Source organism: Hemibagrus wyckioides, linkage group LG15 (assembly GCF_019097595.1).
Source record: "Hemibagrus wyckioides isolate EC202008001 linkage group LG15, SWU_Hwy_1.0, whole genome shotgun sequence".
NCBI classification, from domain to species: Eukaryota; Metazoa; Chordata; class Actinopteri; order Siluriformes; family Bagridae; genus Hemibagrus; species Hemibagrus wyckioides.
This window is the reverse complement of record NC_080724.1, coordinates 3,239,589-3,300,536: the sequence shown is the minus strand read 5'-3', so window position 1 is coordinate 3,300,536 and position 60,948 is coordinate 3,239,589. Positions and strand designations below refer to the sequence as shown.

General features: G+C 40.0%; 1 protein-coding gene across 1 annotated transcript; it reads right to left on the bottom strand.

The window, feature by feature from the left end:
• Window positions 1–10,463: 10,463 nt before the first annotated feature.
• On the bottom strand, window positions 10,464–12,548 carry npbwr2b (neuropeptides B/W receptor 2b). The gene is made up of 2 exons (XM_058409227.1): window positions 12,448–12,548; window positions 10,464–12,223 (listed from the first exon to the last, which is right to left on the bottom strand). Exon 2 carries the CDS (start codon window positions 12,130–12,132, stop codon window positions 11,113–11,115), a length of 1,020 nt encoding a protein of 339 aa, XP_058265210.1. The 5' UTR covers window positions 12,133–12,223; window positions 12,448–12,548; the 3' UTR covers window positions 10,464–11,112.
• Between the last annotated feature and the right edge of the window lie 48,400 nt (window positions 12,549–60,948).

The following is a 60,948-nucleotide window of genomic DNA, read 5'->3' as shown; positions in this document are numbered from 1 at the left end:
TATAGCTACAGCCTAAGTAGGGAGTGGTTACATGCAGTGGTGAAAGAGCTGCTCCCTTTGAGGGAACTCGATGCTGCATCATGGCTTGATGCTATGGGAATGTCAATACCAATGCTGACAAACTGAGGAAGTATGCCTGCCAACAAGGCTGTGTGGCACTGATAAAGACTATTGCTGGGCACAGCCAGGATCAGACCAATTCTGAAGGTCCTGGGATCCATGCTCATAGAACAGAGCAACAGCATCTGTACCGCAATGAGAAAGGTGCTGTTTGGTGACAACATTACCTCTGTTGCAACCACCAAAACACACCAAAAGGGAGGATTTACACCACTGGGCTGAGCAGTGATCATAGATCCACAAACAGCCAGTGTGGGTGCAGGTTTTCATTCTAATTAAGCAGAAGCCAAGGAATACATTTCCATAAACTTAGGGTGCTATTGTGTTTTTTTCTGACCACTTACACATTCTTAGATTTATTAATAACTACAATTAATTTCTTCTTTCTTTTATTAAAGATAAGCTTTTTTAAACACAACACTGGGGATGATTCAGAACATCCATGACAGAGCAAATTGCAAATGGCTGCCCTCCTGAATCTATGACCATCACAGTTGTGCATCAGTCCAAAAATGGTGCAGACTATAACATTACTGATGCTTCAGAGCCAACAAATTTAATCAATGATATGAACAATAATTAACCACTTTCAAATCTGCCTCCTTAGACAGGCCAACTTAGTCCCAGAGTCATGGCTCCCTGGATCCCTAAACCTCGGGGGTAAGGTTTCCTTATTGGCCACCTGGCAGAGATGACAGACCTAAGGTCCTGTCTCACCAGACGGGCCTGGACCTGAGTGTGCTGGCCAACTGGACAATCTTTACGAGGGGGCCCCGGTTAGCAACACTAGCCTTCCTTTCTTGCCGAGAGGTGCTAGGCTGAAGCCATCTGCTTGATGAAGGCCCAAGCTCCCTCCAACTGGCATTTCACCTCCTGATGCCTACTGACAATGGTATTAACAGTGTCACCAAACAGGCCTTGGGGCGATATCTGGGCATGCAGGAGGAAAACTTATTCTTTAAATTGAACCACAGATGCCACTCTGTGACAATTAACACAGCCATGGAATGGCCAATGGCAAGGGCCATCTGCATTGTGGCACAGAGAGCGAGGTCTATTGCTCAAGTGAGAGTTCCGCCACTGCCTCAGGGTTAAGACCCTCTCCGCAGCCAGATCTTTAAGCAGGTTGGCCTGATGTCAGGTAGTGGACAATAACAACATATACAGACAATAACAACATGCAGACAATAACAACTTCTCAATTGGGTCAGGAGAAATCATGAAGCAAGCTCCCGAAGTGAAAGCGGTGACATCGGAGTCAGTGGAAAGGACAAGAGAAAGGGATTCACCAGTCTTGTGTTGCATTTCCACCATCTCAACCTGTGATCCCCATGACCAAAGTCAATGTGCTACCTCAACAGATGCAGGGCCCAAGCCACGAGGCACAGGTGCTTGGCTGGAGAAAATTCAATTCAATTCAATTTTATTTGTATAGCGCTTTTAACAAAGAGCATTGTCTCAAAGCAGCTTTACATGAGAAATGACATAAGAAAACAACAAACATATAAACAGACAAACAGACAGACAGTCCTAGATGTTATCCCAAGTGAGCAAGCCTGAGGTGACTGAGGCGACTGTGGCAAAGAAAAACTCCCTTAGATGGTATGAGGAAGAAACCTTGAGAGGAACCAGACTCAAAAGGGAACCCATCCTCATTTGGGTGACAAATGTGTGATGCAGATACAGCATGTGTATAGAGTTATGTAAATCAATAAGGAGGTTGTAGTCCATGGCGCTGCTTGAATATCCCAATCCTCACAAGCAGAACCCGGCTGGAGCTGGTCCATCTCCGGATGCCACCGGAGACGGCTGAGTCTCTGTATGCCTAGCAAGAGTGAAGGTTATGGAGGGGAAATTCCTCATTATGCACACAAGCAGCTCACACATTTTCTTCATACATTGAATTGCTTGGAAGTCATAATAAATGCCTAGTCTTGATGATGTCAATGTTCTACCTAGACACTGATTGCACATATGTTCTCACTTAATGATCCAGTTAACATCTATCTTTTAGTCACTCTCCAGTCATTAAGGGACATGAATGGTAAATGTCTACTCTAAGGAGTGGTGGATTTGATGACATGCAGGATCCAAGAAACAGTAATGGCTTATCTACAGCTGGGCAGAAAATAGCAATTTGGTGCTGTTGACTGCATGTCTCCAAAGAGGGTTCTCAGTGGTTTTAGAGACTTCTGCAGACAGAAACATCAAGGAAGAAAATAATCAGCTTTGGCCTCACAGATTTGGCATAGTCAACCGCTAGCCAAGCATGTCAGAAATGTGAAAAGTATATTGGGCAAACTACATATTCTGAGATATATGGCATTTTGGAATTTTGTGTATACATTTATAAAACTATACTCCAATACAGTGTGGTTAAAAGACGTTCACTTTGTGTTGAAACAATGCAAACAAATTAGCTTCCAATGAAATTCTGATATTTTTATCAGAATTTTTTTTTATTATTATTTATTTATTTATTTATTTATTTATTTATTTATTTAATAGAATTTTTATTTTGTTTATTTTTTTTATTTTTATTTTTTGATATTTTTATCAACAAATTGCTTAACAAATTGATTGTTAAGGTTTAGGTAGGATACAAAAAAGGAAGTAAAATAAAAACATATAAAACACAAAAGTTGCAGGGATCCTGTTTCCTACAGATATTAAATCATCCAACTTAATATCCATGTAATAGACTCCATCTGCGATTCCTAACTGCTGAAAACACAACTATATGGCACATCTCTGCCTGCGCAGGTTTATGCAGTGTGGTGAGCTTCTGGCCACAACAACAGAGGGGTACTACAGATTTGGAATAAGTACATATATGGATATCTAATATTATAGGACATGTGTGTCCAATCTTGCCAGGGCCAGTGTGGGTACAGGTTTTCTTTCCAACCAAGCAGGAGCCACACTATACACATCATTTGTTGCTCCTGCTTGATTGGTATGAAAACCTGCACCCCCCTTTGCAGAAGAGATTGGAGACCACTGATATAGGATAGTTGACTATATTTATACCAAGTGACACTGAAGGAATAAGCTAAAATGTGTTAATCTTTTATGTCAGTGAAGTTATATGATAATATAAATATAATTTTAGGTGCAGCAGAACAACGAAAAACAATGCCTTACGGTCACATAAAAACTGATTTAGGAATTTAATGTTGCCGTTATTTTTCTATTTATATGCTTTTTGTGTTCAAATTGTTACTCGTTTTCATCCTGAATCTTCATTAAACAATGTCTAACAATGGAGAAAAGCACAGACAGATGTGGCAGTGATCTGCTGTGAGTCACAAATATGAGAGGGGAATGTTGTGGATGATGAAGAGCACTACTGGGATTACTGCACTGCAAGAGAATCAGACCTGTACGCACTGCAGCAAACACGAGCAGCAACAAGCAAAAGCGAGAGAGAGAGTGAGAGAGAGAGAGAGAGAGAGACAGAGAGAGAGAGAGGTTAGTTTACTTGTGCGAGTGAAAATCAGTAATGCAGACAACATTTTTCACAGCGCTAACCACTGTACATTAAATGACTGTTACAAATCTCCAGGGTATGGGGGGAAATGAGGAGACAGAAGACAGATTTGGGACAACTGAAAAGGGTACTTTGGCTTTTATTATTATTTGGTCACTTTTTACTGGTTTTATTTCACTCTGAACACACACACACGCTTGGTTCTGTGTAGATCAGAGTGCTCTCTGTCTCTTTCTCACTCACTATTTCTCTCACAGCACTTGTCCCTCCCTACTTTATTGTTGCTGATGCTCACTGAAACACAAAACCAATCCTGAACAATGACAAATTTTTGGGTTTGTTCTAGTCTTTAAAAATGGGTATCACAATGCTAGAAAGCAGAATTGCCTGGCCGGAAGATAGCTAGCCCTCCATTAAATCAAAGATAATGAAAAGCTCCTGTATTCCCTGGTGGCCAGTGACCTGGCCTCAACTGCCGCTCAAGAAACATATGAAGCCATCATTCCAAGCCTGCTCTTGACTCCACTCCTCAGACCCAGCCAATATTGGAAAAGGCAAACAAGGGCTGATGCCTGTTCATACCAACATCTATTTTTAGCACCACTTTTTCTACACATGACCATGAGAAGCCTGCAGTCTATCCCATGGACACGTCTCTGGTCCATGGTCCATGGTCCATGACATTATATTCCTCACCTTTGCTTTGATAACACATCTGGATGTCACTATTTTGCTCCTTAGAATGCATTCTACATTGAAGCATTTTGCATCCTATAAACATTATTAGGGGTTGTATGCAGTTTTATAAGCACAATGGAATACCCAGATAATACAAGTACATACAAACTGTCTGCTAACATCTTTTGTACGTTCCTTCAAACTAGTAGTAGGTGAGTAAATAAACACAAATCCGTGTGACTTGATTATACTCATATTTTGGTATTGCAGCACCGGCTAGAGATGATAAGGACTCCTGTTATATATAAGACTCATTTTAAATGATCAACCAGGTGTGGGAGTATTACTTACTACCTACTGGATGCATTATAAACAATAAAGCTTAGGGAGTCACACCTAAAGGTTCAGAGCACATTCTTGTACAAAGAAAATTTCAGTGTTACCTGTCTTTTTTAAGCTCCCTTTGATTTGATTTAGCTTATGAATTAACTATATTGCCCATAGTGTGAATTTATTATTGTGTTACCTTAACATATTATTTATGATAGCACAAGTAAACGTATTCTATTTTCAGATATTATATCCCATCCAACACTCCAGCTATGGTATAATGAAGGAGCTACATGTACAGCAAGGGGTACATGTACAGCAATAGGGATAAGCAGTACTCAACTTAACTGACTCTGTTTTGTTCTGAACACAGTTTTAAAATGTCATAAAGGATTTTGCACAGCTGGATTTTGCACAGGATTCCTGCACAGTCAGATTTAACATTACATATAAAGAGTGACACATAGAGAGATAAACTGCATAAGGTTATGAAAAAGTGTTTTGTCTTTTATAATTTTGAAATGAGTTTAGGGGTTGTTTAGACACATTTTCAATTTCAAGCAACATTTTCAGTCAAGCAGAAGTCTACAGTCGAGCCGAAATAGTAAAGTGATGTCCTCAGCTGAGCCCAGTGCCAGACCGACATCCTGAGGGGGCCAGGGAGGGAGGGAAATGTCCCCTGCAGGGCAGATGGCAGAGCCCTTTTCTACATTGCTCTGGATGAGGGCAAGAAATGTAAATGGAAGGCAGAGCGGCATCCTCGGGCAGAACAGAGGCAGAGCCACGCTTCCATCAGGGTCAAATAAAAAGGGAAATGCCCTCTGCAAAACAGATGGCAGAGCAGCATCCTCCACAGAACTGTAAGGTGGAGCGGTATCCTCAGCTGGAACAGAAGCACAGCAGTGTCCCTGAGGAAAACGCAAGGAAGTCCACATCCTCCACCAAACATGGAAACAGCAATGTTACCAAAGAAGATAATCAGATGGTCTCACAGGATGTCCTCAACTGTGTACCTAGACTGTAACAGGTGCTGAAGCACCTGGCTTAGACCTGCCCCACTGGGTGAGTCTTCCTGTTACAGTGATACCACCAGAGGTGGGACTTGTACCTGAGACTCTGGTAGGAACCAGGTTCAACCAGGGTGCAGAGTCCAGACCCAACTGCAGGATTAAATCTGACAAGGAAGTTTATTAAGAAATACAACAAAACTAACAAAACACATCTTCTGATGTAAAAAAAAAACAACAAAAAAACAATACGAGCTTTAGGATAAAGCAGGTGATTTTTTTTTACTTATTTATATTTTTTACATAAGCTATATCTAGGTTATTTTCCATAGTCTGACACCTCAGTTGTCAAATTGCCAGACTGCTTATGACTAGGGACTACTTGCATATCTAGTGCATACTTCTAGTGCAAAATCTTTCTGTAGTGGAAAAATTGGTTGAAATTTGGGTCGAAAAAAAAATGGTGGTAGTGAAGGTCCTTGCTTCAGTGTTTCTCAAAACCTATCAAAAGATGGCTGTTCCATGTTTTTAGTGCAACCTACAAAGATCAGGCATAACATTATGACCACCTGCCTAATATTCTGTTGGTCCCCCTTTTGCTGCCAAAACAACCCTGATTTGTCCTGCACTGTGTATTCTGACCCCTTTCTAACAGAACCAGCATTAACTTCTTCAGCAATTTGAGCAACAGTAGCTCGTCTGTTGGATCGGATCACACGGGCCAGCCTTCGCTCCCCACATACAGCAATGAGCCTTGGCCGTCCATGACCCTGTCGCCGGTTCACCACTGTTGCTTCCTTGGACCACTTTTGATAGATACTGACCACTGCAGACCGGGAACACCCCACAAGAGCTGCAGTTTTGGAGATGCTCTGATCCAGTGGTCTAGCCATCACAATTTGGCCCTTCGTCAAACTCAATCCTTACACTTGTCCATTTTTCCTGCTTCTAACACATCAACTTTGAGGACAAAATGTTCACTTGCTGCCTAATATATCCCACCCACTAACAGGTGCCATGATTAGGAAATTATTCACTTCACCTCTCACTGGTCAGAATGTTATGCCCGATCACCACCCACTGTCCCCAGTGATATATATATATATATATATATGTATTTCCATCATTTTGCCATGCTATCATTGGTGAAAGGAAATCTCTGTTATTTTACCAAAGCTTGATACATATGAAAACTTCCTCATCCTTATTGATAGAATCTGTAGTTTGTAAGGATTGAGCGCCATCTAGTGAGTAACGTCGATACAAATGTACATCTTTCAGTGCTTTTTTGTTTTCTTTTCTTTCTTATTGGATCTTATTGGATTTTAATCTCTTAATGTTTTTTGTCTTTTGTCTTACAGCATTATTAATTAATTAATATGTAAAATGCTGAATCGTAGTCATATAATTTAAGTTTATTGTTTTTAACATGGTTGGGACCAGATTTTAGAGCTTTGAGATTATTACTGAATGAGCTATAAGCAGGAGTGAACATTTACACTCAACACAGCATATATATTTAAGGGGGAAAAAATCACTGTCCTCAATTATTGCTATAAAGTTTAGCTAGTGTGGGAGCTACCTTGGTTTATGCAATCATATCTGTTACTAGCTTCAAACTCATGAAGCCATTCTCATTTGGGTGACATGGAGAGTGTGATCATAAATAATGCCCTTTCTACAACTGTAAACTTGTGTAACCAGGAGCTTCAGAGCAACATATAAATCAGCTATATTTCTAAGTTCATAAGATAAGATTTAGCGCTCATTCCTACCTGCCGAGGTCATCAAAGGTTCAATGAAGGAGACCCAAGCACAAAACCAACTGCCTCAACAGCAGTTCAACGCTGGCACCATAGTCTCCAAGTGGTTTGATCCATAAAAGTCCCCAGCAGCACTGAGCACCACTAAGTCATGAGACTCCAACCAGAAGTAAGGCATCAGGATGGATCAGACAGATCTGGAGAGAAGAAGCAGTCACACTGGGAACTCAGAGCTTGGAGGAGCAGGTGTAGCTCAACAAAGAGAGAGAGAGAGAGAGAGTTACTCTGTAATCAGAAAGAAAAATCATTTCTGTGTTGTCAGAATTTAGCAGGAGGAAGTTAGTAATCATCAACTGTTATTGATGCTTTCAAATGTCATTGATACACAATCTCCAATTTTATTAAGCTGGTGCCTCTCTTCTGGCTATGCTGAAACATATACCTCTGGGTCATAAGCATAACAGAGGAAGCTTTACCTATAACTGCACCAAGAGGTAGCATTCACCGATCAGACATAACTTTATGACCACCTGCCTAATATTGTGTTGGTCCCCCTTCTGCTGCCAAAACAGCCCTGACCCATTGAGGCATGGACTCCACTAGATCCCTGAAGGTGTGCTGTGGGATCTGGCATCAAGATGTTAGCAGCAGATCCTTTAAGTCCTGTAAGTTGTGAGGTGGGGCTTCCATGGATCGGACTTGTTTGTCCAGCACATCCAACAGATGCTGGATTGGATTGAGATCTGGGGAATTTGGAGGCCAAGTCAACACCTCAAACTCATTGTTGTGGTCATCAAACCATTCCTGAACCATTTTTGCTTTGTGGCACGGTGCATTATCCTGCTGAAAGAGGCCACAGCCATCAGGGAATATTTTTTCCATCCTTTTCCATGAAAGGGTGTACATGGTCTGCAACAATGCTTAGGTAGGTGGTACATGTCAAAGAACCCGAGGTTTCTCAGCAGAACGTTGCCCAAAGCATGCCTCCGTCGGCCATAGTGCATCTTGTGTTCCCCAGGAAAGCGACGCACATGCACCCAGCTATCCATGTGATGTAAAACAAAACGTGATTCATCAGACAAACCACCTTCTTCCAGCGCTCCGTGGTCCAGTTCTGATGCTCACATGCCCATTGTTGCCACTTGCCCATTGCTGCCCCTGTGCACAGGGGTCAGCATGGGCACTCTGACTGGTCTGCAGCTATGCAGACAACAAACTGTGATGCACTGTGTATTATGACACCTTTTTTTTTATCAGAACCAGCATTACCTTCTTCAGCAATTTGAGCAACAGTAGCTCATCTGTTACTGATTGGTGAAAAGCAGTGGGCCTAAAACAGAACATTGTGGAACACCAAACATAACCTTAGTAATCTACAAACTAATAACGATCAGTCAAGACCTGACTTGAATAAGACCTGGGCCAGAAAAGGTCTGTTCCTTTAACTCTGAAAATATTTTCTAGCCCATAAAATATGATCAGTACTTATAGTATTTTCATTGGTGTCAAAAGCTGCACTTAGGTCAAGCAAAACCAGTAAGGAAACACAACCCTGATCAGAGGCCAGTAGTAGGTCATTAACCACTTTAACTAGTGCTGTCTCTGTGGTATGATGATGCCTAAATCCTGACTGATACATTTCATGAATGTTATTCCTGTGTAGGTATGAGTATAAATGCTGTGCTATAACCTTATCTAGGATCCCTTGGTAGGAGCCGTTGTAACAAGATAATCAATGTTATTCACTTTGTTTTAATGTTATGGCTGATCTGTATTTTTGGTAGCATATTTAAGTAAGAGGATTCTTGATTAGTTGTCCTGTCATAGGAAGTTTTTGGCATTCAGAATTAGTGTTATACCAATAATGAACCCAGAAGTTATGCTGACCTATACGTTGATTAGGAGCTCTTGGTTGCACAATTTAATTTGGCTATTTACAGTTGTAGATAGAACATTATTAATAATCACACTCTCTGGTGTCACCCAGTTGAAGATGGGGACTAAAAACAGAATGCAGCCTCAGGGTATTCATCTCTATGATTATGAGGTCCGTATATACAGTCAGTGACACTCATGGCACTACAAACTATTATATTCATGCCACCAGGTGATGCTAAAATGCATGTCCTTTTACTCTATACTCCTCTTTTTATTACACCATACTCCACAGCAGCTTTGGAGATGCTAGCTTAGATCCTGTTTCAGCCTCTTCACTGAAATATTGCAATACATATAAACAAAAAGAACCTTCTTTGTTCCTAGCACAGCCTGAAGATCTGAAAATAGGGTGAAAATAGGCATTACAGGGTTTTTTTGAACCCAGATGGTGGTAGAGCATGGTTGAGCATTGGCTGTGGATGGAGACAGGTTAAACCGGCAGATAACTCATGATGATTCTGACCTGTGTCTTATTAGACAAATGTGTCTCTGTGTGCCTTCATGTGTTCACCCCATAATTTAGGAGAGAGAGAGAGAGAGAGAGAGAGAGAGAGAGAGAGATTCTTTCGATTAAATATGTATACTTGTTTGCTGTCTGTTTTGCACCATGTTTGCTCAGAGAGTATTATTTACTCCAAAGCCCCCCTTTTTTGTCTATTTTTCCCTGTTTTATATTTCTGCAACTTTTTCTGTCTTCCCATTTAAAGTATACAAATGAAAATTCAAGGATGTCAAAAAATTCCAACAATCTATCCGCATAGTTTTTCAGAAAATTATTGTAAACAGTCACTCAACTGTGGGATCAAACCTCACCCACCTGAAAGATTTGGTATTATATAATACAAATACAACATGTTAAATACACTTCATGGAATTTGCACGGATTAAAAACAATGGAATTGTTGCTTGTGTGAATGCAGTGTAAGAATGATGTTGATATTTAATAGTAAAGTAATATTGTAATATTATAAATTGCACATTCTGCTACATGTAAAGTGAAATCTAGGCAATCTTTGTGTGTAAGGAAACGGTACAATATAACCCTTCATAATAGATAATAATAAGATTCAGACAGAAATACAAGCTATATGCTGTGTGTGGAAATTAAATAGTCTCTGAAAAGGTTATTTACATGGTGAGTCTTTAATAAAGACAATACTTTAAAATAATGCTAATAAATACTGTAACATTTTTTTTTTCTCATTACTGACCTACACAGCGGTCCACAAAGCAAATAAATCCAAACAATGTCTTCTTTTTTTTTAATATAAAACAAGTGTTGTACTACAAAACAAAACTGTTAACAAAAGCTGTAAAACAAAACACCATGTACTATATGCTTCACTGTGTAAAAATGTGAGAGCTTACATCTTTGAAACCATTAAAAAGCTTTATTTCAGTGTGAATTCTAGTGTACTGTGCGCACAATATTTGGCCATCTATCCTTTAAGATTTATTGAAATTATACTAGCTTACAAATGAAGTTTACGTGACAACGTTTCCATATAGACACATTTATACAGATGTACAACATGTACATTTTCCTCTAACCGTTCCTCATGCTGAGACAATGATATTTTATCATCTTTAGTTATACAGCAATATAACAGAGAATAACGAAGAAAGCGTTTGCTGATAAAGATGATGTTCACGTAATTGGCGCAAGAGGGAGACAAATGCTGACGTTCGATGCCACATGCACTTCCACAGTCTATCAGCTAAAGCCAGTGACTTGATTTTACTCTTCAGCAGCTGTTCTCTTTGAAGACACACAACTGGACTACGTTCAACCAGCCCTACATTCTAGCATCTTCTTGAACGCTTTCCTGAAGCTGTCATCCAGGAAAGCGTAGAGGAATGGGTTTAGGCAGGAGTTCGCATAACTCAAACTGGTGATAAAATAGGAAATACCGATGACAACTGGTGTGGTGCCCAGATCCGTGGTCAGAGCTACGATGGTGCTGAGATGGAATGGAGTCCAACAGAACAAACACACGGCCAGTACGATGAACACCATGATGGTCACTTTCTTTTTGGCTTTATCCAGGGCCTTGGCGTTAGTGTTGAGTCTCATGTTGCGCAGTTTGTACAGCATCATAGTGTAGAGTATGCAGATCGTGGAGACGGGAATGGCAAAGCCCAGTAAGAGTGTATAAATCCGACTTGCTTTAAACCATAAACCTTCTGGGCTGGGAAAACTTAGAACACAACTTTTTCGCTCGGTGTCGTCCGGACTGATGTAAACTCCTCCAAACACTGTAAAGGGCATTACGATTAGAATGACCAGCAACCAAACGCACAGGCTGACTATTTTGGCTGCCCGGTATGTGCGATACGGCATGCGCTTTGAGCGCACCGTGGCCAGAACGACCAGGTATCGGTCAATGCTCATAACCGTTAGAAAATATATACTGGAGAAAATATTGTAGTGGTCAATGCTCAAAATGATTTTGCAGAGCACTTCACCAAAAGGCCAGTAGTGCAAGAGATGCTCAGCAATGTTAATGGGCAAAACTAATGTGAAGAGATCATCAGCAATGGCCAAGTTTAGGATAAACATGTTAGTGACTGTCTTCATCTTAGGAGCCTTCAGTATGACATAGATAACTGCTGTATTGCCGGTTAATCCCACTGCACATATCACGGAGTAAATAACCGGGAGAACTACGTACAGATCAGCGTAAAAGAAGTAGTCCGCCGGTGGCGTACAGTTTAAATCAGACCGGTTGGGAGAACTGTAGTAATAAAAGTACATGCTGAAGTTGCATTGCGAGTTGGTCTTAACGGGGTTGGAAATATTCTCCATACTGTGAGCGATTACTCGGTTATGCCTTATTTCATAAACGGTCACGCAGGTGTCTGTGTTGGGTTATCTGTTGCTTCTGGCATCGTGAGACCTGAAATGGGAAAATTATCTTCACAATATATATATATATATATATATATATATATATATATATATATATATATATATATATATATATATATACTCTTTATTTATATATATATGTTTAAATAAACTGACTGGGAGCTAAATGACTAATCAAACTAGAAATCCATACGTACATGAATGAGTTAATTAATGTTTAATAAAAATTTAAAAAGAAGCTGCATTTCTTACCGATTATATGAGACTTTCTTTTGTGCCCACTCTCTCTCCGTGTTCTTCATCCAGGGAGCGCGGATTGTTCGCTTCCAAGCAACTGGAAGAATGAAGTGCGATCGCGTTACGTCACTGCCACTGGGTTGGTTTTTTTTTTTTTCAGACTTAAAGATGTGTGTGTGTGTGTGTGTGTGTGTGTTTAAAGAAAAACCAAAAAGAGAAGAAAAAAAATATATCAGCTTAGTGAGACTCACTTATCAACTTGGTCAGGAAGGATTCAGTCAAATGGAAATTTCAGATCATTTCAGATGAATAGAGGAAGTGGTTTTGAGTGGTTTGTTTCTGAAAACTCTCATTGTTTTCAAAAATAAGATACCAATCAATTCCATCCACTTCAAGGTTGTGTGACATTATGCGTGTTCAGTGAATTCTTATGTCTAGCATACAATTACTATTTATTTAAGTAGTTTTGTACTGCACTGAGAATTGGTAACATTTATATATATATATATGTGTGTGTGTGTGTGTGTGTATAAGCAATTTGTTTGCTAGAACAACACTTTGTATTAGGCAAGTAGACAAAAACTAGGGTTTCTTTTAAATTGAGTACTGACCTGGCATAACATTATGATCACCTGCCAAATATTGTGTTGACCTTGAGCCATCATGCACTGTGTATTCTGACACCTTTCTATCAGAACCAGCATTAACTTCTTCAACAATCGGAGGAACAGTAGCTTGTCTGTTGGATCGGATCACACGGGCCAGTCTTCGCTCCCCACGTGCATCAGTGAGCTTTGGCCGCCCATGACCCTGTCGCTGGTTCACCACTGTTCCTTCCTTGGACCACTACTGTAAGTAGTCATGTTTTGCAAATAAACATATTTTGCAAGTAAAAAAATCCCAGACTGTTTGAGGGCACCCTCATTCACAATTTTAAATGTCTTATTCTATTGTGTGTAATTGTTTCCTGTGTTTGTGCACATCTGTTTTGTAACAACCCTATGTCACATCTGTGTTTTCCCTCCTTAATTGCTAATTATTCTTATTCTTATTCTTCATAAGTAGGTTGTATGTATATTGAGCTTTCCTTGCCTAAAATAACTTTGTATTGTCTTGGTTTAGTCCTTTTGTTATAGTCCTTTTGTTATATACTGCAGAGTCTATCATGTAGTTTATCTATTTATAGATTTGCATAACTTAATTTATAGATACTTATGCATAGTTAAATATCGTTTCAAATATCTGTGATCAACCAATTTATTATATAATGTTATTCTTATACATTATTAAGCTAGACTTAAAGTAAAATAATTCCTTTTATAGTATGGGAAGCAGTAGTAGATGTTTTGCAGTGTTCATGGATGGATCTTTTTACAAGTTCTATGATGCCAATACTCCCTAATTGGAACAGGCATGCATCACTGTAGGACTGTCTCTTCCACTCCACCCATAATCAATGAAGATTGCATCCATAATTCAAGGAGGATACCAAGAATAATTATCGAGTTCTAAGATGAAGTTCCTCCTAATTCAATTTTATACGTTGCTTTTTAAATTGCCAGACATAATATTTCTGCAGATATTGCTAACATCATGAGTTAGTACTTATATGGCTCATCTCTGTATTTCTTTGCGAATTCCAATCTGGTCTTCAAATTCTGAGTAGCTTGCATCAAATGCTGGATTGTGATGCCCTACCTCAGCTTTGTAAACGTTGTTGATGCTACTGAAGAACTGTCCTGTATGATGTTTTTTTTTTTTAGTACACCAGTGGTCTGCTTTTGCAGAATTTACTCTTTTAAAATGGCTTAGTTTCTCCCAGAGACAGCTCTCTGGTTTTCATGTTGGTTTATCCTTTTTAACAAGAAATGCAGTATTTATAGGTGAAACCCAGAGCTCAGATCAAGAGTAGACATTTTAATTATTTGACCTGTCCTTCTAACAGGCAGACCTGTGCAACAAGAAACACCAGTCACATGTTCAAATACTTTTGGATGGGTGGATACAACATATGGATTTAAAGTTTTAGAGTGCTGTATTCTAAGTTGTTTAACATAAGTAGGTATACATATCAGAAAATGGAAAGTAAAATTCTGATTTTGTTGTCTCATGTGTCTTCAACCCCAAACTTCTTGGTTCCCTGAGAAGGGAATGAGATGCTGCATCATGGCTGATGCAATGGGAACATTACTTTGCTGAAGTTATGTCTAAAGCTCTGAGTGAAATCACATTGCTTTTTTTGTCTCGGGTAGGTCATGTGGCGAAGTGGAGTGCGCCACTAAGACCATATAAGGGCATCTTTATCTCCAGCTTCTACTTGTCTGAATGTAGTGCGAGTAGAGGCCTGGAGTGTGGCAAGCAATGCAGCATCAGGGATTTTCAGGGAACTGGGTTGGATAATTAACCTGGTGAAGTTCTCTTTTGAGCGAACTTGATGCTGTGTCATGGCTGATGCTATGGGAATGTCAATACCAACGACATCACATGCCGGGAGATGACTGTCCCGGAGGTCATGAAACGGCATAAACAAGCTGGGAGCAGAACACCATTAGCTCTGTAAGACCCAGGACACAGGAGTGGGGTCCAGGTCCAGGTTATAGAACCTAATAAGGGTGTAAAGAGTACACCAACCACCACAAGCACAAATATCCTGGAGGGGAACTTACCTAGCCAGAGTACTGGACAAGACGATATACCTAGTGGAGTGGGCTGTAATCCCTAGATGCGAAGCCACACAGTATGCCTTATAGGCCTCAAAGATAGCTACCACTACCCAGCACAAGGTGCTGCTTAGAGACCGGATTGCTTTTGTTGCTGCCACCAAAGCAGACCAAAAGGGAGAGAACTTATACCATGTGTTCTAGCAATGGGCATAGATGCTGAAACTGAACTGGGCACATCAGGTGCAGTCTCTCCTGCTCTGCCAACTCATGAAGCAGAGGACAGGAGGCCTGCAGGAAGGCCAGATGACCAGCTTAAAGCAGAGTCATTTCCAGGGTCAGAATCCCCTCAATGGCTGACACCATTGGCTCAAATCAGGCTAAGAGAAGCCTCTCCAGGACCACTGAGAGGTCCCAGGAGGAGGGACATGATCTCAGCCACCAGACACTGTGCAGAAGGCGAGAGACCAGAGAACAGGCACATGACTTGCAGCAATGGCTGCCACTAACACCTTAATGTAGAGGGTGATAGGCCCTCAAAGAGGCATGTCTGCAGGAACTCTAGCACTGTACTAACAGGGCAGTTACTAGATCCTGATGATGCCAATTATACCAGAGGCCAAATTTCAACATAGTCTCCACAACCTTGGTTGGGTGACCAGGAGTCTAGGAGCTAGTCCCCTTCAGGGGTCAGACAAAGAGGTTCCAAATCTCGAGGTGAGGTGGAGAATCACCCCCTGCACCTTAGAGAGGAGGCTCCTCCTGACAGGAATCTCTAAAGAGCACCGTCAGAAGGGAAATTAGGTCCAGACTCAGGTGGACCAATGAGGAGCCACCAGTAACAGGTGCACTCGGTCAAGGCATACCCTGTCTAGGACCCCTGTGAGCAGAGCTAATGGGAAAACTGTACAGATGGAGCCTCAGCTGCATTTGCACCATGGAGAAGGGAAAGCCACAGGAGACAGGGACAAATCCTCAGAGGCAAACCTCAGATCCGCCTGGCCAAAAATCATCTGCTTCCTGATCATGTGCTCTGGAGTGTAAATTGCTCTCAATGAGAACAATCTGGTGCACCAACATGAACAGAGAGCACAAACACAGACCACCCTAATGATTGATGAAGGAGTCTTTGAGTTTCAGGAGGAAGTGTTTCAGCACTAGAAACACAGCCCCCATCTTCAGGCAATCTATTACCGCTCCCCAACTTGAGAGGGGAGCATCCATTGAAAGAGTCATGTCCTAAGAGTGGGACCCAAGGTAAGAAACCGGGGTCTGTCCACATATGAATGGAACGATGCTTGTGACATGTAACCCTTGTGACCCTGAAAAGGGTGTTTGCAGGATGAAAACCCCTGCTGCTGAGCCAGAGTTGAAAATGTCTCATGTGTAGCAGACCCAAAGGAATAGCTTAGACTGCTACTGTCATGAGCCGAGCACCCTCTGCACCTGGGCAACAGAGAGACATTGACCTGCCAGTCTTTTATGGCAGAAATGGTGGAATCCCCCCGAGCAGGAGACAGACATGTTTGCATTGTAGTTGAATCCCAAACTATACCCAAGAATGTGGTTTTCAGAGAGGGAGAAAGAACACACTTCCATGTGGGCAAGCATGACATGTCAATGCCCAGCTGCTATGCCCCTCAACTGAGCCTGAAGAGCCAGTCGTCTGGATAATTGGGTACATGGATGCCCTGGTGTGCAATGAATGCCAGAGCTTTGCATGAATTTCCATGACCTTTGCAACAGTGAGCAATAAGACTTGACCAAAAGAGAGAACCCAGCACTGGTATGCTTCAACCCTGAAAGCAAACCTAAGGAGTCTCCTATGCTCAGTCTAGATGTGAAGATAGGCATCCTTCAGGATCATCGAAAACAGTTCTCAGACCTAATGTGTCCTTGAGGGTTAACATCTCAAACTTGTACATTTCAGCATACAATTCAGAGCATGCAGGTCCAAAATTGGCCAGAGCCCCTGTCCTTCTTGGTAAGCAAGGAATGCCAGCTGTAAAGCCGGAGGCTTTACTGGTCGGGGAATATGCTCTATGGCCCCTTTCTCAGATGTCAGAGAAGTTCCTCCTGAAGGAATGAAGTTTGGTCTGTGCCAACAACAGTGGGCAGCACACCTTGAAAGGAGGACTTGAGGTGAACTGAATTCTGTAGCCTTTTCTCACAGTATCCAGAACCCACTGTGACACACCTGGCAGAAGCTTCCACAGTGCCAGGTGGTCTGAGAGAGGTGTTAGACTCTTGCTATTCTCACGTGCCTGGTGCCCTGAAACAGTGAGTTAGCAGGAGCTAACCTAGGAGGTGGTGACACATAAGGAGCAGGAACATAAGTGGGCATGGCTGAACTTGGAAGCCTCTTTTATCTCTGTCAGATTGCCTCTCTGAGGACAAGAGAAAGAGGAGAGCAATGCCGAGGTAATGTAGCAGGGGCAAAGTGCACACACTTTCTGAACTTGCTTGCCACCTTTTATAATCTTTAATCTTCTTTTTTCTTAGTCTAGACAGACAGTACAAACAATTGACACAAACTCACACAGAATGTTTCCTGAAGAGGCTGGAGTAATGTGAGGTAGATGCCCTTTTATGGTGTTGCTGGCGTGCTCTGCTTTGTCACATGACCTACCCGAGCCGACAAATCGGCATGGTTTAATACAGAGCTTCAGACACAACTTCTGCAATGAAGCATTCCTATAGCATCAGCCATGATGCAGCATCTAGTTCCTTCGAAAGGGAACCCAAATGTCTTCAAAAGGGAACCCAAATGTATAACAAATAGCCATTCCACTTCTATTATGGGGGGACCGTAGCTGTCAAGTATTTTCTAACAAACATCCAAAGAGGAACATTTTTAAGATCTTAGTACAGTGGTGCAGTGAAATCCCTAAGGAGATTCAATGTATAAATTATCAGGCAAGAATAAATATAAAAGAAACTTCATAGTACCTTTTAGAGCTAAACACTCCCTGACTGTCATTTCTGATTCAACAGTTTTTAATTAAGCAACAAGTTTCCTTGATATCTATTGCTAAATCTCCATATATATGATTAAAGATGAAATTAAAAATTAAAGACTAATTTCTGCTCAGTTTTCTCCAATTTGTCAGTGGAGAGGATTTAACTATCAAGTCATGTCCCTGACTGCACAGTGATTCTTACTAAAGCCTCTTACTTAAGTGGTCCCTATATAAAAATCTACCTTTAGTGGTACTTGCATGGGCAGTCAATACATTTACTAGGTTGTGAGTTATCAAGCTACCACACATGTAAGGTGAGTTGATCAGCAGACAATTAACTCTTTTTTAACTGAAAAAACATGCAGTTTTAGAGTCATCTATTTCAGTTTACAATCTTGCATAGGCACATTGGGAGGTGTCTTTAGAGAACACAAGGGGGAGATCCTCTAGGCTCCTGTAGAATCCCCCAGTTTTATGATCACCCAGAGAGATGACTGCACTGTAAATGGGCAATTGCTGCTGTCTGTCTAACTAAAGGAAAAGATTAGTAGGAAGAGCGGAGCAGTGCTAAAGGACTGTGGATCATGTGTATTTCATAAGATGGAGAGTAGATTAGAATATTGTCAATGTAAGCAATAGCTTAGTGGTCCAGTCTGTTTGTTAAGATGTTGTTGATCAGATTCTGAGGAACTGAAAGATCACAAGATAGTCCTGCCATGATGCAGTACTCATTGTAGCCACAGGAGGTGCAGAAGGCAGTCTTCCACTCATCCTCCTCCCAAATGCACTGAGCAGGTCTATCTTTGTGAATAGCTGAGTGGAACAGAGCCCCAATAGTCAATGCAGGGTCTGAGGCCCCCATTTCCTCAACAAAGAAGAATCCAGCAAATGCAGCAGATGCAGCAGATATGGAGGTGCAGATGTACCCCTGTTGCACTGTTTGTATTTAATTGTCCATGGTCCATGTTTATAACTCTGTGATTAACAGTGAATAGATTCAGCTGTGGGGAAGGGTTGGTTCCAGGGAGTAGTACTATGGCATAGTAGGGGGAGTGCAGAGGTAAGCCATTGGCCTTAGTTTTGCTTAAAACATCTTGGAGGTTCTGTGTGGAAGCAGGGACATAGTTGAGCATGGTTAAGTTTGTGAATTGAGGTGGAGCCTGGAGAAATGATAAATGATGATCTGCACCTGTACTGGATTACCCTATCATATGCTTTGTGCAGTGAGCAGGAGACAGAGCTGATCAGCTTAAAGCCATGTGTGTGAGTCTGCAGTGAATGATTATCCCTGTTGCTCCTTTAAATCACAAAACATACCAGTTGCAAATGATATGGTCTTGGAATCCATGGTGCATAGAATGAGTAAGGAAAAACCCAAAGACAACAGCAGTATAGAAGAGGAAACAGAACTGTTTGTGCATCAAACAATAGTGTAGGAAGGCAGTGACAGTCACATGCTGAGCTTGTAGGAGTAGGGTGACTGACTAATCTGTGAATCACGGTGCAGTGGATGATGAACTGCACAAGACAAGGCAGATAGCATTTATATTGACTGACAGCTAAATGACATAACGGTTAGCATGCAGCTAGACATGGGAGCCTCTTTGTCAATATAGAGCATATCTATAAAGATAAATTGAAGGACTGTGTGTTACACTTGACCTCCAGTCATCTGGCCTCATTCACTAGGGACAAAATCCCTGTCTTGGCTGAGATCAAGGTTCCAGTGAGATATGAGGGACAACAGTGGTCACTTCCATTGACTGTGGTTAAAGAAGACAAACCACCATTGCTGGGACATAACTAGATTCAGAAAATATCCTTAAACTGTTCAGACATGTGACTCCAGTGAGTGTTCCTTCTCTCTCTGATGTTCCTTGAGTGTTCCTTCTTCTCTCTTGAAATACACAAACAGCTGTTTGGAGATGGTTTTAGTGAAATTATCAACTTTAAAGCAAAGATAAGAGTGCAAGAAGGATCTCAAACTATCTTTTACAAGCCAAGAACCGAGGATTCATCTCTCAGTTTGGAAGGAACGATTGTGCAGCACCCACTGTGATTTTTCCAAAGACAGTGAGGCTGTGTGGCGATTACAAAATCACACTGAAAACATGCTTTCTTAGGGATACCTAATGTAGAGGATCTTTTTGCCACCTTGGCTGGGGGAAAAATCTTTAATAAGACAGACCTCTCCTTTGCATATCAGCAGCTGTAGTTAGATGCTGAATCCAAGCAGTACCTTACCATAAACACACACAAAGGCTTGTTTAAGTACCATCATCTGGTCTATAGAATTTCCACAGCACCTGCAATTTTTCAACACACAATAGACCAAATCACTTAAGGACCTCAACACGTACTATGTTTAAATTGATTATCTTCTGGTCCCTGCACCATTTGCTGGAGAACACCTGGTAGTTCTGGGCAAAGTGCTGTCATGAATTCAACAACATAGAGTGAAACAAGGAGTGCATCCAACAGAGAGCATGGTAGAAGCAATTGTAAAGGCTTCTTCCTACAAATATCCAAAATTGCAATATTTTCTAGGACTTCTCAACTACTATACAAAGTCAAAGCCAAATCTTTTCACACTGTTTTCACACCCAATTCACAGATTTCACAGAAAGCCACAGAGGCTCAGCTTTGATGCCTCTCCCTATAGCGTTGGTGTCATGTGCTACCTTCAGGGGAGGAACACCACATTGGGTTTGCATCGAGGACAGCAAGTAAAAAAAAACTATCCACCAGTTGAGAAAGAGGCCCTGAGAAAAGTCTATACAGTGAAAAAGTTTCACAATTATGTGTAACCTCTCCTTCTAATCCTTGGTCCAAAGTCTGCCAGTCCTTCACTTGCTGCTCTTTGTATGCAATGGTGGTACAGACACTTGTCTGATCATGAAAACAGAGATGTGTTGTCCACATCACCATGTGAGACAAACTCGTCAGGGGGAGGTGAAGACTTTCAGTCTAATTCCATGAATTTCCCATCTTTGCACTAGACATCGCCACTGAAACTAGAAAAAATCCTTCTCAGCCATCTCAACTTTGTGAGCAAATGTGCTCCAGGTGAGTTATGGCAAAACCAACCACACTGTGCTCCTTTTCTCCTGGAATCGCATTCAAATAGACTATGCTAAAATAGACAAACAACACTTCTTAGTGATTGTGGATGTTCATTCGAAATGGGTGGAAATCCCACTAAGCTGACCAACGCAGAAAAGGCAATAAAACAAAATAAACCGGTTAATCTTTGGCCTATGTATGGAAAGAGCTGGCATTGGACAATGGCCCACCATTCATCTCCAGGGAGATTGAGGATTTCCAAAGTAATAACAGTATGTGTCATTTTACCTCCATATCATCCAGCCACAAACGGTCAGGTGAAGTGGGTTATAAAAACCTTCAAAAAAGCATGGAAATATTACAAGCACAATCTGTGGCACTTCATTTATACCTGATTTGTTTCCTGTTTTACACTCCTCATACAGTAATAGAAGAAACATCTGCTAAACATCCCTGACATGAGAGCCTCTTATCTGTCAGAACAGATGCTATGGACTGTCCCAAGGCCAGTGACTTTTCTCCTGATGTAGGTGACAAGGACAATGTGTTAGTATTACCCAGTCACACGTTCCAGTGGCAACAGGGACAGATCACAGTCCTAAAAGAAGATATCTGTAACATACCTTTTACATTTTCATACAGATGTTCTACAAACTGGTGAAAATTTGGAAGAGTAGAATCCAGACTAACATGGTTACAATCTTTGGTTACTCACGAATGCCTCAGGATGTTGACACTGTAGTCCAACAACAGTGTTGTGCATGCCATCTCATATATCTGGCAGGATGTAAAGACTGATTATCATGGTGCAGGATTATAAATAATATGGGCACATACTCACGGCTAAAAGTTCATTGTAGCAGAGACATTCCTTCACAATAGTATCCCTGGAATTGCACCACCTCTCATTCATGAGAACAGCAATCCCTCTGTCTTTTCTCTTACCGATGAGCATCACATCCCTGTCTGCCTGAATGTGCGTAAAGCTGGATACAGAAGCACTGTGTTCTGGGAAGTCCATATGCAGCCAAGTTTCCGTAAAGTACATTAAACTGTTATCCAGGTACTCCCTCCGGGTCCGAATCAGTGCACACAGTTCTTCCATCTTATTTCCCAAGGACCCCACATTCCCCATAACAGATGGAACCACGGGTTTAAATCTTCTCCTTTTTGCTGTTAGTTTCACACCAGCTCTGCAACCCCGGAGTCTCCTCCTGATCTCTGCTGGGATCTCATGACTGTCTCTGGGAAGAAGCATTGTTGCTTTTGAGATCGCTAACAGCTGATTGATTGTGTACCTAAACACAATGCCACTCTGCTGAGCCCAGTTCCTAACAACAAAAAGTGGTGAGAACAGCAAAAAGAGCATTATAACACGAACCATTAAAAAAACCCTGATGAGTGGTTTCTAAAATAAAAACAAACAAAAAACAATAACAAAATAAACTGTAGCACATTGGGTTGTTGTTGTTCTTTAGGCTGGTCCCTATTTGGGGTCACCACAATGGATCATAAGGCAGTGTTGCAGTCTGGCCACTGAAACAAACAAAACCTCTCATTTGTATAAAATTCATGAACTTGATATATTGTTAGCATGGCTATAGTTCTACATATAACAGACCAGTTCACTAATAACAATGGGATGCAGGTTAACATCTGTCATCAGACTCTCCCTATAGTCAGACCAAAGGCTTATTTAGATGTTGTAGGTGAGATGGATCAAGACTAGAGTTCTGATCTATATGGATTTAAAGAGTTTTTAAAATTTGAAACTTAATTTTAACACAAAATTTTTACAGATGTTTTTATCATTACATACACTGATCAGCCATAACTTTATGACCACCTACCTAATATTGTGTTGGTCCCCCTTTTGCTGCCAAAACAGCCCTGACCTGTCGAGGCATGAACTCCACTAATTTGGAGGCCACGTTACAACAAACTGGTTGTTGTGCTCATCAAACCATTCCTGAACCATTTTTGCTTTGTGGCACAGAGCATTATCTTGCTAAAAGAGGCCGCAGCCATCAGGGAATACCGTTTCCATGAAAGGTCTTGGTCTTCAACAATGCTTAGGTAGGTGGTATGTGTCAAAGTAAAATCCACATAGATGGCAGGACCCAAGGATTCGCAGGAGAACATTGCCCAAAGCACAACATTGCCTACTTCCCACAGTGAAACCTGTTCCCCAGGTAAGCGACGCACACATACGTGATTTAAAAAAAAAAGTGATTCATCAGTCCAGGCCATCTTCTTCCATTGCTCCATGGTCCATTTCTCATGCTTACGCTTTCGGTGGTGCACAGGGGTCAGCATGGGCACCCTGACTGGTCTGTGACTATGCAGCCCCATATGCAACAAACACTGTGCACTGTGTATTCTGACCCCTTTCTATCAGAACCAGCATTAACGTCTTCAGCAATTTGAGCAACAGTAGCTCGTCTGTTGGATCGGATCACACGGACTAGCCTTCTCTCCCCACATGCATCAATGAGTCTTGGCCGTCCATGACCCTGTCGCCGGTTCACCATTGTTCCTTCCTTGGACCACTTTTAATAGATACTGACCACTTCAGACTGGGAACACCCCACAAGAGCTGCAGTTTTGGAGATGCTCTGATCCAGTCATCTAGGCATCACAATTTGGCCCTTCGTCAAACTCAAAGCTCAAATCTTTACTCTTGTCCATTTTTCCTGCTTCTAACACATCAACTTTGAGGACAAAATGTTGACTTGCTGCCTAATATATCCCACCCACTAACAGGGGCCATGATGAGGAGATCATCAGTCTTATTCACTTCACCTCTCACTGCTCATAATGTTATGGCTAGTATTACCTAGATAGCTTTATTGAAGGATTAGGTTTATATTTAGATTTAAACACCAAATTAAAATTGAGGTTAAATGTTACATTTTATTTTGGTATTTTCTTTGGAATATATCCAGCTTAGTTTCAAGATACACATTTACTAGTTAATATCGGTAAGATAACATTTTATCTTGCCTCAAAATAAATCTGAACTTCAGGATTCCATTTACCTTATTATACAATGTCATCAGACATTTGGGCTAATTTGTTGTGAATATTTGAACATTGTGGTAGGATAGCTATTATAGTTTTCTGGAGATAAAACAATAATCACATGTATAATCATACTTAGTAAAATAAATCATAGATAGTAATGTGATTTATTATCTTTATTTGCACCCAGAATGTACTACATCGTGCAAATTGTATCCAAAGAAAAAAAGACGGAAAAAATAGCATACTTCAAAAGAGGTGGGGAGAGAAAATTCACGGTGGAGGTGGGTGAGAAATGGAAAATGTGAGTGATTAGGCGTAGGCAGGCACAGGGCAAGGCTTGCCTGTCCCAGAGTGCTATTCACTGATGGTAATTGCTTGGCATTCAGAATCTATTCCTGTCCATGCTCGGAGATCGAGGGGTGTGCCTGCAAGAGTGTGCCTGTATCTGCCAGCCATGAAAAGAGCAGCAGGGTCATCTCTCTGAAGAGCCACTGTCAGTTAGGCAAGCAATTAAGCCAGCAGGTTCTTCAGTTAACATGTTAGCACGGCAAGACATACAGCTTCAAAAATGAAAGCAGAATTCATTTGTTATTTCAGGTGTGTCTTGGTGTGATAGCATGTGAGGTTTGATTTCTAGCACTGCAATACCTTACAAAAAGACTTAAAACTTTTTGTTTGTTTTGTTTATTTGTTCTTTTTTGTTTGTTTGTCTGTTTCTTATTTTACTCAACTGGTAATAGCTACATACATTTTTGAGAGACTGAGTTAATTAAATTGCTTTATCATGCCAGCTGGATATCTGTTCTTGAAGGCCTTTATCGATGCGCCTCCACATCAGAGTAATTTCTTATCCACATTCTCAAGCCTGCACACAAAGATGAATGAGATGAAAGGAACAATCCTCTCATCTCCACCTATTTATTAATATTGATAGTGTGCCTGGCCCAAGTTTGCTCATCTGTGGTCAGCAGATAATGGAAGTTTAATATTACCTAAGCCTTCTTATCAGGGAAGGTAAGCATTTATGTTGAATGTGACACTACTATTTTCTTCAAGAATGTGTCAGTTGTGGGAAAATTTTTAATACGTAATTTTTAATAATGCAAAACCACATTTAATAAACATCTGTCTTCTTTAATTAAGCAGTATTATTGTTCATGATTAGTCGTTTTAGTAGTTTAGTTGGTGTTGTTTTCAAGACTAGGACAAACATGATTAACTAATCCGCATTTAATTTGTAAGAGTGGACAAGCAGTGTGCTCAAATGCATCAACACACACACACACACACACACACACACACACACAGACTACTCTTTGATCTACTCCTGGCTTTCATGATAAATGTCAGAATAATTAGCCTCTTATAATCTTCACAATTTGTATTGAACCTCTTGGTCATGTTTCATAGAGAAAATGAAGCATGGTGCCACCAGTTCCATAAAAGAAGAATATTTTCTTATCACTAAAATCCATTAGATAATATTCCCTTGTAATTATTAAGATTCCTTGCAAATAATTCCATCCTACTTTGCTGACAGCGTTGTGAGCTTTCGTATAAATATCTGCTCAGTCAGGTGGCACAGAGTAACACAAAAGTGTAATATATTGGTGGACAAAGCGGGAAGCTATCCAGGTGTTTCCTCAGCAACCACGCTCAAATGCTCTGCTAGCTGAGTCGTCAAGGTAACAAGGTACCACATCCTGGAGATGCATTGCTTTAACAGCATAATCAGTCTTGGTCATGAACAACTGAAAACAAAAAAGGTATACTTTAAGTTCAGTTTAATTAGATTTAAAGATCGTTTTCATGAAATATCTGGAACCATACTTGCACACATTTAGTTTTCTTTTTCTTTTTTTCAAAAAAAGGCCTAACATTTAAAGGTGATTATGTAATTAAGATTTTTATACAAACAAAGGTTAATTCTTCATTCTTGTTAGTATCGCACAATACAGTTTCTGAATGTTTCAGAGCAAAAGGTTCCATTTGACAATGCGGTATATAACTGTTTCTTTCTTTCATTCTTTCATTTAAGTGCCATTTACAGATATATGGCAATTGCTGCATTTTGAAAATTAAATGAAATAATTTAAATGAAATTATATTAGATGCTTTCATTTTATATAGTGAAAGTAAAGTAAATATAAAAAATAAGCTCAGTGCAGTGAGCTAAAGTGTACAGGCAAATGGTGGACATGATTTCTAAAAATGTATGAATTGCATAAAATGAGCACATTTCAAGGTCTGAAATATATTAAACAGTAGGAAAACATTCAGTCATTGTACTCGACATGTTGGATACAGGAAAAATGGACAGGCATGAAAAGTTGGAGCATCTTCAAAATGGCTTAGGCTTGTGGGGAGCTCCTGGTCAGCAGTGGTGAGAACCTCGAAACAGTGGTTTTAGCAGGGACAAACCATGAATCTGCTAGAGAGGGTGTTGGGTATCCAAGGCTCAGTGATGCATGATGGCAGCAAGGGATATCCTGTCTGATCTGAACCAACAGAAGGGCAACACACAATGCATTGCACCCAGGTGTGTATGGGGCTGTGTAGCACCAGACCTGTTAGAGTGCCCACAATAACCCTAGTCCAACTTAAAAAGTGACTACAGTAGGGACATGTGGAGCAGAACTGGATTTTTTACTCTGATGATTCACATTTTCTTTTACATCAGATGGACAGCTGGGTAAGTTCACCTGGGGAAGCGATGCCACCAGGATACACTAAAGGAAGAAGGCAAGCCAACATAGGCAGTGTGAGGCTCTTGACAATGTTCTGCTGGGAAACCTTGGGTCCTGGCCTTGTACAATTGCATAATAGTTTTTCCTCGTAATTTTCCTGACAGCTGGACGTTAATAAATATCACTGTTACTGATGCCATCTACAATTCAAAGTCAGGCTCACTCAATATCCATTACCTAAACTTTTAAAAGGAATTCTAACTGGCTTACTCTTCAGTTCACACAAGTTACTAGACAGTGAACCTCAGTGTATATGCTGTATATTTCTGTACATATGAGTTCTTACATAGTTAATATAGGAAGAAACATAACTGAAGCTGGACTGACCCTTTGCACATTCTGAAAACTCACTTGTGCAGTCTCAGTTCAGTAACCATTCCAGTGGTGCACATCCTCCACCACAGATACTTTGGCTCAAATTCGGAGTACCACACTATTCGACCAAGAAATGAATACGGCACTCTGCATTCACAAGAGACTCAAGAATTGCTTTCAGTTGATCCTCACCAATGCATCTGAAATACAGACAGGTATGGGTTAAACAGAAACAAATTTCTTTGTTGAGTTGGAGGAAAACACAATTAAATATAAAGAATATTAGTGAGCATCTTTATATATAATGGACATGAGTTTGAATAATGCTCTTGGAGCCAGGAAAAGGTCATGTGGTACTCTACAGAACCCATATAATCCATTTTACATAATATAGGTCATAATGTCTCAGATATCTTCTGCTAGCAGTAATTAATGCTATGTTCTGGCTAATTCAATGGAAGATAACTCCATTTAAATTTCATAGGACATGGGTCAGTATTTTGTCTAACTATTTCACTGTAATTGTATTTATATATAAATTTGTACATACATCAAATTAACAATTTATGACCTTGTGTGTGTGTGTGTGTGTGTGTGTGTGTGTTGGGGGTGAGGATGCATGTGTGTATGTGTGAGGCACAGGTGTTTGTAGTCTACTGTCTGGTCTGGATATGAATAAAGAAAGACATGGCTCAAGGGGAGGGCATGTCACTAACAATGGATGCATTATAAAAGAAAAAAAAGTGGAATCTTTCACCCAGTTGTGCTCGTCTGCATTTTGGTAAAATAACATTCAGTGGAGTTAGGCACTGACAAATTTATTAAATATAATTTCAAAATATAAATTTTAATATTTTTTAATTATATACACATTAAATATAACAAATATATTTATGTGTGTTTAATACATTTGGGTTTTTTTCTGTTTTTTCCAGAATGGTGTGAAAAATTAAGCATCATGTGAGCACATGGGTGTGCAGGCTGAACTTGTTGATGCTAAATATCAGAAGGAAATGACCAGACTGCTTTGATCCGAATTTGACCCGATTTCCTAATATTAACATCTAGAGTTGTTAAACAACATGGCACCTTTTTTGACCTTTTTATGGTACAAATAGGTAAGACCTAAACTATGTGGAATACACTTTAATACTTATTTACATTAAGCCAATGGAATTTTCACAATTCACAAGGCTCTGTAGAATTTTCTATACATAAGTATTGCAGTGGGGGTGTAGTGGCTCAGTGGTAAGCTTGCACACGTCTCCAGGTTTAGCGGTTTGCATGTTCACCCCATATATTGGGTAGTCTAGTTTCCTCCCCAATCAAAAGACATGCACTGTATTCTCGCTGTAGACATGCATTGGACTCTCTAAATACTATGTAGTGGGATTATGCCCAGTGATGGCCCAAGGTATCAACGATTCTGTGCCCAGAGTCCCTGGGACAGGCTCTAGGCTTCCCTGTGTAGGATAAGCAGTACAGAAAATGGATGGATGTCAGTAATGCAATAATTAATCTAATAAATACTACAAAACTGCAATAAATATAGTGGAATCAGACAGACTGGATTCAAATCAGTTATATAGAGTCGTAATAATATTTAGATGGGGAGAAGATGTCTATTTTTATTAATTAATGAGTTACACTTGAATCACACTAATAACAATTATTAAAGTACCATGTTACAGTTGACCATAAAATAGTATAAAATGAACTAACAAGTCCAGTATCTTATTGTGACCGCCCACGAAAAAAAAAAAAAAACGCTCCTTACACGAGTGCCACCTCGTGTTGTTATAGCAAACAAGCATGTGGCTGCAAGGTGGGGATGCAAAAACACATAGCTTGCAGCCAATGAGTGCTGTGGAAAATGCACACCTTACAGCAGAAGCAAGGAAAGGGCACAGCACACAGACACACTGTCATGCTTGTCTCTGTTTCAGAGATCCCAGCCATCAGTGCCGACAAAGTTCCCCACACCCACTGCACCCTGTGTAGCTCTCTGAGTCAAGCCTTATCTCTGCTCAACACTGCTTGGAAGTCTCCTTCACTGAAAAGCCTCCGATGACAGCATGCCTCACCTCCACTTTACACCCTCTCACTTTCCCTTTTCCTAAAGTAGGTTAAAAATAAAAGGGAATTTTTTTCTACCTCTACTTCTTATGTGTCTGTGTTCAGCTGGCCACAGCTCTGAGTAGCTATACTTATTTATTGTGGTCCTGATGATGCATAATGCATCTTGGCAGGCTTTGCCCTCATGATCTGGGCTTGTTCACTGTCACTTCACACCTGGTATCATGTATGACTGGTCAGTTCTCCAAGTGATCAGCTCATAATCGATCCATGGTCAGGTCATGTGGCGTTCATCAGGCTTCCTAGAGCCCTCTAAATCTGTTCACCTGATGCGACTTCTGCTAAAACTGACATCTACAAGGAAAAGTTGGAAACCTCTGCACACTATTCTTTCAAGCTCCACAATAGCTTTTCTTCACTACTTATTCAGCTGTTTTTTCCTGGTTGAATAAAAATTCCAGCCCTTCAATCCGACCCCAACTTTTACACCTACACTACACATGCAGGATTCCCATTCTCTTTCACTGGCACATCTTTTCAATTTGACAACAAACGAGATCTTGCAAGTCATCTCTGCAATTCTTGCACTTGCCTGTTGGATCCATTCCACATTGTTTCAGCCCATCTCAAAGCCTTCAACCAACTCTGGATCCCTTAGGCACCTACAGCACCTTCCATTCCAGTGGGAGCATAGTCAAAAGTTGCATAACTGAATAATTAATTCAGCTATATACTGGCTATCCACATGACACCATCCTCAGAAGCAGGGAGCAGCTTTGACTTGAGAGAGAAGCACAGATTATTAATTATGTTTATTTTCATGTAATGTTTAAGTACAATGTGCATTGTGTGCAGAGTACAAGTAGTGACTCTGTCAAGGTTAGCTATTAAAAGGGAATGCAAAAAGGTAACACAGACATAAGGGCGCCTATGCCATAATTCAGCTCTGAACTATCAAGGCCTGGACTCCACGAGTCCTCTGAAAGTGTGCTGTGGTATCTGGCACCAAGATGTTAACAGCAGTTCCTTTAACTTCTTTTGTCCAGCACATACTACAGATGCTCGATAAGATTAAAACCTGTGATATTTGGACATCGGGTCAATACTTGAATCATTGCTGCTAAATATTGATGGTGTGCATGGTTCTATTCTGGTCTTATTCCTAGTTAATTTGGTACAGTATTAAATAAGAATCTATGATTATTTTTGTTATCTTCGCACTGATAAAACCTGTGAAATTTGGAGGTCAAGTCAACACTCAAACTGTCAAATACAAGCATGCAAACTGATTAAAATATGTCTTTTTATTTATCCAAAAAGCAAATTACACAAACATGCACACATACTGTATAACAATATTATGCATTTTAAATTTTATTTTATTAAAAAAATTTTTTTTTACTTGATTCAGTTTGTTACTTCTATAGCCACTGCAATAGGCATGACGGGTAATAGAAAATTTGATTAAATGTAATTAAATAGTTTAATTGTATTAGATAAAAAAGTATTTTATGAAGTATTATATTTATTTACTTACTTGATGTAGACAAATTCTGATTATTGCTATAAAATTCAGATTTTTTTAACAAAACGGAATATATCTGTTCCTGGGGAACATGTATTTAACCATTTATACTGAACTCATCATTATGGAAGGTAATGAGTAATAAATGAGCAGTAATTACAGAGGAGATGTTTTTCTCAATAGGTGGGCCTTGAGCATGACATTTAAGTTTAAGGGTAGATCACAGAGCAAGAGGTCAAATCTAATTCTCTCTGCTTGTTGGCTGTGTCTCTCACAAAAAACTCCCAGAGATGATATGAGGAAGAAACCTTGAGAAGAAGCAAGCTCAGAAGGGAACCCATCCTCATTTAGATGACACTGAACAGTAATTGATGTAAATATAGATAATGTCCTTTCTACAAAAGGTTTATATTAACGTGGAATTGTGCAACCCAGAGCTACTGAGTAACTAGTAGGACAGTGTAATTTCTGAATTCATTATAGACTTAGCACCTTCCTGATGAAAGCTGACTGATGCAAGGGCAGGTCAAAGACGGTGGATAGTCTCCAAATTGTTCTATCCACAGCAGTCCCCTAGGTCACAGGCTGTCCAGCAGATCTATCCCCAGCAGCAGTGCAATGAGACTGGATCAGGCAGGTCCGGAAAAAAGATGCGGTCACACTGGAAACTCAGAACGCTGGAGGGTGGGACGTGTAGCTCGACAGAGAGAGAGAGAGAAAGAGAGAGAGAGAGAGAGAACGAGTGAGAAAGAGAGAGAGAAACAAAAAATAAAAATATTAGGTATGCCTGTGATCATGTGATGGTTATAGACATTATGTGCAAAGTGCAGACAGGGACTCCAGCAAGACTAGCTATGGCAGCATAACTAAAAGGGAGCGCTAGAAGGTGACAAAAATGAGGGCTTCCTGGGACATAAAGCGTCCACTTCACATAAAGTGTCCACTTCAGAGACAGCAAACCTGAGTGATTTGCAAGAGTGGTAAAGCGATAGCATCCAAACATCCCAGTTCAAAAACACTCTATGCCCATTAAGGCCTAGTCCACATGTACATGGGTATTTTTAAAAACTTTTTAAATTTTTCCTCCTTTGTTTTTAAAAAAAACACATCATCCACATGAAAACGCAAAAACGCGGTCTGAAGCGCTGTCAAGAGTATGCAAAACCAACACCAATCTCAACCGTAAAGCCAGGTTGGCCAATCAGAAGCCTGAGACCCACCCAACTGGGCTTATTTTGGTTACGTCTCACCGGGAAAAAGTGCGTCGGGCGGGTTGATAAAATCTGGGCTGGTTTTTGATGCAACTGGTGGGTTTTTATTTTTGACTTTAAACATGATATTTTATTAATTTTCTATTCAAATGAATAATTAAAGTATAATATGCAATGTTGGTGTTTTAATTATATGGTTCAGTTTAGCCAATAAGGTTCAGGAGAATCCTGTCCAGTCAGACTTCAGTCTTGATTAGCGGGTTGTTGTAATCGTTCTACTCGTTAAGCCGATATCACAAAGTTATTAATTGTTATAACTGTTTGTTATTGTATTAGTTATAATGGTATGCATTTGGGCTCGTTTTTTTTTTTTTTGAAATGGGAAGGTTTTTAGCTGTAGTTGTCTCCAATCCAATCTGGCAACCCTGTTCACAAGCCAAAAACTCTTTTCAAAAATGTTCAGTTTCAGTGACCTGATGCTGCGTTTGCGTGTGGATGAACGGCCAAAGCGCATAAAAAAAGCTGCGGTTTTAAAAATACCCGCATTCGTCTGGACAGGGCCTAACCCTCCAGATCTGCTCCTTTACCTGAGAAAAACTATAGATAGAAAGCTTGATTAAACAAATGTGTTTTCAGCTTGGACTTAAACACTGAGACTGTGCCTGAGTCCCGAACACTAATTGGAAGGCTGTTGTATAACTCTGGGGCTTTGTAAGAAAAATGTCTGCCTCCTGTGGTAGCTTTTACTATTTGTGGTACTACCAAATAGCCTGTACCATTTGATCAAAGTAGGCATGGAGGATCATAAAAAAGATTGCTTAGGTACTGTGGCACAAGACCGTTCAGTGCTTTATAGGTCAATAATAGTATTTTATAATCCATGACTGATGTGTTCATATCTTCTTGTTCTAGTTAGGACTGTAGCTTCTGCGTTCTGGACTAACTGGATCTTGTTTATGCACCTACTGGAACATCCAGACAGAAATGCATTACAATAATCCAGCCTAGAGGTAACAAAAGCATGAACTAGTTTTTCTGCAACATATAGTGACATCATACTTTTTGCTGTATCTTCTCAGATGAAATAAGGCTACCCTAGTGATATTATCTACCATATCTACCACTATGATCTTCAAATGATAGACTGGCTCAATAATCACACCAAGGTCTTTTACTGCTGAATATGAAACAAAAAGGCCACCAGATTTAGTACATTATTAGAAAGCTTGCTTCTGGCTGCATGTGGTCCTAGTAAGACCACTTTTGTCTTGTCAGAGGTAAGAAGGAAGAATTTAGTAAGTGTCCACTGTCTAATATCCTTTACACATTCTTCAATCTTAATTAGCTGATGTCTCTCTTCTAACTTAGCCAAAACATACACAGGTGAAGTGAATAACACTGATGATCTCCTCATCATGGCACCTGTTAGTGGGTGGGATATATTAGGCAACAAGTGGACATCTTGTCCTCAAAGTTGATGTGTTAGAAGCAGGAAAAATGGGCAAGCATAAGATATTTGATTGACTTTGACAAGGGCTAAATTGTGATGTCTAGACGACTGGATCAGAGCATCTCAAAAACTGCAGCTCTTCTGTGGTGTTCCCGGTCTGCAGTGGTCAGTATCTATGAAAAGTATTCTAAGGAAGCAACAGTGTTGAACTGGCGACAAGGTCATGGGCGGCCAAGGCTCATTGATGCATGTAGGAAACGAAGGCTGGCCTGTGTGATCCAATCCAACAGACAAGCTACTGTTGCTCAAATTGCTGAAGAAGTTAATGCTGGTTCTGATAGAAAGGTGTCAGAATACACAGTGTATCACGGTTTGTTGCATATGGGGCTGCATAGCCACAGACCAGTCAGGGTGCCCATGCTGACCCCTGTGCACCACAAAAAGGCAACAATGAGCAAGTGAGCATCAGAACTGGACCTTAGCGCAATGGAAGAAGGTGGCCTGGTCTGATGAATGACATTTTCTTTTAAATCACATGGGTGGCCAGGTGCCACAGCACACATTAAGGGATCTAGTGGAGTCCATGCCTCTATGGGTCAGGGCTGTTTTGGCAGCAAAATGGGGACCAACACAATATTAGGCAGGTGGTCATAATGTTATGTCTGATCGATGTATAGCTGTGTGTCATCAGAGGAAACTAATACCATGTTTACGAATAATTGCACCAAGGGGTAGCATATATAGGGAGAAAAGCAGTGGGCATAAAACATGACTTTGTGAAACACTGAAAATAACCATGGTATGCTTGGAGAAGTGATCATTTAGATCTACAAACTGATAACAATCAGTCAAGTAAGACCTGAACCAGGAGAGGGCTGTCCCCTTAAACACCACCAATATTTTCTAGCCTATCAAGCAAGGAGACACATCCCTGATCAGAGGCCAATAACAGGTCATTTATCTCTTTAACCTGTGCTGTCTTTGTATTATGATGAGCCTTAAATCCAGAGTTATACATTTCATGAATATTATTCCTATGTAGGTATGAGCTGTGCTACAACATTTTCTAGAATCTTGGAGTTAAAGGGGAGGTTTGATATTGGCCTGTAGTTGGACAGCTGACAGGGGTTGAGGTCAGGTTTTTTGTTCAAAGGTTTGATAACCGCTAGTTTAAAAGATTTAAGCACATAGCCAGTGCTAAGGGAAGAATTTATCATTTTTAAAAGGGGTTCAGTAGCTACTGGTATTATCTGTTTAAAGAAAAATGTACATAAGAGATCTTTAAATCAGAAATTAAATAAGAAATTAAATCAGTCTCTCTAATGCTTGTCTCCCTCTAACTCAGCAGCAGAATTCCACCACTAGATGTACCACCCTGGGACCAAACCTAGACGGCAAGTAGGTGGCTCTAGCCAGAGAAACACATGGTCACCAAGATGGTGGAGAGAGTAGTAATGGACTGGTTCCTGCCATCATTGCTAGAGAACTCATGCTACTCTTCAGCTGCATAGGAATACCAACGGACATTTGTTCCTCATCTCATGAGTAATCTGTGTTGGCTTTTGCAGGTGAAACATCTGCAGATGCCTGTCTATCACCCCCAGACCAGAACAAATTCAACCAAGCACTGAAGCAGATGCTACAGCAGGTGGTAAATGAGAAAAGGGGGGACTGCAACAACCCAGCAAGCATGCAGACACCGAATTGTGTCCATTAACGTGCCAAAAAATGGGCTGAACCAGCACCTGTGGTGTCTGCCTTTGATGTATCCCTCACAAAACCATGGAGTGTACCTTGGTCCAGCAAGGGAACGATCTCATTCCGGCCCAACAAGACCTGATGGAGTGAACCAGTTTTCAAATGTGTTCTCCTCCATCCCAAGACTGGCACACCAGTTCCACTATGAGATCCAAATTACCCAATAGTTATTGGGCTATTGAGGAGAAAATTGACCAGATACTCAAGGCCATCTCCTGATCCAGTCTCACTGTTTCTTGTTGCTTCTTGGCAACAACTTACAGAAGCTCAACCAGATATCAGAGTTTGAAAACTTTCGAACTCACCAAATGATATTGTCCCTGTCCCCAGATGCCAAGCCTAAAACTACCTTCAGCACCACCAGCAGTCACTGGAGGTACAAGGTTCTTCTGTTTTGCCTGCATGGGGCCCCAGCCACACTGGAAATGAGACCCCATTGGCAGTAGACAGTCACCTATATTGACATCACTTTGACCCTTATCTCACCTGTACCACCTTGGGAAGGTCCTGGGAGAGGTCTAGAAGGCCGGGCTGATGGCTAACCCATGCACATGCCATCTGGGGCTGACTGATGTCCTCTTTAGCCTTCCACCTCTCAGACCTCACCAAGAAAGGCCAGCTGGACCAGGTGCAGTGCACGATGGAGTGGGCATTGCAGGGTTTCAAGAAGGTGTTCACTTGTTCCCCTGTCCTTCTGAACCCTGACATCAGCCTTCTCTTCAGTGTCTGCATTGACACCTTGGAGTAAGGACTGAGCATCATTCTTGTCAGTCACAGACCTTCAAAGGAGAGGAGCACCAAATCATCTACATCAGCAGGAAGCTTAGCTTCACTAAGAAAAAGTATGTCACTGTGGAGCAAGAAGCCCTAGCAATAAAACAGGTCATCAAGGAGCTCAGCTACTACCTGGCAGGCTGACACCACTATTGTGACCAACCACACACCTTCACAATGGATGAACAAAGTGAAGGACTCTAACAGGGTAACTCTATGGTTCCTTTGTTTGCACAGCTTCTTGTTTCAGGTCCAGCACAAAGCAAGGGCCCACCAAAGTAATGCTGAAGGAGTTCACTGATAGAGGAGTCCATACTGCTGCCCACAAGCAGCCTAAACACTCCTTGCATGACTTCCACCTGCATGCTTAAAGGACAGTGCCAAATTCAAATTCAAATTTTATTTGTCACATACATGTACATACACAGTACAACATGCAGTGAAATGTTTTTTCACGACTGTCCGGCATGTAAACATTTATAAAAAGTATTTGAGAAAGAGATCCATAAAAAATAAAGATAAAAGTAAAACTAGAGTATCTTAAAAGTAAAAAAATAGAAAATAGAAAATAAAGTAAATAAAATATAATATAAATAAAAAATAAAATATGAAAATATGTGTAAAAATATGAAAATATAGGAGTAAGAATATGAACATATAGGTGCAAGTAGATAAATATATATATATATATATATATATATATATATATATATATATATATATATATATATATATATACACTAACAAAGTGGTATACACACATATATACACATAAATGCAGACATGAACATGAAGGGATGTATGTGTATATGGCATATATTGAGGTGATCCAGTGTTTATCATTAAAGTGTCCATGCGCTGGAATAATTGTATAAAGTGACTTGTGCCAGTCCAGTGTCAAAGTGTCAGTTTGTGCAAATGTGCGAGGTTGTGCAAAGTGATGAAAAGTGATGAAAAAAAGAAGAAGCAGAGATCCATATCCCCGTATCCATATCAGGTTCTAGGTGTTTCCTGGTTCAGACTCCGAATGGCCTGCGGGAAGAAGCTCCTCCTCATTCTCTCTGTGTTTGCCTTCATGGAGCGGAAGGGCTTCCCTGAACGCAACAGAGAAAAGAGTGCATTGTTGGGATGGCTGAGGTCCTTCACAATCTTCCTGGCTCTGATCCGGCACCGCTGGCTGTAGATGTCCTGCAGGTCAGGGAGCACAGTGTGGATGGTACGTTCAGCTGAACGCACCACTCTCTGGAGGGCTCGCCTGTCCTGCATGGTGCTGTTCCCGAACCAGGAAGTGATGCTACCTGTCAGGACGCTCTCAATGGTGCAGGTGTAAAAAGTCTTTAGCACCTGAGAGGGAAGTTTAAAGTCCCTAAAGCATCTCAGGTGGTATAGACGCTGCCGGACCTTCTTCACCAGGGTGTTGGTATGACAGGACCAAGTCCTGCGTGATGTGAACACCAAGGTACCGGAAGCTGTCCACTCTCTCCACTGGGGTTCCGCTGATCGTGGTCAGTTGGTATGACCGCTCCTGCTTTGTACTGAAGTCCACTATTAATTCCTTAGTCTTGCTGATGTTCAGGAGTAGGTTGTTCACCTGGCACCAGCTCTTCAGGTTTTTAATCTCCCGTAGGTAGGCCATCTCGTCGTTGTTTGAGATCAGGCCCAACACAACAGTGTCATCAGCAAACTTAATGATGGTGGTGGAGTTGGAAGTGGCCACACAGTCATAAGCGTACAGTGAGTACAGTGCCACTTCAGCAGAGTATCTGAGGAAGAGCATGATGCATTGTGGTGTGATAAAAGCCTTGAGGTTAGAGAGTGCTGGTCCATTTTTGGCTTTGCAAAAGTGTTTTAAACACAGGTGCAGACAGGTACAGGTGTGGGAGAACTTTGGAAGATTGAAAACAAGATGGAGATGCATTTCTATCATTTGCAAAGATCAAAATGTTCTTAGGGGTATACCTACATATAGGTTGCAATAGTCCAGTCTCAAAATGACAAGAGACTGTACAAGCATCTGAGTGTCCTGTGGATAAAAATCTTTTTGATTTTGTAAAGGAGATACCAACATGAGTGTGTCAAATTAGCGATGTGCAAGGAATAGGACAGTTGATGGTCCATGGTCACGCCACAATTAGGTTCACTGGCTGAAAAGGAGATCTGAGAGTTGTCTAGGAAGATTGAAATGTCTGGACATGGGGACAAATCACCTGGGATAATCAGTTTTACTGAGAAAAAGTTTTATCTGATGAGCTGCCATTCATGATGATATGTCTGTCAGACATGGTGAGATCTGAGCAGAAACAATCTGAGGTGTGTCTGAGGCAGGGAAGGAGAAGATGAGTTGAGTATCATCAGCATAGCAGTGTTATGCAAACCTATGTGAGGATATAACTTCATGAAAGAGAATGAGTAGTCCTTTTGTTGACTGTGTTAAGCAGGACAAGGACAGAAGACAATTTGGCTGATCTAGCAACATGTATCTTGTCAATGACAGTCAAAAGAGCTGTGCCACTTTTAAGCTAGACTGTCTGAGGAATCCAGAGCAGGTTTCTTCTAACTCTTCCTCCCTTGAAGGTACATGAGCCATTGGTAATTTTGTGGTTATGGGCAGGAGGTCATGAAAGGTGGTTTGGAGCATTGTGGAAGGGACTGCATCCAATGAACTGGTAGTAGGATTGCAAGACCAAGTTTAAGTAGTTAAGTAGCCTTTATTTGTCACATATACATTGCTGCATAGTGAAATTCTTTCTTCACAGGGTTGGGGTCAGAGCGCATGGTCAGCCAGGATGCAGCGCCCCTAGAGCAGTGTAGGTTGGGCCCACAGGTGGCAGCTTTGCGGGTGCTGGGGCTTGATCTTCCAGTCAGCAACCCAGATCTTCCTGTCTTCCCTGATCTTCCAGTCAGCAACCCAGAGCCTTAACCACTTGTGCCACTACTGCCCTGAGATGAGGTAAGAGACAAAATCAAAATATGTGTATTGAGTAGTGATATCTTCCACTTTCTCACTCCTGATCTTAGTTCTCTCTGATTGCTACAGAACACATCTGATAGCTAAGGAACAGGGCAAAAGTATACCTGGGTTTAGTAGACAGAGGGCAGAGGAGGTCCATGGTTGAGAAAAGAGATAAGAGGAAAGTGTCTGTGGCTTAGTCTAAGGGGAGGGAGGAAAAGGAGTCAGGGTCAGGAAAAGATGGAAGGGTGCAGAAAATTATTGAAGAAATGGAGATCGAGGTTTTGACGGGCAGGAAAGAAATGTTGATAGTTTATCTTAGGCAGTATAGGGAGAGTACTGGTGAAGGATATCAGGTGATAATCGGAGATGTGAAGTCATGTCTGTAGCTGGCAAAAGACACGTGAAGACCAGATCCAGGACATATCCTACTCTGAGAGTGGGAGGGCAGCTGGTGAATGTCAAGGAGAAGGAGTTCAGAAGAGTTAGAAGGCAAGAGTAGTGAGCTCAACTATGGAGGACACCCTGTCTTCCTCTGGAGGTATCTTTGCTAGGTAGGCTGCCCTGTCTGCTTCTGGAGTGAGGTCCTCTTATTCACATTGCTGAGACTCTGGCACAAGGTCCCAGTCATTCTTTCCCATGCTCCCCTGCGCCAGATTTTGGACACCATGCTCTCACATGTCACTACCATACACCTACCTCAAGAGGTGCTGTCCACCTTTATGGCCAAAATATGGCTGTTCATTAATTCAAGGCCTTTGGCACCCATCTCTACAGTGGTGGGGGGTGCAGCAACCTGCCAACATGTTTTGGTAGAGATAGATTCGAGAATATCTGTCAAATCACTGCAAATGGCAAAGAAGTAGGCCAAACATTAAAAAAGGTGGTTTGCAATTATTCTTTTCAGCTCCGTTGAGAAAGTTTGGCGACACCTGCTGGCAATTCTGTATAATACAATAGTAAAAGTAGTTACTTAATGAAAGATAGACAAAAATCCTCATTGGCTAAGATCAAGCACATGACACCATTCTTCAGCCAATTTCCTGTCCAGTACTTTTTTATGCTGATGTTTGAAGCAATTCAGTGTTTAAAGTTTTGGAGAAGCTTTGCTTTGGGTAAAAATTGTTAGTTTATGTTGCTCATGCTTATGGAATTATACTTGGTGCTTTATATCTTTGTGATGCTGTGTAACATAAGCAGCTCACCACCATTACCTAACTAGGCCAATTGATAGTGCTGTTCTATATTGAATAGTCTTGATTAGTGACAATATATAATGTCTTGTGTTTCCTGATAAGCTTTAGCTGTTTTTTATTGTTTGTGTTGTCATACACACCATAGTCTGATTTATCTGGATGTTTTCCTTCTTGCTTTTACTGGTTTTGCTGGTCTGTCTGCACATGCCTCTAAAAATCTGCACTTGCATCTGCAAGAGTCTTCACAAATAAACTCAAATGTATTCTAGATGATGACCTTTATTCTTTGATGAAACAATTCTATCCTGTAAGTGGTCTCTTTCCAGCATGAATATACTCATATCCACAGGCATAAGCGGTCACCAAATAGTGTGAAAGTGTTATTGCCTTCACAATGCCAAATCTCACCTAACTGAACACCTCTTTAAAATTGTGGACCAACATGTTAGTCATTTTGATCATTATCAAAACATCAAAATCATTATCAAAACGATATACAAAACACCAAATAAGGAAACACCGTTTGGAACAATGGTGTTCCATCCTTCCACTAGAGTTTCGGAGACAAATCTTGCCAAGGCATATAAAGCTTTTCTGGCTGCAAAGAGCTTGCTAAATTACTTATGCTGGGGGTTTTTTTCCATTTTAATTCTCAACTGTATTTGACCAGAGATGTTCAGAGAATGGTTCAACCATGACTGAACAGAAATCTAAATTTTATGTATTGTTTTAAAAGATAACATTAGCTAAAGCAAATGACACAGATGTGGCCAGAAGGTAACCTTAGCTATTGTCACTCAATCACTAATTCAAACAACAGTTCAGAAAATTATCAGTCCCAGACCTCAATTTTCTTTCCTATCCTCATTTCACAGTTTAATTACTCACATGTTTAGTATTTAATTAATTGCTAATATCATTTTTGTTTCAAATTTGAAACTCATTTCTAATTACCTTGTATGTATTTAGGTTCTTTACCTGCCTACCCTTTGAATAATTGTCTGTCTTTGGTGTTTTATGACCAGTCATCTTGTGACCCATGTCTGCTCTACTGAATTTTAGATTGGATTTAGTCTTGTCAGGTTACATTTATCATATCTAATTTCATGTGAACTACCAAATATTATTAACATTGGCTTAGAGCTTGGTTAAACTATAAAACATTAAATGAAAATAAATACATCAGTAATTACAAGCAAACAGTTGAACATGTTTATCTAATATGTTCTATTTAAAAGTAACCTATTAACAATTTAATCAATTCAAATAAACCTCATCCTTCTCTGGCATGTATACCTCAGGGAGGCAATGTGTCTCCATTTACACACCATGCTTGGCACTTGATAAATGTTCTCTGTGTCACCATTTTTGGGCACCATCCTTTCTTCACTTGTAGAGTGCTGATGAGCTGGTGCTGGGAAGGTTTATGTATAAATGAAAATTTTGTCCACTTTTTTCTGATATTCTTTATATTAAAAACAAGTTTATGTATAATATCCCCTCCCCATTACATTACTTGTATGTACAAGAATACTTTACCAATATACCAGAATCTGAAATCTTCAAATTCAGTGCAAGAAACTGAATTGTTTGAATTGCTCCTCATATTCAAAAAGTACTTTACCCTACAAAAGGGGAACTCCTTGTACATTTGCTTCATGCCCTTCTAAAATGATTTCTACAGTTAGCTGAACTGAGACCAGGGTTGCCAGATTGTACTGAAGCTTTCCAGCCCAACTACAGCTTAAAACCCGCAATAGCAATAGCAGTAGACTGCTACTTATATATGTAAACATTACATATTTTAATAACGAAATAAAATCATTGAGTCGAACTATTCCACTGTTAGTTATATTATCATTTATTTAAAATAAAAAAATCTACTTTTGCAAATTAATATTGTTTTTCTATATTTGGCCTCGTGTGATTGGACCATTCTCAACAAGTCTCATTTGTGCTCAGATTGTCATTTAACGGTCAGGTACTGATTTATGTGGAAGCAAGAGAAATATCTGTACAAAAAATACCCTTCCACAAGGTGTTCAGCTGAAGAAAAGAAAAGAATCAAGGAGCTTGGAGCAGATCGACCCAATTTGCAAATTCAGCAGCAGTCAATTGATGATCTTAAAGTCGGTGCTTTTCCAGCACTTCTTATTCAAAGCCATGTGGTCAGTGGTAAAGAGAATGGTGATGACTGACTTTAACCAGAAGGTCATTGAGAAATTGGCAAGCCAGAAAGAAAGTAGGCCTGTGATTAGGCAACTTTCCAGTGTGTGTGTATGTGTGTGTGTGTGTGTGTGTTTTAATGATTACCTTTATTACTTCATTACTGATAATAAACCCACATTGAACTCAAATTCACTGATTTATAGTATTTATTGCATGCTTTAACAGTAACATTTTCAATATTTTATCTTAGCGGTAATGATACGTAACCACCTGATAAATGCTTGTTTACAGTCCTTTGTTAATAACAGTTTGATTTAAAGTTTGTTTGTCCCACCCCCCACCCCCTACATCATTTGCTGCTGTTGCATTGCTCTTCTGAGCTTATAACAGGGGAGAGTTTGCCAAAAGAACCACACAGAGTGAGGGTTCGAGTAACAAAGTTCTTTAAAGTTTATTAAGACAGGATGTATTAATACAAAACAATTGTGTGTCCTTTGGCATTGTCTATGCTCAACAAAAGGAGTTTAGCAATGGGAAATAAAAGTGTAAAAAGAGGTGGTGACAGAAATCTCTACAGGTGGGTTGACGAAAATAGGTGTTATGCATGGGTAACAAATGCATTATGATGGGCATTAAATGTGTCTGCAGAGGTGGTGGAAGATGTCTTTACAGGTGGGCTGATGATGGAGTGCCTGTGCTTGGACATTCTTTACTCAAGCAGAACAAAATATTCATTAGTCTTAAACAAAGGATATTGTGATAATAAAATGAGATCATAAACAGAAGACTTCACGAAACCAGCAAAGAGAGTGCCAAAATATATTCAAAGCATCAGGATACCTGTTTTGATTTTGAGCTGAACAAGATACAAGGGCTAAACTGCCTGCATTTTGTTACAGACAGCTTCAATCTTTTTTTTTTTTCTGCCATCTTAATTGTTGACATTGCACAGCAGGTACTAATGAATGTAGCAGTCAAATCAACTAGTCTATGCTATGAAAAAATGTGAGACATTTTATAAATATTAATAATAGTCCATATAAATTAATAGTTTTGTAAGCTACAATTTACTTCTTTTATTTTCAGTGCCTGTCACAAAAAAAACAAAACAAAAGCACAAATGACAAAAAACTAGGAATTTTTTAATTTTCAAAATTAGGAATACTCATATGTAATGGAATTACAAAGAATGAATGTAAACTGATGTGTCAGTCCAAACTACAAGCTAAACCATGAGTCAAAACAGTCCAGGGTCAATAGTAGAGCCCACAGTAGAACATTCTCATCACAACGTTCCTCTTTTTTCCTTTTCGTGCGTCCCAACACCATGCTCTCACTGTCACTGGTGTTGAGCTGGGAATTGGAGTCTGTGGTGTCCAGGTTTGATGGTAGTGAAACAATAAGAGTCGTGTTATGTGTTATGGGCTGTGACAAAAGGCTCATAAAATGTTGATCTGGCCTGGGCAAAATTTTGGCAGCCGTGTATATAGACTCTACAAAGAGAAAATTTTAGGGATTCCTATGGCACTGCTTCAGGATGAAGTGTATGCCTGGTGTCCTGTACCTGTTGTTAGTAAGGCTTTTGTAGGTTGCAACCATGTGTCTCTGGTCTTAATCTTGTTTCTGCTCATATATATATATATATATATATATGTTTTTCTACTCATATATAGAACACCTTTTTATTCTGTATATTGTTCAATCACTATGCACTTCATTCTTATTCAACTTGTTAGATCAAAAAGGTAAAAATTCTTGCTTTGATTTCATGACAAATTGTATTCCTCTTCGTTGTGTCATTTTATTGAAGCTGAAAAACCTAGGTCCTCTTGCTAACTGTGAAATGTCACACCTAGTTTTCTCAGATCTAACTAGGATCTTCACACACTCCCTCCTTAGTCCCCCCCCCTGTCAGTAATCAAAGTCAAAGTCAAAGAAGCTTTTATTGTCACTTCAACCATATATAGCTGATGCAGTACACAGTGAAGTGAAACAACGTTCCTCATAGACCAGAGGTGCTATACAGAACACAGACACAGTACAGTGACGCAGACAAACGTAGAGCTATAACATAGAGATAAAGACTAAACTATAGTTAAGGTGCAATAAAAAAACTAAACTATACTTAAGGTGCAATAAATAAACTAGACATACAACAGAAGCGCACAGGATGACAAGACAAGACAATGCAGACAAACAACATATAGACTGACTTTTGTGCAGATAGCAGTGTATACAGTGAATGCAAATATTAAAGTTACATATGTAAACAGGATTAATATAAAAAAATGTAAAGTGACATGTAAAGTGACATGTGTGTGCAAACAGGACAATTTAGTGTTTGTGTGTGTGTCTGTGTCTGTGTCCAGCACAGTTCAGTTCTTCTTGGAACACAGTTCTCAGCTTTTGTGCATGTGTGTTATGTATGTGTGTGTGAGTACGTGTCCAGCACAGTTCAGTTCTCCTGTTGAGATCAGATCTTGGATGTATGGGATGTGGGTGTGTGCGAGTGTGTGTGTGACCAGTTCAGCTCAGTTCTCTGTTGAGATACCTGATTGCCTGAGGGAAGAAACTGTTTAACAGTCTGGTTGTGCGGGTCCGAATGCTTCGGTACCTCTTTCCGGGTGGCAGAAGGGTGAAGAGTGTGTGTGAGGGGTGTGTGGGATCATCCACAATGCTGTTGCAGCGTGTGGAGTAAATGTCTGTGATAGAGGGAAGAGAGACTCCGATGATCTTCTCAGCTGTCCTCACTATCCGCTGAAGGGTCTTGCGATCCGAGACGGTGCAGTTCCCAAACCAGGCAGTGATGCAGCTGCTCAGGATGCTCTCGATGATCCCTCTGTAGAAGGTGGTCAGGATGGGAGGTGGAAGATGAGCCTTCCTCAGCCTTCGCAGGAAGTAGAGACGCTGCTGGGCCTTTCTGGTGATGGAGCTGGTGTTGAGTGACCAGGTGAGGTCCTCCGCCAGGTGAACACCAAGGAATTTGGTGCTCTTGACGATCTCCACGATGGACCCATCGATGTTCAGTGGAGAATGGTCACTCTTTGTTCTCCTGAAGTCAACAACCATCTCTTTAGTCTTGTCGACATTCAGAGTTAGTTGTTGCACCTCCTCTCTATATGCTGACTCATTGTTCTTGCTGATGAGACCCACCACGGTCGTGTCATTGGTGAACTTGATGTGGTTGGAGCTGTGCATTGCTGCACAGTCGTGAGTCAGCAGAGTGAACAGCAGTGGACTGAGCACACAGCCCTGAGGAACTCCAGTGTTCAGTTTGGTGGTGCTGGAGATGCTGTTCCTGATCCGCACTGACTGAGGTCTCCCAGTCAGGAAATCCAGGATCCAGTTGCAGAGGGAGGTGTTGATGCCCAGCAGACTCAGCTTCTTGATCAGGCACTGAGGAATGATCGTATTGAATGCTGAACTGGAATCAATGAACAGCATTCGTAGGTAAGTGTCTTTATTGTCCAGGTGTGTGAGGGCCAGATGGAGGGTTGTGGTGATGGCATCGTCTGTGGAGCGGTTTGGACGATATGCAAACTGCATGGGGTCGAGTGAAGGTGGCAGCAGGTTCTTAAGGTTAATCAGCAGGGAACCTTTAAATTGACTACCAAGATATGGCTGAAACTATTCAGCTCTTATTTTCAGTAAATACAGCAGAGAATATCAATCAATGTACCCAGTCTGAAAATGCTAACAATTAGCCTGTTTTGATTAAAAAAGACTTTAAAAAAGGCCTGAAAAAAAGCAATATCTGGTACTAAAGACACTGAAGATTCTGATTCTTAAATCTTTCATTTAAAATACATTTCTGAATTAAATTAGAAAAATTAGATAAATTAGATAAATTAGAAAAGCACCACCTTGCCACTTAGTTGCACATTTGCACTGACATTATATGAAAGCCATTCAAGTTAGAACAAGTTCATATCACCAGTGTGAAAGAGAAAATTTAATTTAGAAGTTGGTATCCAAGGGTATCTAACCCAATCATCTTATATTGAAACCCATCATCAAATAGTCAGCCATCAGCAAATGTAATTTGCTTTATTATCATGTGACTGAAGAAAAAGAGGGAAACGGTATGAGATACTTTGGACACTTTGCTCACAGGTGTAAATCACAGTACTAACAGGATCCCTCACAAAAGAGTGGTAGCTCAAGTGGTTAAGGCTCTGGGCCATTGATGGGAAGATCGGGGTTCGAGTCCCAGCACTAACAAGTACCACTACCACTCACTGCCCCCTTTGGGCCATTGAGCAAGGTCCCCAACCCACCCTGCTCCAGGGGCACTGCATCATGGCTGACTCTGACCCCAAACCCTAAGGATGGGATATGCGAAGAAAAATTTTTACTCTGCAGAAATGTATGTGTGACAAATAAAGACTACTTACATAAAAAGGAGTGTATCATATAAAGATGATCATTTAGATGTCTTCTTTATTAATATATACACAGAGAAAATCATTTAGATGTCTTCTTTATTAATATATACACAGAGAAAATCATTTAGATGTCTTCTTTATTAATATATACACAGAGAAAATCATTTAGATGTCTTCTTTATTAATATATACACAGAGAAAATCATTTAGATGTCTTCTTTATTAATATATATGCTTACTGCAATTAGATTCAAAGAAAAATTAGAAATTAAATGTGGGAATCTAACTTGTGTTACTGCTTCAAAAGATCATCTGAGAGTTTTTTTGTTATTTCAGATCAATTTGAAAAATCTTTTATTGGGATCATTACTTTGTTTTCCTTCCTTTTTTGTGTTTTATGTTTTTAATACACTTTACATCGGGGAGGCACAAAGAGATTAACAGAAGCTTGAGAGTAAAGCAGAAGCCTGAGTGGTTTCAGTTACCCAGAGGTCCTTGTTGTAAGAGCGTTGCCATCGCTATGAAACTATGACTCCCATTGGTTTGGTGACCCTGCTTATTCATTTGAAATTCAATACCAATGTCAAACACTAAGCGTTGACTAATTCCCCACTCAAAAACAGTTTGTTTAATCCAGTGGTTGGGAGTTAATCCAAAGTCAGAAGTTGATTTCCCAATAAGGTTGATGTTCACAAAATAGTGGCATAATTGTGGGGATTAGATATTTTATAAATCTGATTTATATGCCCTGAGAAGTCTTTAAAAAATGACATGTACAAACTGCTCTTCTAACATACATACTAGAGAAATATTACATTTCTCACCCTCAAATTGAATCAAAGCAAATATTTACTGTAACACCGTTATGATTCTTTGTATAGTCCTACCAAAGATTTGTGTAGACAAATATTCTCAGATCTTAAAATATATACATTTTTCAGAGTTAACATCTTTTGTACATCGTTTTATCCTTTTATACAGCAGAATTTTTTAACGAATCACTCGTCACTTTTTCATATTTTACATTTACTGTATTTACTAAATACTTACAGGCTATTTAAACTTGGCAGCTTGTCATTTGTATATAAAACGTTTACATCAATAAGTCTTCTTATGCATAGATTTACACACTCAGAAGAATGAGTAAAATACAAGTAGTCCATTCATATCCAGCGTGATAAATGAGCCCCAATGTCCTTAAACATTAATGACAGAAACTTCTCATCTCTAATGTACAACCATGTCACATTGGACTTATATATCTGTTTATAATACTTTTATAGATTCTAAAAATTTGCAAAAGCTTTGGTACTGGAATACTGAATATGGTTTTTGTTTGCTTGTTTTTGTTTTTTTTTTTGTTAACAGTCAAATATCTTTTGGGGCAGCATGGTTGCCTCACAGGTTCAAGGCCCTGGATTCAATTCTGAGCTCAGTTTACCATCTGTTAGCTACATTGCCCCTAAGAGAGAGAGAGAGAGAGAGAGAGAGAGTGTAAGGGCAAAAGTGGAATAATGAAAATGAGTGAATGAATAGGTAAAATGAATAGGTAAAAATTTCAGTTCTGTTCACTCCTCCTAATAACCATAGGCAACATCATCTAGACACCTACCTATCTGCTTAAACATGCATATATCACAACTTTCCAAAAAAGAAAAAAAAAAACAATGACAAAAGAATTGTGATGAATATCGCTGTCATACATCCAGCTTTCCCTTTCTTCTTCTCACCTCATACACATTTGACTGCATATGTACCATGTGGAATTATTATATTTTATCTTCTGTTTTCCTCTGGTGACTATTTTTCAGTGAGGGATTGTCATGGCAGATGCTTTCCTTCCAGACTAGAAAGAGGAAAAAAGAGAGAAGTGGTGTTATATTGATAGTCAAAATAATAGGTAATTTAGTCAAAAATAATATCTACTTTTAAGTCAGGTTTAACCACTATAATAGCTCTGTGTCAGAGCTGATGGCACCGTACTAGTGCAAGTGATTCAATATTTCATTGTGACAGAATTTAGGCACCTATAAACACTACAAGTCCTTCTGTGACAGGATAGGTGGCTGGATGATTATACCTAATGATAGGGCTTTCTGGCCCAGGTCTCTTTTTATGATGTACTATGAGAAGGTAATGCACCAGATAACAGCTTAATGGTAGTGTGCATGTCACTACTGAGAGCTGTTGCTGTATCCTACACACCTGACTGGTCTATATATATACCTTGGTCCTTGCCCTCTCCTACCAACATCTAGATTAAATGCCACTTGATGGTTTTTTTATGTCTTTGCCAGTGGAGCATTTTACCATAGTGTACCATTGCTGTACACACACACAGCAAATATCCATCCATCCATCCATCCATCCATTGTCTATACCTGCTTTATTCCTAATTAGGGTCACGGGGGTCTGCTGGAGCCTTTCCCAGTGCACACTGGGCAAAAGACAGGGGTCACAGCAAATATATTATCACCAATTTTATTCTCTGTTCTGGGTTCTCTGTGTGTTCGGATCCTTACACTTGCCCATTTTTCCTGTTTCTAATACATTAACTTTGAGAACTGATTGCGCACTTGATGTCCAATATATCCCAACCTTTGACAGGAGCCATTGTAACTGCCAGGAATGCCTTCTTTGAAATCTTTTCAAAATACATGTCCAGTCTTGTATCTGCAAACAAACTTAATATCAAACTGTTAGTAATTCAGGACTGTAAATAGCCATTCATCAGGTAATTATGTATCATTACTGGTAAGATAAAATATTAAAAATGTTACTGTTAAAGTCAACTGTTAAAGCATGCAATAAATGTACTATGAATCAGTGAATTTGAGTTCATTGTGGGTTTATTATAAGTAATGAAGGTAATCATTAAAAACACACACACATACTGGAACGTTGCCTAATCACAGCCCAGTGGCACTATTTGAAAAGAAATTTTGCTCGCTTTTCTTTCTGGCTTACTCAGTGACCATCTGGTTAAAGTCAGTCATCTCAGTCACCAGTCTCTTTTCCATTGACAGCATGGCCAATGCATTCAATAAGAAGTGCTGGAAAAGTACTGAGTGGAAGGTCGACCTCGATCACTTGATTGCTGCTGAATTTGCATATTGGGTCGATCTGGTGGATCTTGTAAAGGGTATTTTTGTAAAGATATAAATGAATTTTCTTTCATCTCAAGATATTTCGCTTGCTTCCACATGAATCAGGTAATGAGACTCGTTGAGAATGATCACATGAGGCCAAATACATAAAAACAATATTGATTTGCTAACAACAAAAGTGGCCAATCAGAGCTCATCCTCAAATGACAGGCTTTTCAAAAGTTTACGGACCTACATACACACTCGTTTGTCCAGCACCCTGTACACACATATGAACGAAATACAGTTTCGATTTTTTTTATTTTAAATAAATGATAATATGACTAACAGTGGAATAGACTAAATGATTTTTTTGTTATTAAAATATATAATTATTGTTAATGTGTTAGAGTAACATTCATCTCTGGCTATCCCGGCTGCCACTGCAGATCAAATCTATTAAAACATGGTGGAACAATTATTGCATATCTAAAGAGTACCAAGATCGGGCCAAACTGAGCGTTCAGGTTAGAAGGTCAGAATCCAGGTCAGAGTGTCCAGGAGTCCAGCTACAACACTGAAGAAGCTGCAGTGCTCACTGACTAAAATAGGTGAATTTGCTTGCCCAATTCAACACCTCTTTGCTCACCCTCTGCACATTCTCACTCTCAGTTGAGTTCAGCTTTCTACTCTCTAAGCTCTTATGTATTAGACATTATAAACCACTATATTAATTAGGAGTGCGCCCTATTTACGGTGCAACCTATAAACAGTTTAATTAAGGTCCTTGTTTTCGGGTCATAATGCAGTTCGGAACATGGATTTGCTTATAAAACATTACCAAGCTCAATCAAAATGACCAAACTAATCAACGTCAGCTCATCTGCCAATTACAAGGCCTTCATGAGATAAACTCAGAGTGTTAGATAATTGAAACAGTAATCTCTGCAGAGTTGTGGTCCAGCAGGGACTCAGTCTGACATGCATACATTTACATGTAGTTGTACATTTCTCTGTGTTGTAATTTTTTTTCTTAATTCTATGGTTCAATAGTTTAACATTGATTCAATGTAATATCTTATATTTGGGTACAGTTTGACAGTGTGAAAAGGTGAATGCCAATCTTAATACATGCCAGAAGAAAACAGTAATGTAATTGTTAAGGGTTAAGAAAACGTAACCCTTACTTAAGTATTCAAACAAAGTTCTGTGCATTACTGAAACTTACTTTACCTAAGTTTTTAGCCTTTTGACCTTTTTTGTGGACTTATATGAAGGTAATAAACACAAGAGATTTTTTCCACCTAGGTTTTAAGCACAGCTTCTGATGTCTCCATAAAATGCATTTTACATAACCATCAAAAATGGTGTTGTTGTTGAAACAAAACCAAGAACAAAAATTGTGAAAACTGTGAGTTTAATGTGAGACTTAATATGATCATAACTCAGTGATTTTCATATCAGAGGACAGATGAGGTGGATAGTTAGGATACATGGAGAGATGGGATTAAATGGACAGGTGGAGGACAGTAAAAAAATTTCTTTATATTGAAGTTAATGAGATTGTGACAGTTTTGCATCCTGTGTGCCAAATAAGTAGTATATCTACTGTGTTATCAATTTTCCCATCTTTTTGGATTACAGAAGTAAGTATTACAGATGGTTACTTCTTACTTGGATGCATAAAAATGATCTACTTTAGGTATTTGTGATACGAATATTGAGAATTAGCACCAGAAATGTAAATATTTTAATTTGTTTATTAACTAAGGGTGGTTGTTTATGCATGAAAGACAATAATTAAAGTAATGATCAACATTTTCATATAATTATATATTAATTTTGCTGCTGTCTATCTGCAATGATATTACAAAATAGTGCCGTAACACACACAGTTCATAAAAGCTTTTTGCTTTTTCTATTCTAAACCCCTGCGGTTTGGTGGATGTGTCTCTGACAAACGTCCTGTACAACAAGTGATTTATTTTACATAGGTACAGCGGTTAGTTTAAAATAAAACTTTGTTTAATGGGGGAAATTGAGTCTCACATGATTTAAATTTTATTCACACACAAAACGTTAATGGTGAACATTTTTGACTTTATAAAATGATTCTCTCAGGTCTTGATGATCGGCCCCTATAAACAATAAAGAAAGAAAGAAATATATATATATATAGAAGTTTAAATTAAAGTTACTATTTTATCCCTATTTGTATCCCTAATGAGCACATTGTAGTGACGGTGGCAAGGAAAAACTCCCTGAGATGATATGAGGAATAAACCTTGAGAGGAACCAGGCTCAGAAGGGAACCCATCCTCATTTGGGTGACACTGGACAGTAAATAATGTAAATGTAACTAAATAATGTCCTTTCTACAACAGCAATCAAGGGCCCATGAGGAACTATTAGGTCAGTGTAGTTTTTGAGTTCATTATAGACACTAATTCCTTGCTGTCGCAAGCTGATAGATGTAATGGCAGATCAGTGACGGAGTGAAAGTCCCCAAGTGGCTCTGTCCACGGCTGTCTCCTGGTCAAAGGCTGTCCACACTGATCCATCCACAGCATCAGTGAGCACCACCAAGGCATGAGACTCCAACCAGGGGGAGAGACAGTGGTCACACTGGAAACTCAGAACAGTGGGAGCTTGGGAGTGGGCTGTATAGCTCGACAGAGAAAGACGGAGAGACAGAAAGATATAAAGATTCAGATCAAGAGATTCTGTGTGGTGTTTGCCACCTCTTTTCTTTAGCCCAACCCAATCTTTTTTCCATTTTTGGTGCAGGAATCTCCAACAGAAACTTTGAAACAAAAAACTTCTGATATAAAACAAGACAGTTTTGATAGTCCAGTATATATAAAAGTAATCATTCCATGGTTGCCATGTATTGATATTTGCTGCCTATGTGAACCAGCATGGGCTCAGAGCAGCAGATCCAGCAAGCTCTGGTGTTCTTGCTTTTTGTCTTGAAAAAGGGCAGAGTGAAACATTAATGCATTAGTTGTCTTTGGCTCCTCTTATCAAACAGCAGACTGCATTAGAGGCTTGACGTGCAACAGGAACAGCTGTGTAAACCCCTCCACACAGAAATACACACACACACACACACACACACACGTTTTCAATGATGGAGATGGCAGCTGGCATTTTTACAAGGGAGAGCAACAAGCGCTCATGCAGTCTGTGATCTTTACGTTTCCTATTCACCTTTTCTCCAGGCGGAGTGGAAGAGTGGCCTGTCAAGACCAATCAGCAGCCACCTGGATGCATCTTCTTTAGCTGTATAAGATGTGTGTGGGTGTGTTTTGAAATAAAAATTTATCCTCCTCCCAACTGTCCATTTCTTTGAACTATTCACCTCTTCAGTGGATTGGCTTCTTCTGTCTCCATGTTTTATGACATTAAAGCTTTGTCCAGCACCAATACTCCAAAAAGTAATATATAGTTTTCCCTAGTTTCCCTACAGCTATGCTTGACGTTCTAGTTCATCACCTCTAGATTAACATGCCATTGTGCATATTCATGAGGCAGCAGCAGAAATGTATAATATCAGCTCATGAATCCTATGTCCTCTATGTTCCTGTCAGAAGTGCAGATCTGAAAGCATTATCTAAGGAGAGCTGTATTTTCTGACACTGTATTACCAAAATGCTCAGTGATGCTTGCTCCAGTAAAAGTGCCTCTCTTCATACTTCTCTGAACCTCGCAGTTTTGCATGATTTGAAGAGGCAACCACCCTCATTTCAATGCAAGAATGCAAAAAAAAATGCCCGGCTCAATCCTGTTACACACTGACATGGTTCAACAAGAAAACAACCATAAACAGAAGCATAAAAAAAGGATAAGGGAAATGTTAATATTCTTGGATTTATAGATTAACCACCTTGTAATTTTGTCAATTGGGCTCTTTGTGTGTTCCTTCTCCTTGATGTGATGCTGATGCTATATTCTGATACTGATGGCAAGGCAGCATCACTGTTACTGTGGTTGCTCTAGCTTCCTGCTTAATATGTTGCTCATGCATGATTCAGAAACATTAACTCTGCATTGGACAATCCTGCTAAATCACAGTGACTGGGTGGAAGAATCGGTTCCTTAGGCCACCAGAATGATAGTTAAGGCCCCTGTCATGCCTCCCGGTTGGGGTGAAGATTTCCTTGATGATGGCTTTCACCCTAAATTCTTAACATTTGTGATAGACAGTATATGTTTAGAGAGGCTGCAACAACCACATCGCAAAAAACATACAAAGCATGGTCACTACGTAAACAACAAGGATACACGGCATATTTGGCAAGGCATGACAGACTACAAAGCTACAGCCTTGTCTGTGATGCTGGTGTGTTGCCCCCAGGTGCACTGAATGATTTCTATGTACAGTTCAAAGCACAGAACAACATGACAGCAGATCTCCACAACTCCCACTGACCAAGTATTAAGTCTGTCTGCAGTCTAAATGTCATAAAAAATCTATCCAGACCCAGCCTGGTTGTGACATACCTGGCTGGCCGCTCAGGGAATCTGTGTGCTTCATGACAACCACCACCATCCCTGTGCCAAAGAAATCATCAAAGAATGTCTGAAAGAATACTGCCCTGTTGCACTCACACCTATCATTATGAAGTGCTTTATGCTGCTAGTCATGAAACACATAAAGAGTAGCCTCCACACAATTTCAGGATGCATTTAGGATACCATCCTAACCGCTCAATGCCATATCTGCTACCATCCACTTTTCTCCGACTCCCCTGGACAAAAAGGACAATTCTGTTATTATTCTGTTTGTTTAAATTTGCATTTACATTTACATTTCATTCCACAACAGTCTGCTGAATTTGACCACGCACCTGCAACTAAATCCTAAACATTTTCACTGGGAGCTCTGAGGCCATCCGTATTGGCAACACCACCTTTAGCACCAACAAACTGAACACTGGTGCTCCCCAGGATTGTGTATTCAATCCACTGCTTTTTATGCTGCTGATTCTTGACTGTGCTGCAAAATAAAGTTCAGATCACATCAAGTTTGCTGATGACACTAAAAATCAAACACTAGAGTTAAAATTTCAGGACCGCCAATCTCCCATTAACCATCAACTGCTCAGTTGTATAAATGATAAAAAGATACATGTTTCACTGATAAGGATGTCTGCCAAATTCCATAAATGTAAATGTAAACTGTCAGGTGGATCCAAGTAGAATATTCACCAATATCAACAGAACAGCTGTGCAGAAAGGCAAATGCTCCAGGTTTTCTTGGTGTGCACATAACAGAGGATCCTCATGGACTTTCAACATCGCCTACCTAGCCAAGAAGGTCCAGCATCACCTCCACTGTCTGCAGAGGCTGAAGAGAACCAGACTCCCCCTCCCATACTCAGCACATTCTACAGAGGAACAATAGAGAGCACCCTGTCCAGCTATCTCACCATGTGGTAAAACGAATTACATAGTCTCAGAGCACAAACCCCTGAAGACACAAGACCCACTCACAATGTGACAATCCCTCTCACCCATCCAAAAAACTCAATTTCTGCCATCTGGCACTGTTGCATCAGCAGCAGATTCTGCAACAGTTTTTTCAGAGGCAGTCAGATTACACAATTGCAATTATTACCATTGAAATGACCTTTTATGGGGAAAAGGAGATACCCAACATGGAATATGTGTAGTTTTTTTTTTTAATTGAGACTGAAAGTCTTTAGCCTACATGTGTATCAGTTTGGTTAGGGAATGAAAATAAAAATTACTTGTATATTTTTAGAGTTAAATTGCCTTCGATTGACAAAGGCAGCTATATAGCTAATAGCAACATGAACAGATGAGGTCTTTGATGAGTCTCTTTGATTAGAAGCTCTTTATCACTACAGAGGTCAGGGGTACTGGATAGTAATTGTCTGGCTCAGCTGAAGTGGATGGCTTGGGCACAGGAATGAAAATGGAGTTCTTAAGTATGTAGGGACAAGGAACACTGTCGGGTGCAGATTGACAAGAGTAGTGATCACTGGGGCTAGATGTTCAGCACAGACTTTCAGAGCATTGCAGTGAATTGTATTTGTGCCTGCAGCCTTCCTGCCATTCATTCACCTTACAGTCCTCCTCACAACATGGTCTGAGTCAGTGGGAGCGAAAACCTCTCCAATGGGTACGCACAAGTCTTTTTAATTTTTGAAAACCCCAAGGATGGTAAATATTAGTATTGCTTGCAATGAAACATACATAGAATTAACCTTGCTAACCATGGGGTGTTCAATACTCAGTGTGGAATCTAGCTCTGTAGTCAGCGATGGTCCGTAATTCTTGCCACACACATCAGGTCTTGTTCATGAAGCTCTTTTTAGCATTTTTTCACTGTGTCTTATTGTATTGCTATGCCAATTTATAGTCATTCATTTCAGCAATCTGAAGCCCAACTGTATAGGCAGTTATTATTGTTTGAATTGTTGATAAGGCGATATCAATGTCTGCTTGCAGTAGGATGTAAATGAATGTGATGATGACGGCTAGATAGAATGCAATTGCAAAAAAAACCCAGGAAAAATAAAACAACAAAAAAATTGAAAATGCAAAAAACTACTTATTAAAAAGTGCAAAAGAACAAAACAAACGGTCACTCATGAACTAGGACAACAAAATAGAAACTCTAGAACAAGCAAGACTATGGCTGAAAAGATACAATAAATAAAATAAAGCAATGTTTGCAAAAGAACAAAAATACTGTGGTAATAACAATTGCAAGACTGTTGCAAGAAACCCTGGGTCTCTATGAGGTCCAGAGGGGGAGCAATAAACACAACACTCTGCCACTCTGCTTAGCAAACCTCAGCTAAGCAGAGTGGCAGAGCAACAACTTCAGTGAGGCAAGGCAGGGGATAACATTGTCCACAGGGCAGGGGGAGCAGATCAGCATCCCCAGTGTAGCAGGGTAGTCTCCAATGTCCAGAACAGGGATGTAGTGCAATTTCCAAGGAGGCTTTGGGAAAGTGCTCATTTACTCCAGTCAGGGTGGGCACCCACACCCCGGGAGTTCCTGAGGCCTTGGGCTTGACTCAAGCTTCTCAATCGGTTAATCCTATTCCCTGATCTGTTCATCTTCTTCCTGCCAGGGGAAATGTCTGAGGTAGCCATGACAGTTCTTATCATCAAACCAGTTGTTGTTGTTCATAACAGACTACCCCACCATTCGAACGTTTCTGTTCTTCCCATTTAATAAAAATGGAGATTTATAAAAAGAAAAGAGCTAGTTGTTGTAATCGTTATGTCTGAGGTAACCAAGGTGAATTTCTTCAGGATTCACTTTAACTCTTGCTCTCTTGAAGTCACCAGCTGTCAGGGTGGAGGGTCAAGGAGATAGGAAATTAAGAAGTGAAGAAAAAAAAGCTGTAAACCTTATGAAAATCATGTCCAGAGGGTTCCTGCTTTCTTTTCTACAAGGAGGTCTTAGCATCTGTCACACTAGATGACAACTTGATAAGACACTTCTGACAGCTAAGGAGCAGGGTGAGAAGATTTCCTAGGTTTCGGAATTAAAGGGCAGGGGAATATATGTTGTAATGTTATATAGAACAATGAGGATGAACCTATGGCTATTTTAAGCTGAACTTCTGTGCTTGATGGGAAAAGGGACTCCAACGATACTAACGAGAGCAGCAAAGCCTGGAAGGATGTAAGTGGCCAGTGAGCTAAACAAACTGTTTCTTTCAACTTTGCTTCTTCTGCTGAACATTTTTTGATGCTTACTGCTGGGTTATGTATGTACTACCAACATTTTTAGTTTCTTCTCAATAATGTATAATAAATAGTTGTGATGTGGAAAAAAAAAAACACTTATATTGAAATGACAGTTTTTATTGCCTGCAATCTTTTACTGCCTGTGTTTGTTTTGATGACTTGAATGGTATTTTTTTTTTTTATTTCCTTCTTTCCCTGTTCAGATGAGGCATTTAAGAGATGTTTTTTCCTTTCCATATATGTGATTTTGTATATTTTATTTAGGTGCATGTTAGCTTATTTGTGTGGCAGGGAAGAATACCTAGGACAACTTTGGAACCACTGTGTTTTAAGAGACGGGTAAATAATAATTCCAGCCAGATCTCCATCACTTGCTGGGGACTCAGTATCTGAAATTATTCAGCACCACTAGAGAGTGGTTACACTTAGCCAGATTAAGAATGAAGATTATGCTTAGCTAGGTAGTCCAATCTGGAGTAAGTTTAGGGGAGTTTGACTAGGGCTGAAAGGGGATGGGTAACTCTAACCAAGTGAGGTGGCAAGAGTTACCACCTTAATTGGCTAGAGTCAAATGAGGTCAACATTTCAACCACATTCTGAAAGGTTTATTATAGTTCCATGAGGTGAAATCTTATTAATAAATAGCAAACTGTGGAAACTAGGATATGAAGGTATCTGGAGTTGTGGCGGCTGATGGTTTCTAAAACAGGGTATCATTTATAGAAAGCATAAATTCTGATTATGCTGGCTTGTCATAATTTTCTTTTTGTCTTTTCCTAATTCCCTCATGCTTTTGTTTCAAGCTATTATCCTTCAAGCTATATAATTATAATTTAATCCTGTAGTGTGACAATGCATGGGATACTAAAGGCTTGTGACCCTTTAAAAGTTTACCTGCAGACATGTGACAGGTGAGTGTGACTGGAGTGACCGGAGCTATGCAGCTACTACTTGTGCTAGAATTTTGGAAATGAATGGCAGTTTAGATAACTGACCTGAATATTTTATAATCATTGGGCCAGATGCATGTTTCTCTTTTAAATATGTGCAATTCCTGTACTTTTACTGAAGGGGGTATAGTACCAAAGTGAGGAGAGAGTTACTGTTGTTTCTAGGTGGACATGGTTGGCAAGCTGCTTTGATGGGATTTGTGAGAAATGGGCCAAATAAGCAGGTGGAGGAATTCTGCATTAACTGCAAATCATGGTTGTAAATAAAGGTTTGTGTCAGAAGTTGGGGTGGGAAGTGGGTGAAGTATATTTATTATAAGAGTGAACCACATGAAAGACTATAATCAAGAAACAACACAACAAACAAGAACTAGACATGCATGCTAATAACATGAACACACTGTGAACTATATAACATTCTACATTGGCAAAAACAAGACAATGGCTGCTAAACAGGACAGGATTTAAATGCTAATATTAATGAATCAGGATCAAAGTGTCATGTGATGCAGTTAGTTTTGTAATCAGGTTATATGCCGTGTGTTATTGACTAGAGAAATGAAAGATCTTATGCTGCCTTCACCTCACTCTAAACACCTCACTATAACTACTCATGTTTAACCTTTGCACTCATTGAAAATAACCATAATTGACTCAGTCTCACTCCATCTAGCAGTAGTAATATAGACCCATCTCTGCATGGGGATTAAAGAAAAGCCTCTGCCTATTATCTTTTATTGTGTCCTCTGGCTCTCTTGAGCTGTAATTATTGAATGCCAGTTAGATCATCTCTAAAGCCTGCACTAGACACAGTAAGTGTGAATAGGTTTTGTATAGGAGAAATAGAGTTGAATCGTGTGTGTGTGTGATTGTGTGTGTGTGAGGTCGTACAGCAGGATATGTGTGATCTCTGCCAAAATCCCATTGTTCTAAAAGCAATGGCCCCCAAATAAATCACTTAAGATCCCAGCATGCTTGTATCCCTGTCTTTTAAAAGACGGGGACATTAAGCTGAAAGGTCCAGAATTTGTGTAGGAGGATGCAGTGTCTAACTGGTAGCTAGAACATTACAGCAATAAGCCTGAGGGCTAGAAGAAGGGATTTTCAAGAGCAGTCATAAGCTTCTAATAAAAAGCACTGTTTTGGCATATTTAGAACTAGCTTTGGGCTCCCAGTCAGAACCTTGGAAATAGTATCCTGGGAATATAATGACTATATTTGGCATATAACCCCAGCCTTAATCTTAATGTTTCCATTTTTCTCAGCTCCATTCTAATGCAACTGTTAAGAATTACAATGATCTAGTTATATCTTAAAGACATAACATAACAAAACAGCAAAACAGGACCAAATGTCTAAATAGGCATGGAAAGGGTCCATTTTTTTGTTCTTTTTGCCATTTATAACAGGTGGCAATTGAAACTGAATCAAGTAATTGAATCATGTGTCTGTGATTAATGGTTATGATCTATGCAAACTATATTGTTTTAAAAGAGTTGGTCATGTTTTTCTGTTTCTTATGTGAAAAACTACATTTAAATTGAAAATGCATAGTTGCTTAGTTTATGATTCAGATCTGGGGGATTTGAAGTCAAAACATTGATCTCTTTGTCACTCTTCCCCAGCAAAGCGATGTACACACACGAATCCATCCAGATAATGTAAAAGAAAAGATGATTCATCAGACCAGGCCACCTTCTTTCACTTCCCCTCTGATCTAGCTCTGATGCTCATGTGCGCGTTGTAGGTGCTTTCAGTGGTAAGCATGGGGTTACCATGGGCACATGGGAACATGACAGGTCTGCAGCTATGCAGCCCCATATGCAGCACGCTGCGATGCACTGTGTGCTCTGACATGAGAACTATATATTGTAGGTTTAATAGACACAGCAATAAAAGCAAATGTCCAAATACAGTATGATTTAGAGAGGCAAAAAAAATCAAGGCACAGGTAATATAGACTGTCAATATGACCTGACTCACTTGCTCTTACAGCAAGTCCATACAGCAAGAATTATTTATAGGCTTTTATATGAAAATAACAATTACAATGATTCTTTCAAGGAGTAATTTGTTCTTGACCATACCACACCCCATTTCAGCCCCACTACATGTAACACATTTACTGTGATCATCTGTATAGACTGTCTTTGTTTTCATTTGAGTATTGCCTGGTGTGATATACAACATTGTGTTTTCATGTTCTGACATTGCTACCCATTTTGCGATTACAATGTATTAAATTTCCTTGTATTGTTTTGTGGCTGCAACACCTTGTGCAAAGTAAATTGCATTTTCATAAGGAAACTGAATTGTATCTTACCACTCGTGGCTCCCTATTGTTATAAAGATAAAGAGAAGGAAGTGTAGCAAGTGAAAGGTAATCCTCTTTGTCTGCTGAGTGAATATTGTAGGTTAAATAAATATCCATTCTGGGTCTGAGATCAGATCTCCTCAGGGCAGATTTCAAACAACTGTAAATG

Bases quoted from the DNA above. Each gene is read 5' to 3' on its own strand.
- npbwr2b (XM_058409227.1), bottom strand. From the start codon at position 12,132: ATGGAGAATATTTCCAACCCCGTTAAGACCAACTCGCAATGCAACTTC.